The sequence below is a fragment of the Myotis daubentonii genome, chromosome 9, assembly GCF_963259705.1.
Source record: "Myotis daubentonii chromosome 9, mMyoDau2.1, whole genome shotgun sequence".
NCBI classification, from domain to species: domain Eukaryota; kingdom Metazoa; phylum Chordata; class Mammalia; order Chiroptera; family Vespertilionidae; genus Myotis; species Myotis daubentonii.
In genome coordinates, this window is record NC_081848.1 from 55,522,865 (window position 1) to 55,584,303 (window position 61,439).

The following is a 61,439-nucleotide window of genomic DNA, read 5'->3' on the forward strand; positions in this document are numbered from 1 at the left end:
GACTGGCAGGTGAATGGGTGGGATGGATCCTGGCTCAAGGCTGAAAAAGAGGCCGCTTGTGGAGTTGTATCCAGCAAAAGCAATTGGCGGCAGTCAGAAGGATGGAGAGAGAGAGAGAGAAAAAAATCACTGTAGGCTGTATTCTTAATCAGACACAGATAGGTTTAAGGAGCTAAAGAACCTGGTAAATTGGAGACAATGTTATGCATTCCTACACTTTTTGGAGCGATTCTCACAGGCCTATGGCCAAAAAGGTATATGTCTTATGAAGAAAGACGAGCAAATGGGATTTTAGGTTAGTTTTTAGAAGAATTTCCTGAGTTCAGGTTATAGAGCATAAATCCATATGTTCTCAGGAGGGGCTACGGGGACACCGGGGGAAGCCCTTTCCGCCCTTTCCCTCTGAGCTTCTCCGAGCCTGTCCTGGGGCTGCTTGGAGGCCCCTGAGCGTTTTCAGGACATTGTCAGGCAACATCTCAGCTCTGCCTCAGCCCTGGGAGCCGCCAGGGAGAACCAGGCACCAGGGCAGAAGGCAGGTGGGTTTGGGTGAACAGCCTGGGGAGGGCGGGCGCTCAGGGTCCTAAGGCCTCAGACAGTCTCTAACTTTCAGGGAATCTCTCTGACGTTTCCTGCAGCATCAGCCAAAATAGTGAAAATTTGGCCGCAGTAAATGTTTAGCACTGGCGGCAGGAGGTAATGAATCTGGGTGAATTCAGGCTCTGAAAAGGCGATTGCTGCATCCATGTAGCCAAGTGATAAAAAGCCTATGAGATAATGTCGGGGGGGAAAGGAAGGACACAAAACTGTGTGTTTCCTATGGTTACAGCCATATTAAATATGGATGTTTGCACGCGAGCCTGCGGGGGAAGCTCAGGCTTGCCAATGCTATTGCATTAGGGTGGCGGGCAGTTATACGTTACCTGCCGTTGCTGAGCTTGTGATTGTTCTGACCATTTTCTTCCTGTAAAAACGGGACAACTGAGGTTCAGAGTGATGAGATGGTCACCTAACATTTTTTTTAGAGTTCTTTCTTTCTGTGTGTGTGTGTGTGTGTGTGTGTGTGTGTGTGTGTGTGTGAAGGGGGGAATCCAAGTTTTTCTCAAGCTTTCTGCAATGTTGCCATTTTGTCTTTGTAGTTACAAGTTCAGTTTTCCACACTTTCAGCCATGCTATTTTTCTATTTAGTACTAACAATATGCATATCTTTAAATAACAAGTCCCCAACACCCACCACTACTAGTTGTGTGATGTGGACAAGTCACCATTCTGTGCTTCCATTTCCTCCTTTCTAAGTGGGGAAGATAGTAATACGGACCCCAGAGGAATAAAACGAGATCACAGAGTTAAATATACTTTGTAAACCAGGGAGATGGTTCAACCATCATTGAAGATTATCTAGTGGTTCTTCCCTTCCTTGGCACTCAGCATGCAGTGCCAGGCACAATCCATACACTTGCCTCTTCCAGGCCATCTATATATATAAAAGGCTAATATGATAAGTGTCCGACCGTGCAACTGGTAGCTATGATGTGCACTGACCACCAGGGGGCAGATGCTCAATATATAGACATGGAAACATGGAACAGATTGATGACTCTCAGAGGGAAGGGGGAAGGGGGGAGGGCGGGAAGAGATTAACCAAAGATCTTATGTGCATGCTAGAGGCCTGGTGCACGAATTCATTCACTGGTGGGGTCCCTTGGCCTGGTCTGTGTATCAGGCCAAATCCATGCACTGGGCCTCCAACATCCCCCAAGGGGTCCCGGATTGTGAGAGGGCGCAGGCCAGGCCAAGGGACTCCACCGGTGCACGAATGCATGCACTGGGCCTCTAGTTTGAAATAAACAAATAGGCTGGTCCAACACAAGCTGTGCCCAAGCATAAAGGACTATTAAGCGATCCTCAACTGGGACTAAGAGAGTGTTAGGTTTGGAGGCTAGAGTGGGGCACAGGGCTGGTCATCTCCAGCACAAATCCACTGGGTGATTGTGGGCAAGTTCCACCTCCCTTCATCTAGCTTTACCATAAAGATGCCCTTCACACTGCCCACTGTGTGGTTGCAGAGTTATTTGAACAGTGTGGAGTCAGGTGCACAAAGGGGCATGAAAGGACTTCCATAGTGTGGATTATAATCTTGGAAACAACCCAATTGCTCATCAGTAGCGTGCTGGTTAAACAAAACAAACAAAAACCATGGTGTTATTCACACTGGGGAATACTGTGAGGCAAGTACAGAGAATAGAATTGTATATACAGACATGGAAAGATGTCCAAGACATAGATGTGGAGCAACCTGTGCTGCAGAAAATTATTTATTTCAACAACAGAAATAGACACGGAGCTACAAATGTCTCTATGGGGAGGCGCTGGGTCTCACCTCTTCCCACCTCCAGAGATGCCTTCTAGCTTCTGCTGCCGTGAGCTGGAAGAAGGGCAGGCTCAAGGAGCTTGCTCAGAGCAGGGATATTCATTCCCCTTTGAGAATTCCTAGCCTTCCTGCACGCAGGATGGAAAACCTGGTATGGACTTCTGGGACCTGGATGCTCCCCACTCAACTGGCCCACTGGGTGGGTGTGGCCTAAGGCAGGGCCCCTCCTCTCCTTTGCCAGGCACGGGCCTGGTGCAAGGCTTCCTAAGTCTTTCCCAGCTCTAGTTGTTCTACTTTAGTGCCCTGTCTCTAGCTGGCTGATCAGGTGTGCCTGTGATCATGTCAGAGAAAGTCATCAGGATGATCATGGGGTGATATGTCAAGAAATTAACCCTTTCAGTAACTCCAATCAGTAGTGGGCTGGTTAAAAACAAACAAAAACAAAAGCCATGGTATTATCCCTACTATGGAATACTGTGCAACAAATACAGAGAATGAAGTAGGGCCAGCTGTGCTGACTTAGAAAGATGTCTCCTCCCCCACCCCCATCCCCTTTCAGGCAGACGATGGAAGCTGTGGCCAGGTGGAAAGCAGACGATTGCCGTTCCAAAGCCTGTGTCCTGGGGGGAACTTAGAAGACTATTAATTCACTAAAAGAGAGGATTGAGTTATATACAAAATGTCATGGCTGGAATCAGGAGGGAAAAGTCATCTTTCCTTTCATCCTCATCCTGCCCTATGTCGGGAGGCAGGAGGAGGAGAGAGAAGGTCTTGAGAGCAGGAACCTGTGCCCAGCCTCCCTGCCTGTCTGCTCTGTGTGTGTGTGTGTGTGTGGGGGGGGCGGGTAGTCACCCAGCAAGCGAAAGGCTGTACATTATACCAGGAAATCCATACACGGGCTATTTTGAAGAAAGGTTTCCTTACCCAAGGCAGGGCCACCAGACCGACAGAGGTAAGGGTCCCAGGAACAAGATGCACCCAGCATCTTGGCACCACATAACTGGGGAGGTGAGGAAAGAACTCCAAGAAAGCCCAGTGTTAATGCCTTCTGCCAGCTTGGCAGAATGGGAGCTTGAGATAGAAATTAAATAAAGTTCTTATTTCTGCCTATTTAAGTTTTGGTCCAAGATCACCCTCACTACAGTAACATAGCTCGGAAGGCTTTTCCATGCGTGACCTGGGTACTCTACACCTTAAGACCACTTGAGGTTGAACTCAGCCTCCCATTGCATCCCCCCAAAGATCCCCAGCCCATCAGTTACAAATGGATGCTTTGCTGAACTCTTCTAGGGGAGGTGGAAGTTTGTAATTTTCACACCTCACAGCAGAAACTTAGTAAAATCTCTCCATTTCTCTGCCCCCAACAGTCTCCCTCACATGTTATTGTATATCTCCTCTTCTTTTCTTCCACGCAGCCTCTTTAAAAAACGTGCCCCTTATTGTGGTAATCATCTCCCAATATACATATGTCAAAACATTATGTTGTGCATCTTAAATTTATACAATGTTATATGTCAGATATATCTCAATAAAACCAGACCAAAATCAATACATGTCTTAGGATTTCAGGCAAGAAGCCCTCAGCTGATCTGAAAATGGAAAAGCCTGACATGAGGTATACTGTGAGCCAGGCTTTCTCACTCATATGATCCATGAGTTTGTAGAGGATCAGAAAGATTGACTTGCCCAAGGTCACAGCTGGTCAGGTAATCCTAGGATGTAAAGTTCCCCAGCATAGAATTTGGGTCCAGACAGCCTCTGCTCAGGGAACAGGACCTGGGGTGGGGAGGGGGGAAGACAGGTTGTTCACCAGCATCTCATGGCAGGGCCCTTCAGGCCCAGACAGCTGGGGCAGCTGTCAGTGGCCAGAGCAATTCAGCATTTGCATCCAGTCTACATAGGCATTCAGGATTTCTCAAGCATGTCTGTTTCCCTTCCCAAGCTGCTGACCATCCTCAAACCTGTTCTCTTCCTGGATGGATAAATGGGGGATCGGGGAGAGAATAAGATTTTTTGTCTTTGTTTCACCAACATTTGTTAATGTTTAGTATGTGCCACACACTTTCCCTGTTTTAAACCTCAGAATAACTCTGTTTAGTAGTCGCTATTACCAGAGAAAGCTGAGGCTCAGAGGAATCACGTCTTCTCCCAAGGTCACACAGCTGGGAATTGGAAGAGAAGAGATGCAAAGCCAATTAGGCCCAGTTCCAAAGCCTGTGCTGTTAACCACCTCCCCAAGGGGTGCGGGGCCTACTGAGGACGTTCCTGCCTCTGAGACTGTCTCCTGAGGAGAGAGCACAGGTCCCAAAAAACAGACCTTTGGGGAAACCTGCATATCAGTGCATTTTGCCTTTCCTGTGTTAGAAACCAAAGGACAGTTCCAGTCACGGCATCGGTCGCTGGCATCAGTCAGGAGGCCAGATGGGAGCAGGCGAGTGAGGGGAGCTCTGCTGACTGGGGCCTCACCCTGTGGGTAAGGCAGCCACACAAATGACCCGTGGTGATTTGCTTTGGAGAGAACTCCCATTAGTGACAGAGGGAAATGACTGCATGTGAGCTTTACAAGGACAGTTCATGATCTGGCCCAGCACTGAGGGATCCTGATAGGTGTGCTGACCCACCCCTCCCCCACCTGGGGCCACACCACAGCAGGGCCTCCCTCTGGGCTCAGCAAAGAGGATGCCTCTCTCTGGCACAGCCTGGCCACTGATAGCTGCCCCAGCTGTCTGGGCCTGAAGGGCCCTGCCAGAGCTGGGGCTGAGGCCAGGGAAGATGGGGTGCTGCTGAACAACCTGCCTGCCCCCCCCCCCCCCCCCCCCCCCGCCTCCCAGCTCCTGTTCCCTGAGCAGAGGCTGTCTGGACCCAAATTCTATGCTGGGGAACTTTACGACCCAGGATTACCCGACCAGCCGTGACCTTGGGCAAGTCAATCTTTCTGAGCCTCTACTCCAGCAGTTCTCAACCTGTGGGTCGCGACCCCTTTGGCGGTCGAACGACCCTTTCACAGGGGTCGCCTAAGACCATCCTGCATATCAGATATTTACATTATGATTCATAACAGTAGCAACATTACAGTTATGAAGTAGCAACGAAAATAATTTTATGGTTGGGTCACAACATGAGGAACTGTATTTAAAGGGCCAGAAGGTTGAGAACCACTGCTCTACTCAGTGGTTCTCAACCTTGGCTGCACATTAGAATCACCTGGGAATCTTTTTAAAATCCTGATTTCTGGGCCTCATCCTCTGGAAATTCTGTTTCTTTGTTACTAATGTTGTGGCCTCATCCCATAAACCATTTCCCTCCTCTAGCATCTTTCTCTGTCTGACTTATTTTACTTAGCATAGTGCCCTCACGGTTCATCCAAGTTGTCATAAATGGGAGGATTTCCTTCCTTTTATGGCTGAGTAATATTCCATTTCATACCACATTTTCCTTATTCATTCATGCTTTGTTTCTTTATCTTGACTATTATGAATAATGCTGCAACACTTACTGATTTTTAATAATTAACTGAGCTCTTACCTAAAACTTAAGTGGACAAGGACAAAGTGCCAAGTCCTTTATTGCATTATCTGGCTGGATCGTCATCTCCCTTTAAGGCAGGTGGCATAAGGCAGAGAGGAAAACTCACGTCCAAGGTCCCCGTAAGTAGCAGAGCCTGGGAGTCTCCTGCTGAGCAGCAGGGGGTGGCTGGGCTAGGGGTGGGGTAAATGAGGAAGGCACGAAGGAGAGTGGGAGCAAGGTGGGTGGCCTTGTCTGGAAGTGGTGTCTGCAGAGTAAGCCCATGTCCTTATTTAGCCTTGCTGCTTGAGGATGCGCCTATATGAAACACATATAGCTGGCTTCCTTGTGCACTGGTGAAAGCTCTGTGCATAAATGGAGATAAGTGTGGGCAGCCTGCGACTGTGATTCTGCAGGGAGGAGGGAGGGAAACCCTTCACTTTGGTGTTTAAGCAAAGAAAGACCTCTCCACTCAGGCAAGCAGAGACCTGAAAGGGAGGGAGGGAGGAAGAGTTGGGGGTGAGAGAGAGACATTGAGAGATTGACAGCCACTACCTAACTTTCACCTGTTCCAAGGAAACATTGCTGAAGTTCTCCCCTCAGGCCCATAGTCAAAATCTATTTTTAGCTAAAATGAGTATAATTCAAATTGAAATTGGTAATTGTATTTAATTTTAAGCTTTTGACTAGCCAATGTGCTTTTAAGAGGATAATCTTTTAATGATGTGGGTGCTCTGCAGCTTGGACAGAGGACAGAGCTTGGAGAAGTTTTGTCAGAAAGAGTGAACCAGATAGTTTGGAGAAAAGTATCACCTTTTCCATTGGGGTTGGAGAAACCAAGTCAAATTCCCTGCTGGCCCAGCCTCCGTGAGAAAGGGCGGGGGAAGAGGGTGTTGAGGTGTTTGTTGCTCACTCCCCGAATTGGGAGAAATAACCTAGCTCATCCAGTGGGTGCCCAGATGTGTAACGGAGGCAATTAGTCAATCAATGAGCAGGCATTTATTGAGTATCTACTGTGTGCTGGCTGGATTCCCCTGTAACCCCGCAGCATGATTATTATTGTGTCCTTAGAAAACTGAGGCCCAGAGGGGCTAAGGGACTTGCCCTAGGTCACACAGCCAGTGAGAGGCATAACCTAGGTTGACTGGGCTTGGAGAGATAGCCTATTGGATGCTTTAGGAGAAAAGGTGGCTTGAGGGATGGCCCAGCCTGTCCAGGGGAAGAAGGGAGAGGACATATGGCTGGGGAGGGATATCGGTGTGGGTGAAGGTGGGGAAGCTGAAATAAGGCTCCAGTTGCAGTGAGTGGCCATGAGTCTTGCTGGGATGGGGCACACTGAGGAGTCATGGAAAATAATGGACTGTGGGGACTGGGTTGCCCATGCTCTGGGATTTCCAGCTAAGGAGTTACCCCTACAGATGGTGGCTGTTCACTTGACAATCCACATTTAGGAAGCACCTATTGTGTGTGTGCCCAGCACCAGGCAATGGAAACTGAAAACAGGCTCCTTTGCCCACTGACTACCTGCATCTTAGCTTTCAGCACTGAGCTCAAATGTCACCTCCTGGGTGAAGCCTTCCCTGACCCTCCCACAGGCAGTCCCTGGCTTGGGTCTCCCAGCATTTGGTATGGTCCCTGTCACTGACCTTATACCACCCAGTATTGTGACAGTTCATTTGCAGGTCTGTCTCAATGGACTAGGATCTGGTACAGAAGGTGCTCCATTTCAATAAGTATTTGTTAAATGAATATTGAATGGACAAACGAACAAATGAATCGATCAGTGATAATGTTCACCCACAGAACAGCTGTGTGTTTCCTCAGCTAAGTGAAAAATTGGATTCAGTTTTCTCATTGACTTACATCATCTCATTGAGGTGCATTTTCTTTATCTGTTTTTGACAGATTCTTCTTCATTCATTTGTTGGCTTATCTTTGCTGAGTACATACTATGTGCTAAGCACCTTACTAAGTGCTGGAGATACAGTGGTGACTACAAGGCCTGCTCTGAAGGAGCTCACAATTTAATTTTTGGGGAATTCCCAATACCTCATTATTAAGGTTTTGTTTTTGTTTTAATTGTCACCCTTTTATGAGAGTGGATTGAACCTCTTTTGGGTTAAATCTGGTAAGAGCTTGGGATCACTTCTCCAAAAAGAGATTCTAACACTGGGGTTTGTAAACGCTCCCTAAGTCCATCTGTGGCCCCTGAGTCGGGAACGGTGGCCTGAGGTGGCTGCTGGTGCCTGTTGGACGGTGCTGAGGGATTGGAGCCCCATCAGGCAGAACTGTGCTCTTTGACCTATTAAGTGGGTGATGGGCCTGAACCGCAGAATCTGAACTGACTGCCTGGTTTCAGGGTTGCCTTTGACGGATGAAGTGTCTGTGGCCAGAGTGGCTCGTTGTGGGCATTTAGGCAGAGAGGGAGGAACTATCCTTCCTCTGAGGTGGCTGCCCTCATCGCCTGCCTGTAGTGCTCGCTGAGAACCTCCATGGTCTGCCCACCTGTAAGCAGGTTGTGGGGAGGTAAGCTCCCCTGGATTTCTCAGAGCTCCTGTAAAAAGCCCTCACCTCCTGAGACTTGGAAAATACATAAGATATAAAGATAAGGAAGTTTTGCTTCCTCTTCCCCTAGAAGCGTTTTGCCCTTCATGTACTGTGAGAATTAGATCTGTAGCTATTTGTCTAGATAAGTGCTCTGACCCAAAGGGAAAATAAAACATATCCAGCAATCCCACGTGTGGGTCCATGCCTAAAATAATTGAAAGCAGAATCTCCAAGAGATATTTGTACACCTGTGTTCATAGCAGCATCGTTCACAATAGCCAAAGGTGGAAGCCATCCAAGTGTCCACTAACAGATGAATGGATAAACGAAATGTGGTATATACATACAATGGAATATTACTCAGCCTTAAGAAGGAAGGACATTCTAACACATGCTACCACATGGAGAAACCTAGAGGACATTAAACTAAGTGAGATCAGCCAGTCATAAAAAGTCAAATACTGTATGATTCTACTCTCATGAGGTATCTAAAGTAGTCAGATTCATACAGACAGAAAGTAGAGTGGTGGTTGCCAGGGGCTGGGTGGAGGGGGGTGGGGAGTTCGTGCTCAGTGGGCATGGAGTTCCAGATCTGCATGATAAAGGGCTCTGGAGATGGATGGTGGTGATGGTGGCACAATAATGTGAATGTGCTGAATACCACCGAACGACCCTCTTAAAATGATTAAGATGGTAAATTTTATGTTATGTGTATTTTACCACCATTTTCAAAAAGGATAATACAACTTCTCTTATCTCCCCAAGAGGTCCAAAGTTTTGGAACCAGAACCAGCCCCTAAGGTGCCACGAAGACTAGAGTTCTTACTCCATAGGTGTGTATATTCCAGAAGTTTCGGGTGAGAATCCACAACCCTTTCCATCCCCTCTCAAAGAAGCAAAGTTGTTCTTTTATCTTTCTCTCCTTTCTGGAGGGGAGGGGCCACCGTCTCTCTCCTGTATGTAAATGGGGAAAATCCATTGTTTCCCATCTCTGGCCTATGGAGCCTCTCACCACTCAAGTAGATTTTTCCATCAGGTTTTCATTGCATCACATGAGAGGTAAAGTCTGGGGCAACTGAGAGGGGGAGAGGGAAAGACATGCTTATCATTTACTGTAAGGCAGTTGATGAGCACTCTGTCTTTATTCTAGAAAACCTTGTGTGCACTTCAGGCTAAAGTTAATAAAGATGAATATTAAAACTCAAATCTGTATACGTGTGTGTGTGTGTATGAACTCAGCTGGTGGCCTCTTGGGAAGCAAGTGCTCCCTAGAAAGGGAAGGGGCATGGAGGACTTTCTGTATGTAACACGTGGAGGGGAAGCAGCTCCCCTAGTTGCTGGAGTTGTAAGTTTGGGGGGCACAAGGGCAGGGGAAGGAACAATTTGCCTTACACCTATCTTTGGGAAGCTCCATCCTGAGGGGTGAAATGGGCTCCAAGCTGCTCTTTCTATAACACCTATCCCAGATTTTTAAAAAAGTTATCATTCACTTGAGATCCAAGAACTGTTTCTAAGTTCTCTATCTATATTCCTTTAGAGTCTCATCAGTCTGTGAAGTAGGTACTATTTATGCTCCTTTTTGTACTTGGGGAAATGGAGATAGAGCTTCAGTAGTGTGCCCCAGGTCAGATTTGAGTTCTCACTTCTCAGGGTACTTGGGGAGCAAGTGTTGGGACTGCTGTGTCTCAGCCGTGAGAGTTCTGTGGTCATAGCGGGCCCCTCACTTCCCCATTTCTTCTCCCCAAGTGGTGGCCAAGCAGCTGTGAGTTGGTGAGGGTTCCACACACCAAGGGAGCTAACCCCTGGCCTCCTGAGCACCCGATTCCTCCCAGAGTAGGTCACAGGGACAGGAAAAGGGAAGAACAGAAGGAAGGGAGGGGGAGAAGGAACTTTGGGGGGACTGAGGTCCTTAGTGGACCCTGCTTTGTGCCTGCCAAGATCTATTTCTCCTTCCTCTGTAACAGCACCCCAATTTTCCTTTTGGAACCCATCCTTTCCCTTCACTCAGTCCATGGGGCGCTTATGGGGCTACATGTGTGAATGTGTAACGCAGGCTTGGCCAATTGGAGAAGGCCTTACCCCCAAGTCAAGCAAATCAGAGTAAGCCCTTGGGATTTAGCTGGAACTCTTAGGATGGAGATGTGCTTTTTCCACTGGGGTTGCACTACGCGGTAGACTATGTTTTGGATGCTGGAGGGCCATCTTGGCATCACATGGGAGGAGCCTATATGAGAATGAAGCCAACCAGATGGGGGGAGAGTCCAGAGATGGTGTGCTGGGCAATTTTATGTATCAACTTGGCTAGGCCACGCTACCCAGATATTTGGTCAAACATGTCTGGGTGTTGCTGTGAAGGTATTTTTTTAGATGAAATTAACATTTAAATTAGTAGACTTTGAGTAAAAATTATCCTCTATAATGTGGGTGGGTTTCACCCAATCAGTTGAAGAGGTTAATGGAAAAAAGACTGATGCCCTTGAGGAAGAGGGAATTCTGCCCCCAAACTGTCTTCAGACTTGAGCTGCAACATTGGCTCTTCCCTGGGTCTCTAACCTGCTCACCTGCCCTGCAGATTTTGGACTTGCCAAGCTTTGCAATCGTTTGAGCCAATTCCTTAAAATTTCTCTTTCACCCCCACCCCACCCTCTGACAGCTACAGATGCCCAGAACAAGTTCCCGATGTCTTGTTTTACTACTTGGATCTAGTCAGACCTGACATCAGCTACCCCTGGATTTTTTACTTAAGTGGTCTTGAATTGGGTGACCTCTCTCTGTCACAAAGGGTCCATCTCAGTGGGAGGCGTTGGAGAGTTTTAAGGAGAGCCAGGTGTGGGCTGCTTCACTCTGCAGAGGGAAGGACACAATGAAGCAGAGAGAAGATAGGTGCAGAGAGGAATTATTTTATGGCTGGAGGTTCCCCTGGTGCTGCTGAAATCATATTCCACCCATCCTTTCTTTCTCACTTCTCAAAGCAGTACAGCATGGTGGTCAATATGGACTTTTGGAGCCACCCTGCCTGGGTCTACATCTGGCTCTTCCATTTACTATTTAAGTCAGGTACGTTACTTAATTCTTGGTGCCTCAGCTCCCTTGATGAACATAAACAGCATCATTGTCTCCTCTTAGTAATGTCTGGTAACGATTACCTGTCACTACAGGCTTAGGGCTCAGCGCAGTGCTTGACACAGAGTAAATACCTAGCAGTTAGTAGCAATCTTACTCCCACCAAGGTCAGTGGGTGGGCTGCTGGGGTGCCCCTCCAGGCCCCAGGAGGACAGCTGTGGCAGGGCCTCTGCCCTCTCCCTGGGCCAGCCCCCATCTGCCTTTCCCAGGGGGCTGTGCCTGCGCCCTCCGGTTCTCACAGAACATGGCCAGCCTGGGCCCAGGGACCTGGGAAGGGTCACTGCAAGGACAGGAAGAGAAAAGGGCTTTCAGCTCTGAGAACAGATTTTTATCCAAGTCTCAGGCTTGGGAATTAGGTTGGAGTCGGGTGAAAACCAACTTCCTAGCCCTGCTCAGGCCCAAAGGGGTGTCTCTAAGCACAGAGGCTGTACCCCAGGCCTTGCACTCCGACTTCCAGATGCAGAGGTGAGAGGTTCAAGGCCAGCTCAGTAAACCCGAGACTAGCTGTGGGAAGCAAGTTCAATGAGATAAATAAAACCCTAAAAGTTCACAGTCAAAGGGCACCTCGAGTTCCCAACTTTTTCCGGTTTTGTTTCCACGGTGCAACAGAAATGGTAGCTCTACCACCAAGTTAGGGGGACACTGGACAAGAAAGCCCCTCCTTGGCCTCAGTTTCCTGAATACCCAAGGATGGGAGGTCGATTCAAAGGTGGCAAGTAGGGCTCATCTTGTGGCCAGGTTTGATCAGCTGTTAGTGGCTCCCTGTTTAGCTGGTTAGAGAGAGCACTGGGATTACCGTAGTGATGTCTGCCATGTGTGTGGGAGCTGATGGGTGATGCATGGCTGTCCTTTGCCTGGATGGGTTTTTTCCTGAATACTCAGCCTTGGCACTGAAGTGAATTCCCAGGTCTGGCCCAGTGCCCCTAGTGGGCTCTCGCCTCAGCAGGGCCCCTCATGGCTCCCCCAGAAAGTTAGGAACTGCTTTAGGCCCAACCTCTATACACATTCTCTGGGCTTTCCACTTCTTACCTGGTTACTGCCAATGTCTGCTGGGGAGAGCTGTGTACTTTGGGTTCAACATGGGAGAACTTTCCAATACATGAAAATTGATTTCCTTGATGATAGTGAAGAGGAGTCAGGCCTTATAAAACAGCAAGCTGAAGCCCACACACCCTGCCAGCCCTAGGCAGCCTTGTGGCTCAGAACTTATGTCACTCACGTCCCAGCCTCCCCTCTTCCCTCTTCCCACCCTGCCCAGTGGCACACCTTTCCTGCTCCTCTCCTCTAACCAGGGGCTCAGGCCCTCTTTGTTGTCCCACTCATCAAGCGCTGAAAAGCACTGATAAACTCATTTGTTCTGAGGTGCCAAGAACTAAGAATAGCTGGAGATAACTTCCAATGCTGAGATTCCAGGCATCAACAAGCAGGAGGCCTCAGCAGCAGTATTTGTGAGTCACACGAGGAGGTAACCATCGCTGAACAGCAAGCAGAATGTTAGTTGTTCTTCAACCATGGGGAGAATTGTTCTACCAAAGGTCTGGAACCTGAGACATTCCACTAGGGCTGCCCTGCCCTGCCCTGCCCTGCATAGGATGTGGTGAGAGGGTATGGTCTCTGGGGTCAGAGTGCCTGGGCTTCAAGTGCCAGCTCCACTTTCTCACGTGACCTAGGGAAAGCCACTTAACCTCTTTGTAGCTCAATCTTCTCTTAATAAAGTGGGGTTGGTGATGATATTATTACCTACCTTGTAGAGTCGTTGAGGGGAGCAGATGAGCTTAGTGGTTAGGATAGTCCCTGGCATGCAGTCAATGCTACTAGTAAGTGTTGGCTGTTATCACAAGGCTCCTTGGGGGGCCATGCACCGATCCCAGTCATTGCAGTTGGAGGTGGCCAACACCAGGGTCCAGCCCAGGCCTAGCACATAGTAGGTGGCAGCAAAGATGAGCCACCTCCTTTTACCTTCATTTTGGAATTGTCTCCAGAGTCAAGTCAGGAGCTAGATAAGAAAATATAGAGAACTCCTCAGCATGGCTCCTGTCTCTGGAGCCAACTATTAGAAGGTCATTGTGGCTTTGTCTCCACTGAGATCAGAAAGTCCCACAGATTCTCTCTTTCTCTGTGCCTCCCATCGATTATGACTTGCTCCCCACAGTCTCTATTGCCTCAGCAGCTATGTTAGGTGGGACCTGATGCCACCCCTAGCCATAGCTGATTGGACCTAGGAATGATCCCTGGCCCTAGGGCTTCCCACTCAGGTGAGTTGGCCCAATCAGATTCTGCCTTGGGAATTTGGAGTTGGGAAATGGAAACTGAGCCAGGTGATGGTGATGAAGTCACAGTTGAAAAGTCACCTAGAGCTTGGCAGTTGATCATGATGGCCATGTTCAAGCTGAGCCCTGGGGGTACAGAGGAAGCTGGTGGCAGAGACAGGAGGCCTGAACAGAGAGAGCTGCTCCTTTGAGACACTAAATCAGAACCACTTTCCACTTCCAATTCTCAGGAGGCCTAAGGACACTATGTCTCCTTGGCTTGGATTTCCGTAAGATGCCTAATACTGACATGACCCCACTCTCTTCCCTGGAGCTAGCCTGAGAGCATTCCTGGGCCCTGTGACCAGGAGGGCCTCCACTTATCCTCCGACAGCTCCTTGGCTCAAGCCCTGTCTCCTTCCATGAGGTTCTGCTGGATGTAATTTCATGGACGGACTGGACCCCTGCACCTCCCTCACTCACACCCTGTCTTGGTGACCTCAGGGGAAGCAGCTGTGGCCATGCTGTCCCTGAGAGAAGCTGGGGAACCCCACACCTTGAGGCAACCATCTGGGGCTCCTGCTTAAAGCTATGCTTTCTGGAATTGAGTAAAGTCTCTACGACACTGGCTTCATTTCCTGCCATCTTTCTGCTGAGAAGACACTGAAGCCCAGCTCAGCCTGGCTCTGGTGCCTCAGCCTCGGCTCCAAGCCAGCCCCTGGCCTTGATTATTTCCTTCCTGTGAGACCCAAATTCCAGCACTGGGTTCTGTTTCTCACTCTTGATTAGGAGCCAAAATGTTATATGTTGTTGTTGTTTTAATTTCACAGTCTTGAATTTGCTACCCAAATCCACACTCTCTCCTGTAAGCTGGAAAAGAAATCTGTTTATTTTATTGATGAGTTCAAAGTAAGGTTTGTGGCAGCAATCTTAGCAGCAATGACAGCAGGACCAAGGGGAGAAGGGTGTAGAGAATGGGACCGAAGAGTCAGGTCCTATTGGATTTCAAGGGAGAAGTCTCCCAGGGCTGGGAGAGACCAAATTCACAGGGCCAGAGAGAAGACACGCGAGTCCGGCTTCCAGGGGCCCTTCCAGAACGATTGGCTGCTCTCCCTCCATACTGGCCTTCAGAGCAATGGCCGAGGTGCTCCCATGCAGCTCTTCTACAGGGCCAATGGGTGTCTGAAGTCGCTGGGTGCTGACTGTGGGTTTCCAGGGTGCCTGCAGGCTGGCGTCTCTCAAGGCTGGTTCCCGGCTTTGTGTTCAGAAGGGCGGGTCCAGAGCTCACTGGCTTAAAGGGGTGAATTTGGTTTCTCCTTCCCGACTTCAGAAGAAGGTCCTGTGGGGAAGATGAAACAGACCAGGAGGGTGCAGGCCTTGTGGGTGCACACTCAGCCCAGGGAAGGGCCTGAAACAGGCAGGACTCCCCCGGGGTGCACGGCCCTGCCAACCTCTGGCAGCCCCTCGTGGTGCAGGCCCCCAGCAGCTACACACCAGTCATAGCCACAGCACACAGGAGGCCAGGGAGGAAGCAGAAGGGACACCTGGGATGAGGTAGGAGGGGGCCGGAAGGCAGAGGGGCTGGGGTCCCTCACAAAGAGCAGAGGACAGCGACAGAAAACATAGGGCCACTGAGGCCATCCCAGAAACCACAGCAGAGCAGGCCAGTGGTCTTGGGAGCATGAGGCTCTTATGTTTTCAGGAACTTGTGACAGAAAAGACATAAGTCCAGGCTTGAGTCTGCCCTAAATGCTGCTAGCTGTGGGCTTTAGACCACACCAAACACCAGTTTCACAGCCACCTGCCAGCTCTGCCCATGGGCACAGCCCTGTCACAGGGTGGAAAACACATCCCACAGGTGGGCTCCACAGTGTCCCTCAGAGAAGAGTCCAGAGCCACGGGAGAGAGAAGGCACAGAGAACAGTTTGGTCTGAGCCAGGCTCAGGCCACGACAGTCACAACATGAACAACCCCAATAGGCCAACCCTGGTTCTTTGGACCAGCCTTCATTGCTTCTTAATCGCCCTGGCCCTGCTCAAGCATGGGGCGAAGTGGAGCAGGGCTCCCAGAAGGTGGCACCCCAAGGAAGGGGAACTCCAGGCTGCACTTGCTTTGGGGTCTCCAAGCCCGTGGCGCCCGGTTTGAAGCACTGTCTGTGCCCAGCAGAGGATGGTGCTCACCGCTCCATCCTGCTCACTGGGGTGCTGTGTGGGACCTGTGGCAGGTCCCAAGGGCTGTGGTGAGTCAGGATGCCCAGGACCCAGCCTGCTACAAAGCAGGCTCTGCTCAGCTCCCCTGAATGAGAGAGCCTTTGAGTCCAACAGAAACCCAGTGTGGCCAAGAGCAGGCCTGAGTGGCACTTCAGGAATGGCGCCTCGTGTGCCCCTCCAGACACCAGTCCAAAGAACCTGCCGACGGCATGGGCAGCAGACGGCCACGACACGCAGCACGGACAGACGGGGCCCTGCAGCCCGCCTGCCTATTCACCGTGGGGGCTGCCAGGCTCCAGCTGCAGGAAGAACCCGTGTCTAACCACGGGAGCACGGTCTTCAAGGAGCTTTCGGACCGGCTGGGGGCTTTCGGCTGCAGAGGAGGGAAGAGAAGAGCTACATACGCAGAGCAGAGCAGGAAACACAAAACAGGGCTCAGTTATTTCCAGGCAGAACTCCATCGGACCTCTCCCTTCACTTGGCTCCTGCCTAGGCCCTGGGTTCCAGAATTCCTTGCTACGAGACCTTGATTTCTCCAAGACATGCACAGGACTCAGCCTCTGCTGGGCAGGGGGAGCAGGCAGGTCCAGCCACAACAGGCAAGCAGAGGGGTAAGGAGGTGATGTGATAAGATGAGGATGGAGGTCAGACACCAGAGAGGTAGAGAGAGACAAAGACAGAGACAGAAAAAGACAGATAAAAATGGATGCAGAGACTCAGAGATAGAGAAGCAAAGGAGAAAGTAAGAAAGAAGAGGGAAGGCAATGAAGAGAAGAGAAGGGGAAAGAGTGGGGGCAGATGGGAGAGAGAGATTGACAGGGAGAATAGGGAAGAGAGAGAGAGGGGAAGGAGACAGAGAGGACTGAACTAGAGATCCACACAGGTACAGAGACAGGAATGAAACAGAGAAACAGACATATAGAAAATCACAGAGAAAGATGGAAACTGGACCAAGCCTCTTCGCAGATCCTGCAGGTAGGGCCAAAGTCTGTGGTCCTGGAAGCTTAAAGACTCAGCAAGAAGCAAAGCAGTTACCTATTAGGGAGACCATCCAGAGAGTTAAAGACAGAGATCTGTAAACTAGCTGATGAGGGTGTGAGGGCTGAGCCTCTGAGCGGGGAATCAGAAGTCCCGAGGCTTTGTACCAACTTCACCGTTTACTAGGTCTGAGACCTGAACCTCGCTGGGCCTTAGTTTTCCAGACGTAAAGAAGAATTTGGACAAGATAGTCTTAGAGGCAGCTCTGAAAATGCTTGAGGACCATGACTTAGTTCTAGGCTTTCTCTAGCTCAGTGCATTCTAGGAGTGATTTCTACTAGAAGCTGTGTGCTTGGGGCATTCCTTCAGGCTGATGGAGGCCGGGAGTGGGCTGGCAGAAGGGAGCCAAGATTCTGGAGGAGGAAGAGACAGAGGAGGCAGTGGGCCAGGCTCCCACACACACTTACAGCTCGTCATCATACTCCTTCGGGGGACAGACAGCAACAACAAGGTCGATCCAATCCTGTGGGGAGAAGGTATGTGATGCTAGGGCACGCTCAGGGATTGATGGCATGTCTGCCCCTGACACTCCATTCCCATTCCTGGGCACCATGGATCAGCTGGCTCGGACCTTCTTCCCATGGGAAGGTGGGCCCAGTTGGGTCTGGAGGACCTCCTGCTGGGATGGGTCTCATTTTGTGGCCCCATGGTCTGGGGAAGCTTCCAGTCTCTGAGGCTTCAAACCACAGAGCCAGGGTTGCCAGGCCCTTATATGACACCAAGTTCCCAGATGCTGACCTGTGGACCAGGGCCAGGCAGCAACCTTGGGGTCATGGGGGAATTTCTTAAAACTCTAGATTCTTGGACTTGACCCCTGGAAATCTAGGGTAGGTCCTGGGAAACAGTATTTTTTAACAAGGTCCCTGAGTTATTCTGAGGTACAGCCAATTAGGGAATTGTAGGCTAGATTTCTGATCCTAACGCATGCACCCCCTCAATGGATCACTGCCATCCTTGGCTTATCCATCATTGTCCACCCTTGATTTGGGCGTATTCAATAAAAGGTATGCGAACTACCACTGGGTCCCTCTACCAAGCAATAGCTCCTAGTATGGAACTGAAATCTCTTCCCAGGACCTCCCTCCATCCAATCCAGTTCTGTTCTCAAGAACCACAGATAGCACTTCTGCTCCCTCTACCCTAAGGCAGCCCTTCAGATAATCAAAGACAGTCATCATGTTACCCGTAAGTCTTCTCTTCTCCACATCCCTTCATGTGGGTCCCAGTCCCATCTGGTCAGCTTCCTCGGCTCTGAACTTAATACCCCAGGCTCGGCTGCCTGCATACAGTTGCACAGGTTGTGCATTGCACAACATGAGCGGGCGCCATTCACACTGGAGTCGGTAGGAGGGCACCCCTCGAGTTGTGCAGTGCACAGCCTGGGAGATCTTATGTGGTGGCCCTGACCCAGGTGTCTAATGAGCACAGAGCAGGCTACCCTCAGCCCCTCCTCCATTCTGGGCCCTCTGCTTCTGTGAATGCTTTCTAATAGCCCCAGGCACTCTTGATTCCTGGTCAGTGCGCACTTACAGAAGACCTTAAGTTTTCTTCTTGGGTGGGTTGCCACACCTGGTCTTCTGGAGTCTGTATCTGTGCTACTTGCTTTTTGGATTTAAAATCAGGAACTGACATTTATTTTTCTGAATCCCACATTGTCAGACTGAGACTCTCGGCTGGATGGGCTATGTGGGCATCACCCAAGTGTTGCCTGGATCCTGAATACCCCCCTGGGATGAGGAACCCGGGCTCTAAGGCCTGGTTGCAGAGGCCAGGGTTTGAGGCAAACACGCAAGGGAGGGAGGCAGGGAGGAGGTTCGCTCTTACCCCCTGATTCCAGGCCTTCTGCAGGGCAGCCTCAGCCTCAGCCAGGGTGTAGTCCGTCACGATTTTGCCATTGATTGCCATGACCTCGTCTCCTTTTACAAGACCACCTGCGGAAAGATGAGGTTGATTGGCAACCGGGCTGTATGCTACATGTGCCTGGCCCAGGGCTTGGCTAAGGGGGTCACCGTGGAGCTGCAGAAGAAGCCTGACTCCTGGATTCTGAAAGCTCACATGGGCTCCGGAAGCACGAGGGGAAACAATCCACCAGGTTGCTCAAAGGCACTTCCTTCCCACACGGTCCGCACGCCCTCACCCCCACTCCACTTAGTAGACAGGGACACCAGTGATAATCTTTGTCACTCAGCTTTACTACGGGCCTCTGCTATGTCAGAGGGAGGCAGGCCTGCATTCCCAGGGAGGTTTCTAGAAATATGAGCTAGTTCTGCAAGCCATCCCTCTCTGTGCTCCAGCCCTGCTGGTCTGCTTCAGGGCCCTGAGCTGGCCAAGCTCTTTCCTGCCTCACCGGCTGTTCCACCTGAAATACTGTTCCCTCTCTTTTTCGTCTAGTCTACATCTAAGATGAAATGTCTTCTCCTCAAAGAGGTCTTCCCTGACCCCCACTCACTCTAAAGTAGATCTCTCTTTTTATTCTGTCACTGTATCCTGGTCTTTTCCTGAAGAGCATAGTTCACAATTTGTAATTGGTCTCTTCTCAGCAGCCCCCTTTCCCTTGGTGGCTTAGGGGCCCCTCAGAGTTCCCACAGTTTCCCTCCACCCCCATAGTCCTTTGTCAGCCCTTGGCAGACTGCACTGTTATTGTCAGTACCTGGCGATTCTGAGCATGTTTTCACCACTAGATGGGGAGCCCCTGGATGGTAGGGTATATCTGATTTGGCTGTGTACCCACAGGCCCTGGCACCACTGTATGCCCACAGGCAACATGTGGTACTGGGTGGACGGATGAACAGGAAGGGGCATTCTTGAGCAACTGCCAACTACTCCGAGTGGGCAGCTGTTGGCTTTCCTGCAGAGTCCTGTATAACCACCACACCATCCCCAAACCAGGACACGGCTGTCCCCACTCACCATGCCGCTCAGCAGCTCCCCCCTCGTAAACAGCTGAGACGACCACCTTGCCGATCGGGGAGTCCACACCACCTTCCAAGGCCAGGTCTAAGGATCCCTCCTGGTTAGAGAAAAACAGGCCTTAGGGAGCCGAGCAGACAGCAGCCTGTGGGCACCTGGGCAATGAGCCTCTTGACAGGGCCACGTAGAGGACAGGAGAAGCCATGGGGCCAATGGCAGGGCCGTAGGGAGAAAGTGAGGCATGGTCACCAGGCAGGGCCAGGGCATGGGACACCACCACAGGAGGGGGCCCCCTCAAGGGAGAGAGGAGGGACAGTGGGGACCTGGGGAGTCAGCCAGGAGTCTCCTGAGAGATGAAGAAGCAGGGGACCAAGATGGGAGGGGCAGGGGCAGAGAAGGGTGGCGGCTACCCAACCTCCATGTGCCCAGGTACCTTCTTAATGCGCAGGAGTCGGATATCCTTCCCTATGATCTGCTCTGGGGTGAACTAGAGGGAAAAGACAGTGGGGAGCTTTGAGTCTGTCTGAAGGATGAGGGTGGGGCCAGGGTGGGAAGGGACCCAGGCACTTATGGAGGACATGGACAAGGGGACCTTTCCTAGCCTCCCTCCATCAGTCTTGAACTGGGGGTCCCAGCCCCACTGGGGGACATGTAGGCACACACACAAATCCCAGCTCCATTCTTCCTGGGAATGTTGTGAGATGGCGAGAGCATGTCTCATAAACACACAGCACAGTGCCTGGCATGTACTTAGTGCTCAGTGAGTGTAACTTGTTATCAGACACACACACACACACACACACACACACACACACACACACACACACACATCCCATACACTTCCCACTGGAATGCCATTTGAAAGGTGCCTTCACAGGAAAGAGCAGAGCAGTGGGGCCTTCTGGGGCTCCTCATGTGCTCATCCCTGGCACCCCCAGGGCCCAGAATGTATCACCACCAAACACATTGTAACCCCCAGCCCTCATTCCTGGGGTTACTCGCGGGGGAGGAGAGTTCTCTCTCACCATGGAGTAGGGGTCAAAGCCTTCTTCATATTTCCGGAAATCCTGGAAGCAAAGGACGGTGTTAGGGCAACAGATCTGAGGCCCCCGAGGGTCACTGCAGGAAGCAAGCTTAGGGAAGAAGTAGGGGAAAGGGTGAGGGGGCCAGGTGTGACCTGGATGGAGCATGCAGGAGGAGGCTGGCAGCCCCAACAGCTGGAGCACCCCTGCCCAGGTGAAGCAGAAAGCTGTGGGAAGCATCAGGAGAGTCCCAGCCCTGGACCCTGCACTGTTCCTGGGAGTGGCGGGGGAGGGGGTGGGGTTAACATCTGTGGCTGACAGGGGCACCAAGCTGACAGATGTCCAGGTGGCCTAGGCAGCGCCAGCCTTATTGAAGGTCTTATCTTCCCACAGCCACAGGTCCTATGGCCCTACATCAGTTCCTGCACCTGCCCTGCGAGGCCAGGTCCAGACTTTTGGAGAGGAGGGAGTGAAGCCCAGCTTTTCTCCATGCAGGGCTATGATCCCAAAGGAAGACCAACACTGTTCAAGAGACTGCTTGTCCTGGGGAATCAGTCACAGGATGATGGGGAGGGGGGCAGGAGCAGAGGGAGCGCAGGCACCATGAGGAAAGGCGGGCAGTCTGTGCCTGCCCATGTCCAGTGTTGATCTTAATGTAGAGTTTATCTGGAAGGTGAGAGGCCTCCTCAGAGCTTCGCCGGGGAAGAGGTGAGAGGACACACAGCTCAGGGGACCTGGATGGTGGGGGCTCTGGGAACAATATTCCCAAGATGTAGAAACAAGGTGGTGAGAAGGGAGGAGGAGGTAGAGCCAGGAGTCACACAGAGAGGGGGAGCCCGGGGCCCGCAGACTGAGGGGCCAGGCACACCAGGCCCGAGAGCAGCAAAGCCTCTGCTGGTCCCCATGGGAATATGGGAGCAAAGGAGCGGCCTTTCTGGACTGAGTGGAGCCACCCCCAGCACACAGTTCCCTAGGCCACGCCAAGTGTCCCTTGAGGCCCGTGGTCAGCATCATGGGGAGGCCACGGCCACCGCTATGCCCAGCATAAAGCATCCAAGCTCGGGGTACAAGACGAGGGCCACATATCAGCAGATGGCTCCCTGGGCATCTGCCTGTCCTCCCTCCTCTCTAATCTTCATCACCTCGGCTCAACCCCAAAAAGCCAAGGAGTCTCCAGCCTGGCCCAGCTCGAGGCCACCCCCAGGTCAGTCTATGGATGTCAGGGCAGCAAATCCATAGGCAAGAGAGATCAGGAGGCAGGATCTGAGTCAATGCTCTTTCAGGAGGGCCCTGCCTACCCCTGGCTGTCGCTTCTGCAGAACTCGGCAGTGCTGGCTCAGGGCCCGAGAATCTTCCCCCTGAGAATCTGCTCTCAGGGATGGGCCAGATGGCAAGTGCTTGTGTCTTGTGTAAATTTAGATCAGAGACTTATAAGCCATTACAGCTGGTCAGCCCTTGAAAAAGGAGCCCAACCCTTCATCCAACAGAGGAGAAAAGGAGGCCCAGAGAGGTGACATTCATGCCCAAGGCCAGCCAGTCAGTGGGCAGTGGAGCGAGGGCTTGACTTCCATTCTGGGCCCTTGGACTTCTCACCTTCCTGCCTCTCTCTCTTTGAACCTGTGTGTGCCCTAAGCAGCACGGCCCTTACATGTCTCTCTTACAATCCTGGTGCTTGGAGAAACAGAATGGCACAGCGTCAAGGGGCCCAACCCCCCGAATTAAAACCGGGGGTCTGACACCGGCTGTGTGTGTCAGAACATCACCGGTGTGTTTCCTAATCTCTCTGCGTGAGTTTCTCATCTACAACATGGGGATGATGATAGCACGTAACTCCCAGGTTGTTGTAAAGATTGAATGAATTAACAGACATAAAGTATTGAGAGACAGTGCTTGGCGCAGCACACCTTCTGCTAGCCACCGCCTGTCATTGGGAGCAGCCTCCTTGGCAGACCCCCATGTCTCACTGTCAGCCGACACCTCCCCTCAGCTTCCTGCCTGTAGTCACATTCGCCTGTGGTTGGGTGGTGGGTTATCAGTGCGGAGTTGGGCTGCACGATCTCCCTCCATCTGGGGGTCTCTTTCATTGGTGGTGAGGCAGCCAATCAATGGTGGTTCTGTGGATGTGAGCCCCAGGAGGTGGGGAGGATAAGTGGCTGCCTCCCGCCCCCACTCATGGACCAGCTAGGACCTCTGTGGCCCTGTGCACAGGAGCACCCTGGGCAGATGGAGGATCTGGGCCATCACTTCCTCCCTGATGTGGGTTCAGTGTGGGGTGAGGGGTGGGGGTGCTGGGTTGACTCTGTGATCTGCCTTGAGGGGCCAAAATGGGGGGAGGGGCAGGTAGAAACCTCAGGCACCTAGGGCTGGAACAAGGGCCCATCTTGGCCTCTGAGGATTCCCTCTGTCCTATTCCTCTTTGAACAAACAGCAGTAAAAGAGCCGAGCCCCCAGGGACCCTGCATGGGGCCCAACAAACCTAATGTCCCCACCTGACACAAGACCCTCCCCAACCCCTGGCTGTGGCCATGGGGACACAGCTTTGGCCTGAGGCTCCCAGCAGATGGCGCTAGGGGCCACCTGAGAGCCACCAGCACTCCCAGAGAGAGAAGTCAGAGTGGGAGACACGGGGTGGCAGGGAGGACCACAGACACACGACGGGTATCACTGTACTTGTCTGAACGCTGTCTGATAAACCACCATCCTCTTCAACATCTCCTGTGGCTGCCAGAAAAAAAAAAAGTTGCATACTGAATGTTACCAACAGGCCTCGTCTGCCCCCTGGTGCCCGATCACGGGTCTGCCACCCTGGGGTGGCCCTGACAAAATCCCTCCCCAAATAGACACAGCCTGATTTACATTCTGGCCCCGTACGATGTCCCCAGACACACAGCTACCCAGTTCTAGTCAAGCAGACACCACCCCTTGTCATCAGCCAGAGCATGCGACACAGATGCACCAGCAGCTGTCACGAGAGCATGAACCTAGCTTGTCGGGAAGCTGACAGGACAGCTAGAGCTCAAAATAAGTATCTGAGCTGCCCTGCCCTGACATTGGGTAGGGTTTTTTTTGAAAGGAGAATTAGAATTCTGGCATGACTCTTCCCACCATGGGTGGGAGGCCAGTCAGTGGCTGGTGCCCCTGGAGCAGGTACACATGAGTCCGAGCTCGCTCAGCTGTGGGTGACCAAGAGCGGGCAGACCTCCCCTCTCCCCCAGCACCACACCTCACACTCTCAGTCCCAGAGAGGAGTGAGACGTGATCTGGAGGTGGATCTGCTTTGGCAAGGTCCCCTCTGAGGGTGGTCCATGCCATGGGGAGCCACACCGGGCACTAGGGGCAGAGGCAGGACCACTGGAATCACCGTAAGTTTAGGCAAGTTGGCAGTGTGGGTCAGAGCTTGGGCTTTGGATTCTGAATGACCCTGAAGTAAGAAGTAAGTCCTGGCTTTGCCTTGGGCACCTGACTTAACCTCTCTAAGCTTTGGGTTCCTCAAGTGTGAAAGATGGATAACAGATACCATCTACTGGGTTGGTGAGGATTAAGTGAGACCCTGCAGAGCCGATACATGGTAGGCTCACAGCAAGTCTGAGCGGTTATTTTTATTACTTCTAGATGGCGCTGCAGCCTGTTTGGTCAAGTGAGGAACAGGAATGTCACTGGCCATGTCAACCACCACTTACACCATGTGGGTTCATCTCGTGGCCAATGAGATGGTTAGGAGATGGCACCTGATGTGAGTTTGTGTCCCACCTCACTGTCCCTCCAGCAGAACCCAGAGGAGGCGGCCCTGGTCTGCTCTCTGGCGATGCGCTGGAGGGGGACCCGGGAGGCTTACCAGGACCTCGGATTTCACCGCTGGCCTGTAGATGAAGTTGGACTCCTGGTGGACCATGACAGGCTTGGAGATGGTGGACACGCCAGGGCCTCGTGGAGGCTGTGGACTTGGGCAGAATGTCTAGCGAGGTTAGTTTAAGAGAGACCCGTGTGAGGTCATGGCGGGCATGGCCCAGGTCAACCACGGCACTCTGACACACGTGCAAATTCACACCATGCACATGCTGAGCCAGCCTGGTCCGTTCGCCTGCCAGAGGTCCTGGGGTCTGATCTCCAGCGGAGAGATGAGCAATCTGCTGGCCACGGTGTGCCCTGAACTCAGACACTACGTGCCTCTAGGGAATCAGGGACGTGAGCCAGAGTCTGGTTCTGGGGTCACCAGCAGCCACTGTCACTCAGAGGATAGGCTTTCAAGGTTTCCTCTCAGTGGCCGTGGATGCCGTCCAGCCTCCTCTCTCCCTAGGGCTTCTCTCTTCTGGCCACGGTTCCAGTCCCCTGACTGCACAGGAAGGATCTGCTGTCCCTGATGGGTGGGCATAGAGTCTCTGGAGGCTGGGGGTGAGGAGCAGTAAGAGAGGCATCCTGTCTGCTTTGCTCTAATGCACTTGATCCTCTTGGGTAACACAAATCAAATTGGGCCACAAACCCTACCCAGGGCCCTTGATGGGTCCCCACTGACTACGGAGACCCTTGACTTGACCCCAAGATCCTTCATGAGCTTCTCTACCTCCCTTTATACTCATTGCTCACTCCTCTCCCTTCTCACATTGCCTACTTACATCCTCCAAAACACCAGGTTTTCTTGCCTCAAGGCTTTTGCACATGCTCTTTCCTGCTGCTTTACCTCCCAGGTGTTAGCTTGGGAAGGTATCATTGCCTTCAGAAAGCATTCCTTGAGCTTTTCCTCTCCACTTCTGCTGCTCATCCCCAGTGTTCCCCCATCTCCCTCTGGTAGTGTGGTGGTTTCCTGCTTACTTGTCTGTCTTCCCACAGGACTGTCTTGGGCAAGGACTGGGCTGCCTATTTTGTGGTGGTGCTCCAGTACCCAGCATAGTGTCTAGCATATAGTAGTTGCTCACTAAACATGTTTTATGAATAAAGGGATGACTTAATAGTATAGTGGGCACATGAGACAGTGCCTGGGGGTAGATATGACCCTGAAAACCTTCCCTTGGCGGGTGCTGATGAGGCAGGTACAGAAGCCAACACAGGTGTCTTTTCCCACAACCGGAGACCTGCTGCTGGCTGGGCTGACAGTGCAGATGTGTGATCAACCACACCTCCTGCTGCTGCACTGATGACAACTCACTAGGAGCATGCAGAGAGGAGGGTGTCAGGGCTGTGGGTGCAAGGGCCAAAGTGCTAACTAATAAAACAGCAGCCCCTGGCCTTTGAGTCAGGAAAACCCTGGCTTTGATGTTGCTTAAGACACTTATGGTCCCGTTTTTCAGAGGCTCCCTGTGCTGGGGGAGTTTTTAATCCTCCCCGTGCTCTGACCGGGAAGTAGCAGTGGGAACTTCGTAATTCCTAGAGCAATCTCTGGGAAAGCTGGATCCTGTTTTGAAGCTTGACCCTGACTCAAAAGTTGGCAGAGGTTACCTCCAACCTCATGTTTGCAGCTTCACCCAAATTTTCTTGTACCTTGATTTGTCACTGGTCACAGTTAATGTCTACAGAGCACCTACTATGTGCCTGCCATACTCCTAAGTATTAACTTAGAATGAGGTCATGTGTTAACTCATTTGATCCTCATAACAGGGAGGTGCCATTAACATTCCCACTTTGTGAGTGAGGACACCCAGGCTCAGCTTGATGAGGTGACACATGCTCAGCCAGGATTCACACCCAGGCAGTTCCTCCTGGCAGTTCCCTGCACCTGCAATGCCCTCCCCCAAGTCCTTCATGCATCGCCATCCCTCAAGGCTCAGCTCTGCAGAGGTGCCTGCAGCCTCCCATTAGAAGGAGTCTCTCCCACACAACACGTGACCTGTGCTGATTTGATAGCCGGTCCTGCCCTGTCAGCTGCTCATCCTTCCGATGGCAAAGTCCTGGGAGCACAGGTGGGCCCACCTCCCGGGTCCTTTGCAGCACTGCTCCCCTCCCCCTTCACACAGAGAGGCACAAGGCAGGTCCTCAATCCATGATTTTTGAATCGAATTTGTTGAGGAAAAGCTGCCCCCCCATCTGGGTGGGGACCCCTCACAATAAGGATGTGGTCCTCTGTGCCAGGCTCATTCAACCGCCTGCAAACCTGGTCCTGGCTGGGCTCTGAGGGAAGACATCCCTGGAACAGTCAGGGCTCAGGACTCCACCAGAGGTTCAGAGGGAGTCTCTCCCTCCTCACCCCCCCCCCCCCAGAGTCTCCGTGAAAGCCAGAGCCTTGTCTGCATCTGGCACTTCCTCACTCCCACCTTCCTTCCCCAGGCTCTCCTCAGTGCTCGGAGAGGCTCATTCTGCTCTGTAGGCAGGAACTCAGATCCAGGCAGGGAAGGTTAATAAAAGCCACTGATCGGTACTACTGCCTGCCCTCCCCCACATACCTGCCACAGTCCCCCTCACGCCCACACCCCCAGTTGACATGGGCTGCATGGGCTCTGACGCCAGCCTGGCCCCACAGCTATTGGAGCAGAGGAATATTTTGTTTTTTTCCTTCCCAGGAATCAAAGTTCTGTGTCTTCCTTGAGGATTGCCTCTTCCAATGTAGTCTTTGGATGATGAACAATTAATAAGAAATATGTCTTTTTGAGAAAGATCACTGTTCTGCCTCCTGATTCCAAGAAAACGATCCCTAGTCTTTTCTTTTGATAGTAAATTTGGAGATTTCTAGGAATTCTCCATCTTCATCTTTTCTGGAGCTGGAAGATGGCCAGACATTTCTGGGGATTATACTTCAAGCCAACGGAGTTGATTGGTGCCATAGGAAATGCTGCATTGGGCAGTGTTATTGCTTCAATTACAGAGCTTACGATTGCTCCCCTGAACCCCCTTTTCCTCTGTTAAACTGTGGATTCATTTCCCACACTCAAGGCTTTCTAGGCGAATAGCAAGACATGACCAGCTGTGACATAGTGCGCTGGCTACCCAGCCCAGCCTTGCAAGTACTACATTGAATGTCACCAGCCCACACTAGCCAAGAGGAAGAGAGGGCAGCTTCACGCAAATCTCCTTGTACCTTGATTTGTCACTGATCACAGTTAGTAAGGTCTACTGAGCACTTACTGTGCGCCTACTGCAAACATCGAACATCGATACACTGTTGCTCATCCCAAGTACCACAGGCCATTCCCCATACAATACACACTTCAAAACCAGCAGAAACCATCCACATGCAGGGTGTGCACAACATGCAGGCTGGGAGCTCATTCCTGGAGAGTGGGGTGGGGTGATGTTTCCTCCCGTCTCCGCTCCCAGGGGCAGTGGAGGACACGGGAAACAGCAGCCCCGCCCACTCCACCCGCTTCCCAGTGTAGCACGCAGAACAGGGGCAGTACCTTTGGGGTGGGTGGGAAGCTCCGTTCAGGGATAGGGGAATTGGCAGGCTTCCCGCTGTGGTTCTTGGCCTCCCAGTCCTCTGTAGGATTGCCTGTGTCCCCAGCGCGGAACGTGTGGTTGCCCAGTGCCTCTTCCAGGGCAGAGGGCAGTGGGCGGGTAGGAGCGAGGTCTTGGGTGGGAATAGATGGTGGGGGAGGGATGGGGATCGGGGGTGGGGTGTGCTGCACCCAGGGTGAGGACGAGGCACTCACACGGCCTGATGACGGAAGGACAGGGGTTGCGGGGACCTTGGAGGGTGGGTTGGAGGGTGGAGGATGGGGCATCACAGGTAAGGCAGAGGGAATCTTGGGGGGGTAGTAGAACATGTCCAAAGAGATGTCATCCAGGTCAGTGGTGTGGAGGTGCAGCCCGCCAGCGAAGCGTCTCAGGGGTGGGGCCAGGGGAGACATGGAAGGCGGGGGCCCCGTGGTCATCTGGGGGTTGCAAGGAAGTTCTGTAGTCTTGGGGCGAGTGCTTCACTTCACAGGACATTGAGTACAAGGCTCTTCTAATCGATTTCTCTTACTGCCGGAGACCCACCACCCTCACACCAGAGCCACACGGGTGCCACCTGAGCTCATGCCGGACAGCTGGTAGGGAATGCCCACATGCAAGAGGGTCCCGTATTCTGCCATTTGTGGGTGACAAATAAGGCAACCATATAATTCACCCTCTAAACTGGAACGCGCTTGACAGTGAACGTGGCCCTCTTAGTAGTTACACCAGGACAAGGGGCCTAGCTGGGACCATCGCAGATAAGCTGGGACTTAGTGGTCACTCTGGAGACAAGCCCAGGAAAACAGCTATGTTCTCCCTCCTCAAGAGAGGAAGGGGGAGTGCGCTGGACAGTGGCCATCGTGCCTCCCGCTGCCCCCAGGGCGGGTCGTTCGGAAGGCAGCAGGAGGAGGGGCTAGGAAAGAAGGGCTCTGTTACCTCCGAAATCTCATTATCAGCAGAGGAAATCTGCTCAAGGCGAGTCTGACAGAGCCTTTCCACCCAATACTGAATCTTTTCCGATTCCTCCAGGTCTTCCCGCTCCGTCTCGGACACCTGGGACCCAAGGCCGAGGCACAAAGGAGAGGACAAAGGGTGCACTTGAGTCACACGTGGGCGGCACACACGAAGCGTTTCTTAGAAAACCCCAAAGTACTGTTGGTGTGTCAGCTGTCTAGAAAAAGACCTAAGCTTGTTTCACTGGGCCCAGAAGACGGGCGAACAGGTGTGGGGAGGGTGTCGAGGTGTTGGTTTGACTAACGCCACTTGTAGGCACAGTCAGAGAAGGGGCTCATGCATTGCCTGGGATTAGCTGGCCCCCGAACCCTGAGGCTCTTAGGATTCTCCACCAACGTCCTATTGTAGGCTCCTCGCACATTCCAAGAGTTAAACTTTACATTTCTTTTCCCTTCCAGGCTGCCTTGTCCTCAGAAGCACAAGTTCAATTTCTTAAATTTTGTGGCTAATCTGTTCCTAGTGCCAGACCTAATGCACTTCACATTCTCCAGGCCTTCTCTTGTTTTGTAATGCAATCAGCTTGGCCATCTGTCACGGAAGCATGAAAGGAAGCCGAACCAATGCTATCTCAAACAGCTAGGGAGTGAAGGTCACCCAGCTCACCTAGGAAGTAAGGATTACTCATGCTGGAAGACTGCTTTTGGCATGTCTGGAAGGGAACGGCCTTAGATACATCCCCAGGTTGAAGAGGTCCAGCCTCAGACTCACGCTCTGCTGATGGGAGCAGCCTCAGACCCATAGCCTGAGTAGTTGAGGGAGAGCCTGAGACATCCTGCCTGTGCACGGGGTTAGCCTGAGACCCATACCCTCAGAGCCCAGGCACTTTGGGAAACCCTGATCTTGAACTTGTAACCTGGGAGGGGGGCAAACTGATTCAGATAGAATGACAGGCAGGTGGAAGGCTAACTTCCGATCTCCATCTAGGCAGAGGGGTGAGCCTCTGACTCACAGCCACACCTGGGGCAGGGAGGCCTAGTCTTGGACTCATACTCTGATACAGTGGGGGTGGAGGGCACAGGCCCAACCGCTGGCCAGGTGTGGGGAGGGCTGACCTAAGTCCTACAATCTGAGCAGAGAGGTTAGCTTCAGACCCACACCTGAGCAAGGAGGCCAGTCTCAACCCCAAACATACATCTAAGCCAGAAGCTAGTCTCAGATGACCCTGGGCAGGTGGGATGACCTCACTCTCCACACTAAGGAGGTGGGCAGGGCTCACTCCACCTTTGGACTCCATTTGGGAGAATAACTCCGGATGGTTCCCTGGGGGCATGATGGGAAACAACCAAGCCGCCTCCCAGGGGTGCTCACCTGGCCTTTGAGCAGGTCACCTACCTCCTGGGCCAGCCGGTTGATCTTCAGTTGCTTTTCCTTTTCCAGCATTTCCTCCTTCTCTTTGTAAAGCTTTTGTTCAAACTCCAGTTCCTTCTTATTCTTTCTCAACTCCTGCAGGCTGTCATACTTGGCTTTCTTATCCTTTCCTTTCTGAGCAGATGTGGCATTTTTTACACGACAAGGGTTACAAGGTAGTGTTGACACTGGCACAGCACCACAAACAGGGCATTCAGGCCTCAGCAACACCAGGCAACCATCCCACGGTGAGCCCCTCCCCCAGCTCTGTCCATGGGCATTGGAGCTCAGGTTTATGACAAGCGGTCACTGCTACTCACTACAGAGTAGGAGACACAATCCCTTTGTCAGAAGAATGGGTTTACTAATTCACTAACTGGCTGTGTGACTTTGGCTAGGTTTCTTAACCTCTCTGGGCCTGATTAACTCATCTCCAAAATGGAAGAAATACCTGCCCCATAAGCTTGCCATCCAGAGCCAATGAAATAACATCTATAAATGTGCTTTATAATCATGAAAGTACTGCATAAATAAGGCATTGCATTTATTTCCTAGTATCTGGGCACATGCCTTCTCCAATATCTGGAGAGAAAGGTGTCTCATATGTAGACACCGCATGATATAGTCTCTTGCCCAACATCAAACATCTAATAAGTGGTGGTGCCAGGATTTGGTCCTGAGTCTTCTAGGTCCCACAAAGTTTCTACTGTATCCAGAAGAACTGGGGGCAATGGGAGCATGGCAGGTGTCAACTCCATCACACAGGCCTGGAGGATATAGCTAGCTCTCTGGGGAGGGGACAGCAGGTAGTCAACATTCTGGGGAATGTTTGGGGAAGGAGGAAACCCACCTGTGAGCTCACTCCACCCCCAACAAACCTTCCTGGGGCCTGCTCTCAGAATTCCTGAGTCACTCCAGCATCAATGGCCAGGAATGAAGATTTGAGTTGACTAGTGATTGTAAACAGCTAGAAGGACTTGGGTGGGGAGGTGCCATTATGGACTTGTGCTTGAGTCATCCTGCCCCCTAAAGACAACCCCCACCTCTGTGTGTATGTACTGTGCTCTGGAGATGATCCCACCCGCCACCACCTGAGGGATGGGATCCACCCCAGAACAGTCTAGAAGCCACTTGAGAAAATGGTTCTCTTTGCTTCAGAGTCCTGCTTGGTTCCTTGCCTACCCTGTTGACTAGACTCTTGGCTCACTTGATAGATGAATCCCTGCTATCATGTTATAGATTCAGACAGCAAATCCCCAGGAGGAGCCAGAAACATTGTGCCTGGAGGCAGCTTGCTAGAGGAAGGGCATGGCCTCCCACAGGCACCACTATGATAGGAATGGCCATTCTGTTGGTTAAAAGACCCCACCAGTGCTAAGGTTTTGGAGCCAGGGCACCTGGCTGGGGCAGGCACATGTGACCGTTTCTGTCCCATCTCCAAGAAAGCAGCGCCTGCTTACTGAGGCAGAAGGGCAAGTTGCCCCATAGCATTGTCTACGGCTCTCAGAACAGTCTGCTCCCTCCAGGTGGGTACTTAGTTGCATGTGAGTCTGCCTCCCTGCCAGACGGTGGGCCCCTGCAAGTAGGGGTGGTCTTCATGACTCACTCATGCATTCCTGGTGAGGGCTAGTCAGAACCACACATCCTCAGGCCCTGGCATAGGCTCTGTGGGGCCACTGACTGGGGGCTTTGAACCCCAGAGGGATTACTTCCAGGTTAGGAATTGAGACATGGAGCCTTTAGCTTTTCAAATAAGGGAGATGTTGTGCATCAATGGTCATGGCCATAGACGGCCACGTGTACTACCTGGGCACTGGGTGTTCCAGCTCCCGGGAAACACGGCGTCTCACGTGGCCCTGGAGAAAGTGGCTGTGGATTTTCAGAGCCAGCAGGAGGAACCCGATTCTGGTGTCCTTTTAGCTGTCAGTTAAATTCATGGCAAATATTCCTTTCAGTCGGGACTAAGGAGAGGCAGATGGGGTGGATGTGTTCTTGCTGCTACCTAGAAGCAATTTCCCTCTCTTTTGGAAATGAAATGGAAATCGAAATACCAGCTATTTCTGGAATGACTGAACTAATGAGTAGGGGGAAGCAGGTCTGCTTCTTTACCAACAGCACTTCTCAAGGGACGTGATCTCTGAGGGGAAGTGTGTGTGTGGAGGAGACACACACACACTTCTCTTACATTTGCCTAGTTATTAATGCCTGGGAAGGATTTAACCTACCCATCTCCTGTCATTCGTTTTTCAAGTAGAATCCTGTGTGTGTGTGTGTGTGTGTGTGTGTGTATCTAGTTATATTCTAGTAGAGACTGTATATAGGAAAGAATTCAACATGTAATGCAATGAGGCATCCTAAGCCAGGGTCAGCCTGTAAATGGAAAGGACAGTTTGATGAGACCAAGTCCTTTCTGAGGCCACCACAGTGTGGAGAGGAGTCCCCTAAGGGGCTCTGTCCTGACTTATTCAGTGTCAGACGAAGCACGATCTGTGCTCCTAGGGGAAGACGCTCTCGGTCAGGAATAATAGTGCTGTCTTCGTATCTGAACGGTACTGTGTTGGAGGAAGGGGTAGATGTTTCTAGCACATAGATATTCCCATGTACAGGCAGGGAGAAGCTACATATGATCAAGGTCACACTGCAGCCAGGGCTTTGGTTTCTGGAAGCCAGACATCCCGCCAGAAAGAGCCGGTTGAGTGATGACACCTATATTGCTTCACCCAGATTTATGCTGATGCCTGGATCCCAAACGCCAAGTCATCCTGAATGTCCAATCTATAGATGTTAACAGCGGCATTTTCATAATGAAATGCCAAAGTGATTTAGAAAGAAAAGGGATGAGAAAGGTTTATGGGGCCTGGAGATACATAGTAATAAGGTTTAGAGAGAAAATCTAAGGCCTCAGAGACCAGAAAACTGCATTATCCGGGGCACGTGCAGAGATATTTCTAGGGAGAGTTACGATTGGTGTGGCTCTTTGTCTCAACCCGAGGCAGCCAACTCCCGCCTCGGCAGCTGGTCTGTGTCTGGCTCAGTCAGCCTCATAATCTGCATTGTGACATTTCCCTCTGCCTGTCCTCAGCTTCCGGTCTTGGCCGCTGGGTCTGCTTGACAGAGACCCAAAGCAGCAGCTTCCTGCCATGCCCCTGCCCCGGATGCCCTGTGCCCACCGGGGCTGACCCAGGTGGCGCCTGATGGTGCCTGGGCAGGTTTCACCCGAGAACCCCCCCGCCCCCCACTCCATGATGCCTCTGTGACAGGGCCCTGCCCTCTGATGACAGCCTGACAGAGAAGCACAGCCCTCGAGCAAGCAGTCTGGGTCACACTGTTGAGCGTTGACAGAAAAAAACAATGTTTGGAAAAGGCCAAAACCCACAGCAAACTCAATGGCAAACGGCACAGCACCCAGCCCTGTCCTACCTTCCGGATGGATGGGAACTTGCCATCGTAACGATAAAACCACCCAAAGGCTGTAACAACACAGAGAACGGAGCCGTGAGACAGTTCCGCGCAGCCAGCACCCAGCGAGGGCAGAGGCCGGGAGCGGGGTTCCCATGAGACGAAGAGCAGCACAGCTGGCCCAGCAGCAGAACGGCACCCTCTGCCTGACTCTCCACTTCCCTGCCTCGCCTGGGCTGTAAACAGGCCCAGGACCACCTGAGAAAGGCCCCGATTGACAGTCCCCGGGCCCCTGCCGCTGCCTCTGGCTTTAGAAATCAGTGCCAGACAAATCAAAGAGAAAGCCCCTGGTGGGAGGATGAGCTTTTCCAACTCAGAGCCACCGCCTGCCAGACACAAAGCCCCGCTGAAAGGGAATGAGGCTTTTCCTGACCGACGTCTGGTCCCTCCATCCAAGAAATGGCTCGAGACAAAAGGGAGCCTGGGTCTCTGCCTAGAACTGCTGTCAGCCAGAACAAAACAGTGTTGTCCCACAGTCCAGGCCATATCCTCCACTTTCAGTGTTGGAAGAGAAAGCGATGCTTGGGGGCAGCTCTGGGAAGGACGGCTCAGGCAGCCAGCAGGCAGATCGGCCTCCAAAAAAGCATATCCCCGTCCGGGCCAGACAACCCGGGCACCAGCCCCCTGCCTTCCTCAGGCAGCAGCATGGCTGGGCAATACCGCAGACCTGAAGCTCCCCGGCCAGTGGTGAAGGCTTAAATAATTACTCACTCTGGACCAGTCTGGGCTCTAGAAGAGAATCTTGAAAGCCTCTTGCTGGACCAAGCGCTACCCTCTAGTTGCCGGATCTTGGGGAGATCTGCGGTGTCCTCGGGAGAGGCCCGAGGAAGAACTTGGCCTTGGCCATACTTAAATATTTGAACCAGCAGTTCAGTTGTACTGTGTGCACCAGCTGACATGTCAGCCTGGCCTTGTTCTCAAGGTTTTGTGTGCAGTGCTTGGACCAAGCCAGGGCTGGGAGGAGCGCCACAGACTCCAGTGGTCTCCACCATATGCTGGTCCCCCAAAGCCGGATGCAGGGATGGCAGGGCAGGTGGGCAGAGCAAGCAGAGCAGCAAGGCCAGAGAGCGAAGCGGGGGCCGCAAACCTGCTCTCCCTGCTCCTCCGTGCCTCTGTCCCGGTCGTTGGCAGGCTCAAGCTTGGGCTCCACTCTCTGATCATCTACCCGGGAAAACAGGGGGAAGCTGGTGAACCGAGAGGGATTCAGGAGACCCAGAGGCCAGAGGCGCTTCCCAGGAGCCTGGGGGCCTGGGACCAGCTTCCTCTACGGGAGCTGTGAGGTCAGGGGCAGGAACAGGGCTCAGGAGCCCAGTGCAAAGCTTTCTCGCTCTGGGATGGCGTGTGTCGAGCTTTCAACCTTGGTAGCTTTAGTTTCTCTGTCTGTAAAATGGGCTCACAACACGGGCCTGTGATCTGACAGCAGAGTGAGAAGCATTTTGTGGGGCGTTCAACTGACACTGGGAGGTGTGGCACAGAGGATGGGAATACCTGAGTATTATACATGTTTGGTGCCAGAGCATACAATGGGAGGACAGATCCTCTTGGCTTCTTACCACCTTCAGACCTCTGGGTCCCCCAGGGACTGTTGGAGCTGTGTGGGTGGACTGGGAACCCTGAAGAGGTGGGGAGATTCCCAAGGGTAGAGGGGCACATGTGGTCAGGAAGACACGAATTTTGACATAATGTGGAGAATAGCAAACCACCCATTCCAGTGGTTTCCAACCTGGACTCCAGCCGCCCTGGGATGGTAGAAGGTAGTGCATAAACTTGCCGCGAGTTTTTTTTATTAATATTTCAAATATTAATTAGAAGAACTTGCCCAATAACCGATGAAAGGGTAAATGTTAAGAGCCATTGCTTTTGGCTTGATTTCTGGTTACTCGACCGTGGAACACTGTTTCTTGCTAACAAGAATGACTACCTAATCCAACAATGGTGACACACATGATTACTTAATCGTTTGGTAGGAAAACAACTCAACGTCCAAACCATGGGGCCTGTTGGGTGTGGGGACTAATTGATTGATGGGGTCCGTAATGGCAAGAGAAGGGTGGAAATCCCTTGTTTAAACCTCTTCATCTCTCCAGGCTTTTTCTAGCTCTGGGATTCTTGATTAAAATCCCTCCTCCTTGTTGGTTTAGCTAAGGAAGTTCTTCTGGGGAGTTCTATGACAGTGTGTCATGGACTTGAGGGCCTGGCAGGATGTTGGGGTTCTGCCAGGTTGGCCATGGGTAGGCAGGGTGAGCCCCTGGGACAGGGGGTGGTGAGGGGATCAGTCAGTCCCACCCACATCATTAGGATGAGTGGCCTCATTTTCTGGGCAAGAGGTACTCCCCACTTTTTATGGTTCAAAAATGCAGGGTCCACCCCTCATCAGGCACAGACACCTGAGTCAGGTGTAACCTGTGGGCTGACTGGGCCCAAGTTGAAGAGGGTCAGGAGGACCTGAACGCAGCCTGGTCCTGCTGGCCCCAAACGGCTGAGACCATTCCAGCCTCGCAGGAATGCGGAGAAAGGCAGGCACTGGGCCGGCTCCCAGGCCTTCCTGCATCTCCTGACTTATCTCCAAATGAGAATTAATTGCCGGTGCATATGGAGATGGATGGAGGCGGCAGCGGCAGCGGCCCCAGCTCAGGCTGGCGGACTCCGGTCATCAATCTCATGCCTCGCGATGTTGCTTTAGAAAACATTTACATCTCGGACAAAGTTCTCCTTTTCTTCAAGAAGCTTGGTTTTGTTTAAAATCATGAAATAAATAGCTAGCTGCAGAAAGGGTTTTCATTTTCTGTAGTTCCTGAGAGAGTGTGTTTGTTCTGAAGCCAAGACCCAATTTCAAGGCAGGTACTAAATTGACTAGGGTTACTCTCAGGAGAAGCAATTAAAATCGATTTCTCTTCTCCTGAAGCTCCTGTTTCACGCATTAAGAGCAAATTAACTCCCTGTCTAAAGCACAGATTATTCACTGGGAATTTAGCTCTGGCCTCATCCTCAACTAATACCGAACGTCACAGGGAAGGCTGATGAGAGTGTGCTTTGTCCTTCCGAGAGGACCCCAAGATGACACAGTGCCCCCTGCCAGGAAGGAGTGGCTGGGTGGGAGCTGCTTGCCCTGCACCAAGGAGGGTGAGGTGGAACCATCCAGATGGCTCTGAACCGCTTCATCAACCCCAGTTCATGTCCCTCTAGGGCTTGGGCAAAATTCAAAGTTGGGGCCATCTTTGAAGAGATGTCCGGACCCTATCACAGACCCCAAATAGCTGCCACACAGCAGAAATGGGGAACCTTGGTCCTTGGATACAGATTCACCCCACATCTGGAGGTTCCCAGGTCGGCTGAGCGCAGTCAGCTGGAGTGGAACCTGCCCCATGTCAATGATGAAAACAGCTATGAAGAGTAAAGGCCCAACCAGGCATCCTGGACTTGTGGCTGCTACAACCCCCACGCTGCCTTGCTCCTGGCTCCCCACCACAAGCCCACTTAAGAAGCACTGAGAGTGAGCCCCCACTTTGCCCTGGTGCTGTGAGCTGCCCCTTGAAGAGGCTTCCTGGGAGTTGGGATTGAGAGCTAGTGGAAAGGAGAGCAGTTGGTTGAGGCCTGGACCAAAACTGGGGATCATAACATAGGACAGATGAAGAAAGGAGATAAAGGCAGAGGGACCCGAGGCCACCGGATGGCCGCAGTTTGGTCCCTGGGCGTCCTGATTCCATCCTTGGAGTGCAGGGACCTCGCAGGGTCCAATGCACAAGGACGCAGGTGGTAGGGTCACTTCAGGGAAGCTCCTCCCACAGTTGCCCATCAAGCTTGGACCACCAGAGTCTGCTCTCATGTGAGACCCTTGCCCCCTTTCCTGCTGCTCTTCCATCCCAGCACCAATTCAGACCCAAGCAGGAAGAAGATACAACACCCAGCAAACTAAGATAATCCCATAAGCAGTTCACTTTCCCTACAGCTCTCCAATCCCTCTTCAGCAGCCCACGGGCATGGGGAGGGTCCAGCTGCCTGTGTCTGTGTTGTGGGGGAGAGCCTGGCAGCAGGCCTCGAGGACAAGGTGGGCAGACAGATCCCTCCCACCCCAATGCCCTGGCAGATAGGCCCTGGCACATGGCTGCCCCTCTGTGAAGCACATGCAGCCCAGACAGCCAGGGTGATGCACCTGGGGAGGTGGTGGTGAGTGAAGAGGGACCAGCATCTCAGCCTGGACCATCCCCCAGCCTCCTGGCCCCGGAAGGAAGCTCTCTCCCCACCCACCAGCACATGATACGTACACTTTGGCTTGCGAAGGGGCACGGGGTGCATCTCGGCGCTGATGGTCTTAGACGAGAGCAGCTGTTCCCTGGAGCCCCAGTCTTCTTCCCACTGCTTCTGGAACTTCTCTTCCTCCTCCACGATCCTGAAATAAGACCCCATGCCTGTGATTAGAGTCAGAACCTTCACGGGCCCAGCTTCTGCCTATAGGTCAGAGGCGGGGAAATCGTTTGGTCTGGCCCTGCCAAGGCATTAGGGGTGAGTTAATTAAATGACCAAATACAGCGGGCTAATTTTTAAGTTGATAATTCTGTATGTCCCTTCAATGATGTTATAAATATCCAAATGGCCCTTGGCAGAAAAAAGGTTCCCCGCCCCAATTTGGCTCAGTGGGTAGAGCATCAGCCCGCGGACTGAGGGGTCCTGGGTTTGATTCCAGTCAAGGGCACTCGCCGGGTTGCGGGCTCGATCCCCAGTAGGGGGTGTGCAGGAGGCAGCCGATCAATGATTCTCATCATTGATGTTTCTATCTCTCTCTCCCTTCCTCTCTGAAATCAATAAAAAGATATTAAAAAAAAAAAAAGGTTCCCCACCCCTGCTGTAGGGAAACCTCAACCAGCCTGGGGAGAGACCATGGATTCTAGCTGTGGTGAAGACTACAGAGTCCTTGGCTCTCGCATTCTAAATCGAGTGTGAATGCTACCCTGGCAATTACGTAAGATCATGTTCTAGTTACTGGAATGGGATGGCTTCACGGTACTAGGATTATGGAATGGCTAAAATAAAGGAGGATCCACCAGGGACAAGAGGGCCAGGTAAACTGGTCCTGGAGGTGGCCTCTGGCTGGCTACCCTCCGAGAGCACACTCACGTCCACACACAGACAAGGTGCGGACGCATGGGGCGGAGGCACTCACTGTTCCATCTCCTTCCGGTATCTCTCGTTTTCCTCTGCTGCCTTCTGGGCAATTTCCTTTTTCCTTCTGAAACACGAATGCAGATTGGCATGCTGAAGTCTGTGCAAGGGGAGTTCACTCTTTGTAGCTAACTCCTGATTTGGAAAAAGTTCTATTTCTTTCAGGTTCCCCTCCAAGGGTGCCTGGGCCAGCTTTGGATGCTGGTCGTGTACTCTGTGGGGTTTTGTTTGGCACCACTAAGCAGAGATTCTGTGCTGCCGGAGCCAGAGTGAAGGTCAGAGCGGGCCACACTATGCACCCACCTCCAAACTCTTAGATACAGTGACTGATGATAGGCAGGGCCTGGCCTGAGGGAGGTTCTCCTGGAAGGGGCCCCAGACCCCAGGGGCAAAGCTGGATGACTACCCAAGACCAGGGCTGTGGGCAGAGGTACCAGCAGGGTTAGTTTTTCAGGCTATATCTGTGATGAGAGAGATGGGAAAATCCCTTTTCAAATTCTTATAAAGCTCCTAGAATGTACTGGATTTAGATTTTGACACTGTTTTTGATGTATGAATTGCTTGCCCCGTTTATTCTCTCAACCCATCATCTCAACCATCCCATGTGGGGGCGGGACTTATCACCACAGACAGGGCAGCTAGGCTGCCTGTTGTGAACCCCCGCTTGGCCACATGTGACTTTGCACACAAGTGGCTTACCCTCTCTGGGTCTCAGTCTCCTCACCTGTAAAATGGGTTAATACCACCCATCTCACAGGGCTATTGTGAAAATGACATTCAGTAACATACATGAGGCTATAATACAGCACCAGCTGTATTATATATAATACATGGATGGTACTGGACAGACGTTAGCTACTGCATCCCCATATTCCTGGGTCTTGGAAATCAGGGGCTCTCTTTGGCAAGCAGGGAGGAGCCTGGTGGCCTGGCGGCAGGGGATGCTTATGCTGACCACCACTAGACACATCTGGTCTGAGGACAGGCCTTTGGAGGAGAGGATGAGGTTGGCTCAGGACGCAGTGGGCAGGAAGCAAGGTGGATGTGGTCTGAGAGGACAGGGAAGGGGCGTCCTAACTGGCCACACTCACTGCTGCTCCATCTCCCGCTGCTCTTGCAGGATCTTGTTGGACTCCATCGCCAGCCGCTTCTGCATGAGAAGCTCCTGCCGCTGCAGCTCGCGCTGCCTCACCTCTTCCAGCCGCTCCCGATCCGTCATGAACAGCTCCCGGCCCTCGTGGGGAGAAAAGAGGCCCCAGGCTCAGTCCCCTGGGAAACCTGGGGTCCCACTGCCACAGCCTTGGGGGCCCAGATGAAGGCTGTCTTCTCAGCACCGTGACCCCAGGGTCAGGCCCTGTGGTTCCTGCTGTCTCTGACCCAGATGTGCCCTGGCTGGGCAGAGACCCTCTCCCTCTGCTCTGTCAGAGCTTCAGGGACGGAGACACCCTTGGCCCTTCTCGGGAGCGTGTGGCAGACCTCAGGGCTCTGAGTGGCTGGGCCTGGAGGTCAGGGGTCATGGAGGCCCAGCAGCTCACTCTGGACTTACAGCTCCAGCTACGATGGAGATGGTCAGGCTGCGGCTACTCTTCAGCACGTTCACGGCCTGTGGGGACAGGTGGGCAGTCAGCTGAGGCCTGACAGACCAGAGCAGTCCAGGTCTCTAGAGAGCACAGGTTTCAGACACCATGGCGGGGGGAGGGGTGAGACATGGAGGGCAGAGGTATAACAGCCAGTAGGTCTCACCTCCTTGTGGTCCAGGTTGGAGAAGTCGATGCCGTTGACTTCGACAATCTGGTCCCCTGCCTGGTGGAGGAATGGAGAGGCATCAGCGCGTCTGCACTATCTGTAAACTCACTTATCTGAAGGAAAGGTTCATCCTGGGGCTCAAGGGCAGATGCTGGGTTTTCAAGTGACTGCACCTCAGCTCTCCTTCATGAGCAGAGCGTTGGAAAGCTCTGATGGAGTCCACTCAGGGTCCCTCTGCCTCATGTCTTTCAGCAGCTGCCAAGTATTATCTTGTTAGAGGGTCATTCCTTTGGCTGAATGTACGACATTTGCTTTAAACACTCAGAATGTAGACCTAGGAGCCCGTGGACTTCTCATATAGCAGAGGCTGTGCTGAGTCATAAGTGGTAGCTAGCATTCAACGGTCCCTTACTATATGCCAGTTCTCGGCATGTGTATTGATTCATTTAACTCACACAATGACTCTAGAAGGAAGGCTATCACCCCATATTATAGGAGAGAATTCTGATGCACAAAAAGAGGAAGGAATATGCCAAAGTAGAGGTGACAAGTTCTGGCTCTGTAATCAGACCACCTCGGGTTGAATCACAGCTCTACCATCCTAGGTAGCTGATCTTGGAAAAGTCACATACTTTCTCTGGGTCTCAGTTTCCCCATTTGTAAAATGGGGATAATGACAGTACCCAATTCTCAGAGTTCTCATGAATTTTAAAGGGCTTAGAACACTGTCTGATCCAGTAAACACTCAATGATCATTATTACTGCAGTCCCGAGCTCAGGAATAAAGGCTCTCAGAGCTGGAGAAGACTGTAGAAATGGTCAAATGCCACCCCCTCTGTGACGCTTCCCTTAGGGCGTGGGAAGGAATCATCAGCCAGTGACTGCCGAGAGAGGGCTGTGTGGGAAGACGTGTGCCTCCATCACTATGTGGTCCCAGTCTGACCCTGGCCCGGGCCCACTCACCTCCAACCCCACCTCAGCAGACAGGGAGCCAGGCTTCACGTTACTGATGAAGATGCCTGGTTTCTGGGTGGGGCCGCTGGAAATGCTGTGGAAGGGATGGGAAATGCAGGTGAGCCTCTGCCTCCAGCGCTCGCTCATTCTCAAGGCCTTGCTCCCTCTGCCTGGGTCTCCAGGCTTTGGTCCCTCAGGAAACAGGTCACCCATGAGCTCAGTACCCAAGGCTCTTCACTGTCTACCTGTGGCAAGAGCCACAGACAACTACTTGTAACCCCTGCCCCCCACCCAACCTCTCACCCAATACATCACATGTGCTTTTTCCTCTTCTAGCACTTTCCTATTCATTCCTTAAGGCTCAAATGCTATCTTCTCTACAAGGTTTTAACGGAACTCCTCTTCTATCCTAAGATTAAGATTGTTGCTCTCTTCTCAGTGCTCCTAAAACACCTACAGCAAGGGAAGCATTTGCACTACTGTTCTCCCCATCCAGACTGATCACTAATCAATCACAGCACTCTTTCCCACCAAGCCTGGATGCAACCTTAGAGTTCCTTTCAAAACAGTACACCATGCAGCCACTACTAATTGATTAGAGATAGCACAGGATTGGAAACCTGTTTGCCATCCATGATGCAGAATGCTGCTCCATTAGCAACCTTGTCGTTCATTACTGTAACTGTTTATGTGGCTGGATTCGATATTAGGCTGCAATCTCTGAGAAAGGAGGGGCTTTTTATTACTTAAACTTGGCAGAAAAGTATTGAATAAGTGTGAATGAATGGAAACAATAAGAATGACTTAAATAAAAATAGCTAATGTTTACCAACTGCTTATTACTTGCCAGGCACTAAGCTTGATACCTCTGTCATCTCATTCCTCCTCACAATGTGGATATTATTACCCCCAGCTTATAGAGGGAGAAGCTGAGCTTCAGAGTGGTTAAGTAGCTAGTCCAGGTTCTGGAGCTCATAGGTGGCAGAGAAGGGGCTGACCCTTAGACCTGCGTGCTTATCAAGAGTATGTGGTGTGATCTAATTCCTATTTGCAATCCCCTGGCTGCCCCTTAAGGAAACCCACAAGGCAACAGGTAACAGGGGAACAGTGACAGAGATGATCAGCAGGACAGAGGCCTTTACAGTGGCTTGAGGTCCCACCAGAGGAACATGGTTCCTCTTTGGGCCTCAGTTTCCTCATCTGTAAAATGGGCCTGTTAAGAGCTGTCCCCCTGACCTTACAGACCTGTTGTGAAACTCAGAGGGGAAACCAGGCACCACAAAGTATCATCATCAGTGAGTAAAAGTTTCCTCAGAAGCAGCGAGAAAAGGGAGAGGCATTAGGGTCCTCCTGGGGTCTGCTGGTCATGAGTGAGCCCCAGGGCGTGCCTGCTACCCACCTGCAGCCAAGGCCCCGGGAGCCCACCAGGCTGATGAAGACCTTCTTCTCCCTGTTTTCTCGATTCCCTAGGGAGCCCAGAATGTTCCGCCCGCCCTGGAGGAAAGAGAATAAGGGTCACTAGGTGTCAGATGTGTGAAAATGGCCATTTGAGCTCATAAGCACAACTATTCCCATGTGAGTCTGATGGCCATTCTGTGCCTGGGGGGAGAGGTCTATACCTGCTGGGCTTGGCTGAGGGCCCACCACCCACAGGGGCTTTCTGGATGCACAGGGGCATGTGTGAAGCCCCTGAGGGCACATCCCTAGAGCAAGGCCCCTTTCAGGACCAGCTGCCCCTCCTTGAAGACCATTCCATCCAGACCCCATCACTGGTGGTCCTGGTCCTTACCTCAGATCCTGACACAAACTGATCCACATACTGCCATTTGAGGGGCTCGTCAGGAGAGCTGATGGGAAATGAAATGAGAAGGGGGGTCATTAGAGATGTTGGAGAGACCAGGCCCCAAGTCCAGATCTGCCCCATCTGGAGCCCCCAGTCACCGCTGGCCCAGGGCCAGTGCTGGCCTGTGGGAAGCCAAACCCCAGGACCCTGAGCCCACAGGGAAGAGTCTGTCTCAGAGGAGGGTCCTGCTCACCTCTTCACGGGGATCAGGCCGATGTCTGTGGGAGAAAGGCACTGGGGTTAGGGCGGCTCCTCTGCCCTCCCCTCCTGCCCCAGGAGCTGATTCCCTGTTGCCTACCACCCTACTCCACCATTAGCACCTCTCCACCCTTCTATCCCCCTCCCCTGCCCTCTGGCCTCACTCACGTCTCACTTTGATGGACACAGTCTTCTTGGTGCGGATGAGGTTGATGACCTCCTCATGGGTGCAGGAGGAGATGGAGTACCCATTGATCCGGACGATCTCGTCCCCTACCTTGGCCACACACAGAGGGAAGAGGCACAGGTTGAGGGAGCATCGGTGGCCGGGCAGGTTCACTACCAGATGCCCCGGGCCTGCTCTCCAGGAAAGGGGACGATGGCCTAACTATGTGCCCTGGTGCCTTGTCACAACCAACCCATCCTCCAACAGCCTGACGGACCCCAGGACAGTGGCACTTCCCAGGAGTCTTTCTGCCGCCCTGTTTCACAGATGGAGAGCCTAAAATGGTGGGGGAAGGGCACAGAGAATGGGTAGCAGCGCTGGGAATAGAACACAAGGCTCTGTAACCTAACTCTGGCATCCCTTTCACCCCATTGGGGTACCAAAGGGTCCAGAATCCATGCAGAGGGTGACCCTTCACACAGATTCAAGCAGCTCTTCCCACCCCACCCCAAGGAGCAGGCTTCCCTGCAACACCACAACGGAGTTGGGGTGGGGAACTTACAGGACTCCTGGCCCAAGCGCACATCTCTCTCTCTCTCTTTCTCTCTCTCTCTCTCTCTCTCTCTCTCTCTCTCTCTCTCTCACTCACACACACACATACACACACACTCTCTCCCTTTTTTTCCACACTATGGAAATTCAATGGACATTTAATCTGACTCTGAATTCCCATTCTGGGTGTGAGCAAAGAACAGCAAATGAACAAAAGGCTTTGGCATTGGATGGCCTGGGTTCAAACCCCTGCTCTTACTCTTATTAGCTGTGTGACCTTGGGCATGTCTATTGGACTTCCTGAACCTCTTTCCCTCATCTGTAAAATGGGGAAATGTGGTTGCTATGAAAATTAAGTGAGTGTGTACATATAAAGTCAGCCAGTGTCTGACCTCAAATAATAAATACATGGTTGTTATTGCTATTTTTCATTGAACCTGAGCTCTAAATATTCTGATCAGATCCCTCTTCTCAGGACTTAGCCCTCCTTACACAGGGACAGATAGGGGGCACTTGGGCCTGGTGGGCCAGCCTGGATACAGATCGGTGGTGAGACTGCCCCTAGTGGATACTGCCTTGGGCTCCTCCAAGTACCTTGGCCTGGGATCAGGCTTGAAATTCCTCATTTAATAATTGCAGGGCTGGAAGGAACCTCAGACATCAGTAGAAACTGAAGTCCAGGGAGGTGATGTTTTGTTAAAGGTCACACAGCCGTCTATACTAATAAAAGGGTAATATGCTAATTAGACCAGACGTCTTCCGGCGTCCTTTCAGACAAAGCCATGGTGGCAGGGGCCGAGGCAGAGGTGGTTAGGGCAGATCAGGCTGGCAGGGGAGGGAAGTTAGGGGCGATCAGGTAGGCAGGCAGGCAGGTGAGCAGTTAGGAGCCAGCAGTCCCAGATTGCGAGACGGATGTCTGAGGGGGTCCCAGATTGGAGAGGGTGCAGGCTGGGCTGAGGGACTCCCCCTTCTCCATGCATGAATTTCATGCACTGGGCCTCTAGTTAGCTATAAAACAGGGATGGATCCTGGATGCCCCCCTCCAGCCTGAGGCCAGCGCAGGTCAGCAGGGGCTTAGCTCACACCACATGTGCTGACCCTTTGGAGACTAGTGGGTACATGTTGACTCTGAGTGGGGCCTAGGGGCTGGGCGGGCAGACAGTCCAGGAGGGAGTGTCAACTCGTATCTTCTACAGCATTGTGACAGAATCACCTTCTCATTGTTGCCACCTGAACACTTCCTTTCCACATCTGGACACACACCCTAATCTTCTCAGGGGACTGACAGGAGTGGCACAGGGTTCAAAAGGTATCATGCGGAGGGACTCACTGCAGAACTGTCTAGGTTTCCGGGGCCATCTCCTGTAAGGAGAACCGTTACTAGCCCCTGCCCCGACTTTTTACAACTCTGCATCTCTGTTAACCAGATGAGGAAACAGGCGCAGAGAGTTGAAGCCACTTGCTTAGTGTCACCCAGCCAGCAGACAGCGTTGCTGGGATTTGAAGTCAGGTTTCCCCGAGACCACAAGCGTTGGCTCGTGGGCGTTTGGAAATGGAAAAGCAGGGCCCCTGGCCAAGCCTGGCTGCAGTTCCCTGTGTCTTGCCCTCTTTAGATCCTTGCCACCTGTCAGAGCCCTCAAGTCCCACAGGAAAGGCAGGGATTGCTCTGTCCACTTTATGGCTGGGACCTCCATGCACGCAGAATCATTCTCCAGCCCTGGACCATACAGCAGGTTGGGCAGCACAGACCGCCCTGTGCAGGGCAAAGGATGTAGGTTCAGACAGCATACACTTTAAAAAACATGCACTAAAACATCTCCAATAGGGGTGATATGAGCAGAGAGATGAGGTTCCAGGGCTAGGTCCTATGGGTGGGTCCAAGCCCCCCAACCCGGGGGCCCAGCCTCACAGGTCAGATCAACAGGACCTTCAGTCCAGCCTGGCTGTGCCTGAACATGCCCCTCCCCTGCCTTCCAGAATCTTCCTCCAGCCACATCCAGGCAGGAGATCTCCCCAGAAACATGAGCCCAGACAGGCGAATGGATGCTCCCCTGAGTGAAGTTCCCTGTCTGGTTCCTAAAGGGAACCTGCCCAGGACCCCAGGCAGAACGATTCCCACGCAGCCCCCGGCTCAGGTTGCTGGATCGGCTTTCCTCCCCTCTCGCTCCCAGCGTAGCCCTGCAAAAGGCCCTTTGTGCCAGGGCCACAGTGAAATGACGATCTGAGGGGCAGGGCACAAAGGAGAGATGAGCCCGCCAGCCCGAGAAAGGGCCGATAATGCATAAGCCTGAGAAACAGGCGGGAAGATAAAACTGTTTCATTAAAATGGCCCAAAGCCCCCAGCATGGAGGCATCGCTGAGAAGTGCCTGTCCTAGAAGGAGAGCTCGCCCTGGAAAAAAAAGGGGGCCTCCGCTGACGCCTGGAGAGGAGCTCATTGTGCTCTCTCTCTGGCCGCATTTCTGGGCTGGAAAATGTGCGCACGGGAGAAGAATAATGAAGCGGCTGAAATTTCAGACGCCACCGGCGAGCCGTGAGACAGGGATTTAGAACAAAGCGGTGTCTGTCAGCTCCCAGTTTCCACCTCCCACTCCACGGTGTCTGGTACCCTTCCCCGCAGGCCCCTAAAGCCCCTGGCTTGGCAGCCCGGATTGGGGTGTTGATAACAAACATGCTGGAAGCTCTGGGCGGGTCGGGGAGGGCCTCTTTTATCTGGACATACAAAAATACAGCTCTGGGCTCCGGCAGGAGCGAGACCTGGAGGTCTGCCCATCTCTGCTCAGACACTGAGGTGCGGGGACCCCGGGGGAGGGGCACCTGGGTTGCTGAAGAGAGATCCCTGGGCTTGGCAGTCAGGAGACCTGGGTTCAAATCCTGGCTCTGCCACTTGCTGGCTGTGACACTAGTCAAGACTGAGTCGCTATCAGCTCTGGAAACGGGATGATACAGCCAAGGCATACAACGAGAGCTGGTTGTGAGCGTGTTACCTGGCACATCCTTGGTGTTTATTCAATCTCCCTCTCTGCTTACCTAACAGGCACAGGAGCACTTGTGCCAGGCACTGTTATAAGTACTTCATAATATGAATTCTCCTCTTAACAACCTGATGAGGTGGATAGTATCATCATCGTCATTCCCATTTTACAGATGAGGAAACTGAGGCATGGGGTTAAGTGTTTTCAGCAGTCACACGGCTACAAAGCCAGGAGTTAGGATAGTACATCGGATTTCCTTTTACCTTCCAGTAAAAGGCTACATGCCCAAAGCTTCAGGTGTCAGGACATAACCAGGAGGGAGGGGAGTGGGGGGAGAGCAGCAGCATGAGGGGGAGCCATGTCCCCAACGGGACTCAATAAAACAGGCCACTGCCTGCAGCCTGAGGGAAATCTATCAGGGTGCGGCAGCGTCTTCCTTTCCCAAAGTCTCAGAGAGGTGAGTGACCATGTTATGCCACGCAGCCCAGCAAGTGAGTGGGGGAGGCAGGAAGCCTGAGGACTCTGCCCGCTCACCTGCAGCCCGACGCTGTCTGCCTGGCCGCCTTTGATGAGGTGGGAGATGAAGAGCCCACAGCCGAACTCGAGGCCGCCACGCACGCTGAGGCCCAGGCCTTCGGGGTGCAGACGGTCCAGACGCACCTCTTTCAGCTTCCTGCCGTCGGAGAGGTGGGTGATGGCCCAGCTCTGGCCTGACCACCAGTGCTGCCCCATCCACTAGTGAGGGACCCTGTCCATCCCAGGGTGACCTCGCCCAGCCGTGCCTCTAGTCAGGGGGCTCCCTCCGCACCTGGAGCGCCGGGGGGTCAGCTGGTCGTACTCCACCTGGTGCTTCAGCGGGATCAGGGGTCTGATGGCGTCAAACAGCGGCAGGCGGCTGGGCTCATTGATGACCAGCTTCAGGTCTCCCACAAGCACAGCCACGTCCATGGTCCTGCAGAGACAAGGGGGACCTGGAGTCTCACCCAGGACCATGACCTCTGAGAACCACGGATTCCCAGAGAAAGCAGTCCTGGACTGGGTCCCCACCCACTGGGCCCAGGCCTTGGAATTGAGAATCCGGAAAAGCCAGAGCCCCACCTCTGGGCAAGCTGTCTCAGAAGAACTTTGCTCTCCCATATCAGCATCGCCAGGAAACCCGTGAGGTAGGGGTTAGGAACCCATTTTGCAAATGAAATCAAGTCAGGATTCAAACTCCACTCTGCCCAGTTCCGAAGCCCAGGATCTCTCCAGACAGGAAACCTCCTGTGAGATGGCGCTGACCCCTCCTGCCCCTCCCCTCCCCCAGTCTCCCACTTCTAACCTGTAGCTAAACTCTGTAAATTCTGCCTCCACAATACCTCTCACTCGCCTCCTCTTCACACTGTTCAGGCCTCAGTGTCTCTGGCCTGCCTCTCTCCAGCTGCCTGCCAACTTGCTCACTCTCATCTAGTCTTTTCTAAATGTAAGTCACTCCTCAAAACCCTTCAATGGCTTCCCCCTGCCCAGAGGACACACTCCATTCTCCCTGGCAGCCTCAGGGCCTCCCTGGCCTTCTCCAGGGACTTGCTCCAGGTTTGGCTGTCTAAGGTCTCCACGGGCCCTGGGCTCTATTCCCCCAGATTACTTGTCACTTCCCAGCCACACCTGTGCTTTCACATCTTCATCTCGGTCTGTTAACGCTGTTCCTTCACCCTGGAATGTCGTTCCCTGGTATTCCCACCTACTAAAATCCTTCTTACCCTTCAAACCCACGCTAAAGCCTTTTTGGTCCTTTCCCCCGTGGTTAGAAAGGAAAACTCCCTTTCTTCACATCCTGCTTTTAATTTTTTTCTACTGCTTTTAATTATATTCAGAACTTCTTTTACTATAACTTAGAGTTTTTTTACATTTGTAGTGTGTGTCCACCTCCCCTCTCTAGGCCATGAGCTAGCTGAGGAAAGAAAGTCGATCTTATTCATTACTGGATTCTGCATGGTGCCCAGCAAGTGGCAGGAGCTTATGAATGTATGCTGAATGAGTCAAAAAGCAGGTGGGTCATAAGAGACATCTGGCACAGGTGCTGGGGCCAGCTGGCATGTCCTGTCCTTTTCCAGCAGGCACACTCTATGGAGCCCATCCGGCTACTTGATGTCCCCTCCCCATCACATTGTGAGCAAGCTGAGGGCAGTGACCAGTCGGGCATGCTCACACCTATGCCCCAGCCCCTAGTACAGAGCCGTGCACAGAGTGTTTGTGCAAATATTTGCTGAGACACCTGAATGATGTGTCCATTTCATTCCCAGCATCTGTTCCACCCCCGAGCTCCCCAGCATGGGAGGGGGCGGTCCTCCTGTCATAAAAGGACCCATCCCAGGGCTCCCTGCAGACAGAGGTCCCCAGGTGGCCCACAGGAGCTAGACTCAGCACACTTACTGGTGATACATCCGCAGCACGTCATAGAGATAGTCCTTCTCGGCGTCATTTTCAATCAGAAAATCCACCTGGAAAACCCAAGAGCAGAATTACAGCTGCAGGCCTAGCACCCCCAGTGCAGATCCCAGGGAGGGGGAGACCACCACCAGGGACCTCCTCAGCATCAGCTCAGGTCTGGGGCTGTGAGGAAAGGAGGAAAGCCACAGGCCAGGCTGGCCCTCTAACCCCAACACCTTACACCTGTGCAGACCACCCAGGCGTGGCCACAGGAGTACTCTGCACATCCAGATGTGCAGGCCAAGCCTCACCCCAGGTGGGTGCACACGCATCTGCACATATATGACAGCGATATGCCCCGTGACAGCGGGGCTGCAGCTCAGTGTCCAGGGTGACCACGGCAGTGTCGGCTCCTGGTCTTACCTGATAGTGGCTATAGTGCCGGATAACTGCTTTCAGAAAGGATTTGGGCCACTCGCTCAGATAGCACATCCCACCGGCTGGAAGCCCCCCACCACCGGGTTCTCCTGTGTCACCGATGCCAGGGGCCACTCCACCGTCTCTCCCTGGCCTAAGCTTGGTTGGCCCTGACTTCTGGCCACTCCTTCCCCTCCCCACGTCCCTGACTATTCCCCCTGCTCCCCACACACACTAGGGGGAGAGTCAGGTTACTTATTTCATCTTTGCTGACGTCAATGGCTGGGACTCCAAGGTCAGGGTCAGGAGCTGTTTCATTAGCACCTCAGTCCCAGGGGAGCTGGGGGCCCAGGAGCCTCGAGCTCCACTCCCTGGGACGGCTCAGTGCGAATCACTACACACTGTATCCTTGGCTCCTCTTCAGCCCGAGGCTGAGTGAGAGGGCAAAGTTAGCGACTGGAGGGATCACTGGGTCCCTCCCTCCTGCAGCCTCCAGGCCCATCAACATGGTCCAGGACCTCAGCTGCAAGCTCCCCGCTGATTGGTCCTCAGAGGAGGGTCAGCACAGCTTTGCCTCTTTCTATGAGTATCTCAGGGGTTCTGGGATAAGTCTGTCCAAGCACCCTGGGCCCAACCCTTTTGGCCTGATTCATCATGAGTGAGAAGACACTCTCTTGAATGACTGAACCACAGATGTTCTGCTCTCCAAGAGGAGCATAAAAATCCCATCTGCTCTGGTTGGAGTGAGAATCTCCTGACCAAATGGCTCCTAGCCCCACCCCAGCTGTGGGGGCGCATGAGATGAAGGTGAGAGAGAATCTCTTATTGGCTGAGGCCTTAAGGCTGCCGCTCTCTCCCACCCCTCCTTGCAGAAATGCCTCCCGCTGTCCTCAGCAGGCAGGCAGTGTTGATGCACTGGGTGGAAAGTGGGAGTAGAAGACAAGCAATTTCCAGTGTTACAGTCTAGGATGCTGTTTTTCTCCTTCCCAGCCAACCACAGATCACCTGGAGATGGTCTTTGTGGAAAAAAGCCTGTTCCTGGGGGTCCCAGGGTCCCCGTCCTTGTCGGCAACCCTCCAATGCTGACCACAGCATCCAGAAGTCACATCCTACCAGTCCTCAGAGGCAGCTGCCAAGTTCAGCTCTTTAGCCTGATGTCACCAGTTCGTTCAGTCACTCAAATACTGGTCTTGGGTTCTGCCCGGCCCTCCTTCTCCAGGGTCATCTCCACCATTTCCGACGTGGGACTTGGACTCACTCAGAATGATCCACCTCCCTCTATCATTTCAATGTGTCCATTCAAGAAATTATCTATATACCATAACAGCTGGGAAAACACAACTGGTTTATATGGGATGCTCTTTAAATACAAATCTAAGTGGTCAAGTCACATGGAGGTCCTGTGGCAAACCATCTGCTTCATTGTCAGACCACACCCACGTGAAAACACACACTCACACCTCACTCTCTGGGCTTTCAAAGGCACCGAGACAGACAACTGAGAAAGATGGAACTTGCTCTAGAAGCCTGACACACAGTAACATCACCAGCATAATTCAACTTTCACTTTCTAAACAATTTTTTAAAAATTATATGGTCTATCCCCTCCTGCTGGAGTCTGGGTTCCAGCAAACTCGCCAAGAGGACAGCCCAGCCGCAGTCTGAAGATCAGCTGGGTGGGTTTCTCCCGATACCTTGCACTCAGGTACCAGTGAAGCGCCTGCGCTCAGTGGCATGCACACAGGCATGCAGTGCTCAGTGGTGTCTGCTGAATGACAAGTGAACTCCAGTTGCTCTAATCTGGAACCTTCCTTCCAACCTCTTGGCCCAATCCTGGGTGACCACCTCCCCATGTCCTCAGCACACACACATGCCACGGCCTCCTGGATCTTTCTCCTGTTTGCTCAGTTTCAGCTTGTCACCAAAGAGTCAGTCCCAGACCCACACAAGATGGACTGTCCTCCCTCCTCCCCTCGAACCCTGCCTTTGTTTAAGGGGAGTGCAAGCTCCTCCTTCCAGAGTCTTTCCTGACCACGCGCAGCCTGGAGCTTCCTCACCAGCCTCACAGCTGAGCCCCTTCTTGCCTGGCTCCCTCATTCAGGACAGACTCTATTTACCGACTGCTCACCACGTCTGAGGAAGTTTACACATAATGCCTTTAACCTCCCAACAATGCTCTGAGGTGGATGGACAATACTATCCCCATTTCACAGATGAGTAAACAGAGGCTCAGAGAAGTAGCAGAGCTGAGCCTTCACCCTATGTCCGCTGGCTCCAAAACCTCTGCTTTCTCTAGACCACCATATGGTATCCACTTCCCAGATATACCTTTTTAAAAAATATATATATATATATTTCTTTATTAATTTCAGAGAGGAAGTGAGAGAGGAAAGAGAAACATCAATGATGAGAGAGAATCATTGATTGGCTGCCTCCTGCATGCCCCCTACTGGGGATCGAGCCTGCAACCCAGGCATGTGCCCTTGGCCGGAATCGAACCTGGGACCCTTCAGTCCACAGGCTGAAGCTCTATCCAAGCCGGCTAGGGCCAGATATAACATTTTTGTATGCATTTGTCTAATACACATTTATGGAGCACCTGTTGTATATGAGACACCATGTCTTCTTCCTCCAACTATCTCTAGAAAGCCTTCCCTTTTCTTAGAGCCCTTCTCAATGATGGGCACAGAAATCCTAAGGAGCCATCGTCTACAAATAACTATTGGGAGGTTTATTTATCACGTCAATCTCCCCCCCCCCCCCCGACTTTGTGTCTGACCTGTGTCTGGTCTCCTTCGTTCTCTAGCTGGTGCTCAACTATTTCTGTGCTACAGGCCTATATGGCAGGGAGATATGGGGGTTCAGGCCCCTTGTCTGGGGCACGAGAGGCAAATTCTAGGTGTGACCTTGGGCCCACTGCAGCCTCAGCTCCCGGCATTCCTCTGTGTGGCCTGGCCATTCAGGAGAGAGGAAGCATATACCTTCAGCTCATGCAAATTCAACTCCATGTGTGCACCCAGCCAAAGAGGGGAAAAGGAGAGCAAGAGCAAATTAAATAATGCATATTGTTCCACTCAACCTTGGGCCACGGTGGGGATTAAATGAGTGAATGCATGCAAAGTACTTAGGAGAGTGCCCAGGCCCCAAAACATGTGCTGAATCTCTTCCTTTGCACCTCCAGACCCACCCGCCAGCCTTCGCCACACGCCCTGTGTCCCAGGAAGCTTTGCCTGAGCTCCTGCCCTCAGCTTCCTGCTGTGTTCAGCAGTGGGTGGGGAGGGGTGGGGAGAAGGGGAATGGGTTCTGATTCCGGCTCCCACCACGCTGGATCACCTTAAGGCAGGCTCCCCGACCTGAGGCTGCAGATGCTGTCTGGGCCATGGCTGCCCCTGTTTGGGGGAACCCTCCCTCCCCTCGCCTTCAGGAGCCCTGGCTTCTGGCTGCTGCTCCTCTCAGGCTGTGTTAACAAGCCTTGTTGGTCCATGTGCTCCTGCCCTTCCCTCTATGTGGCCCCTTCATGAGACTCTCAGTTTTCCGCTTGGATGAGCCAGCTGCTCCCACCTGACTGGCTGGCCTGAAACATTAGCTATTATTGATGGCGGTGCCAGCATCATTTCCTCTGTGACCTCTTCTTCCACTGCTAAGACTCGGCTCAAATGTCAGCTCGCCTTGGTCCAGCCTTTCTCCGGGCTCCACCACAAAGCCCGTCCTGTCGTTCTCTGCACACTCTGTTCCCACCCCGGCCCTGGGACCCACCGAGCTGTGCTGTACTTTCTCTCTTACCCGCCTGTGTCCCCACTAATGTGTGTGTGGCCCAGGCACAGGCCTGGGGGGAGTGTGGAGAGTGAGACCAACAAGCTCCTCCCCCATCTAGGCCTTCATCTCTCTGCTTCACCTGAAAAATGGGGATTCAAGTATCTGTTTCATAGGGTTTCATCCTTCTTTGAGGGATTCATCATTTTAAAGTGATTCATGAGTGATTAGTTGTCAAATGCTCAGAACAGTGCCGGGCAAATAGTAAGTACTCAGCATTTGTTAAATAAAACTAGGTAAGAATAGATAGTACAGCCGTAACCCGTTTGGCTCAGTGGATAGAGCATCGGCCTGCGGACTGAAAGGTCCCAGGTTCGATTCCGGTCAAGGGCATGTACCTGGGTTGCAAGCACATCCCCAGTGGGGGGGCGGGGGGGTGGTGTGCAGGAGGCAGCCGATCGATGTTTCTTGCTCATCGATGTTTCTAACTCTCTATCTCTCTCCCTTCCTCTCTGTAAAAAATCAATAAAATATATTTTAAAAAAAAGAATAGATGGAACACAGTCTATAGTCTCAGCAGCGGGCAGAGAGTGGGCCCTTCGTAAATGCTGGCGGGACGAATGGGCCCAGGCACATTCTTCCTGGGCCCTCACGGCTTGCATCCCAGATAGTGCTGGGGCTGCTTGTCTCTTGTTTTATTATCCTTCATCTTTTCAAATCTTTTCAAAAGACTCATATCTTGCCAACTAGTTGGGAGCATTTAACCCAGCGCTTGGCACAGCTGACCATGCTGCCTTCTCCTGGTTCTCCTGCCTTATTTGCTGTTCCTTCTCCTCTAAAGGTTGGGGTGTCCCGAGCCTTTTCTCCCTAAATGACCTCGTCAGTCTCAGAGCTTGAACTACCATTCACACCCCAAGGACTCACTGAGACTTGTGTCCAGCACAGACCTCTCCCCAGTCTTCACACTCCCACCGCTACTGGCCTTCTCACTCACCTCTCCATTGGAAAGTCTAATAGGTGTCTCACACTTAAAACGTCCAAAATGGAACTCTTCGTTCCCACCATCTCCCACTCTGTCTCCACCAACCTGCTCCTTTTCCCAAAATGTAGGTCACCCTTGGTGTCTCTCTCTCCACCCCCACAGCCAACCCATCAACAAAGCCCACAGGAAGGGCTGCAACATGTATCCTGGGTCTGACCTCTCCTCACCCTAGTCCCAGCCCCCGCCTCCGGCCTGGGCTACTGTAGGAGCCTCCTAACTGCATTCCCCTCTTGGCCCTCTTAGGCTGCTCTCGACCGGCAGTCAGAGCAGTTTCTTCTTAAAAAAAAAAATATTTATTTTAAATATTCAGTTTGATGAGTTTCAACAAATTTCCACACTGGTGTGACCAACACCCAAATCAGCTCATCATCTCAGAGTTTCCTCTTCCGTCAGCCCCGCTCCCATCCCCTTCACATACATGTAGTCATACAGATCACACTTCTGTGTTCTCCGTGTTTCACTCAGCAGAATGTTTCTGAGATTCATCTGTGTCATTGTGTGCCTTTATATGACTGGGTGATAGTCCATGGTGTAGGTATATTGCAGTTTGTTCATCCATTTCTCATTAGGTGTGAGTCTTGTGGACATGTATTTTCACTTCCTTGAGTAAATATCTAGGAGTGGAATTGGTGGCTCATATGGTAAATGTATGTTTAACTTTTACAAGAAACTGCCAAGCTACATAGTTTACAACATGGTTGTATCATTTTGTATTCACTGCAGCAGCAACATGTGAGAGCTCTAGCTGTTCCCATCCTCACCAATACTTGTTATTGTCAGTCTTTTCCATTGTAGCCATTCGGGAGGGTGTGAAATGTTATCTCATTGTTTAATGTGCATTTCCTTAATGACTAATGATATAGAGCATTTACTTACATGCCTATAGGCCTTTCATGTACCTTCTTTTGTGAAGTTTATGTTCAAATCTTAGAGCAATTCCTTTTAAATGTAAATCAGTCATGTCATTCCCCCGCTGGCTTCTCATCACATAACAAATCCCAAAGTCTTGACCATGGCCTACCAGCCCCCCCACCCGCCCCCTACCCCCACCTCTGATCCTTCTCCCACCACTCTCTGAATTCCTCTCAGAAACACCATCCTACTTGCCCTTTTGAAAGAAGGCAAGCCTCTCCTTGCCCCGGGACCTTTGCACTTGCTGTTCCCGCTCCTGGAATGCTCTTTCGTATATATCCCAAGACTCCTTGCCTTACTTCTTCCAGGTGTCTGCTCAAATATCACCTCTTCAGAGAGGCCTTCCTGACCACCCTATATACAGAGTACCCCTTCATTACTCTCTGTCCCCTCACCCCGGTTTAGTCTTCATAGCATTTATTATTACTTGGTATTACATGATACGTTTATTGGTTTACTTGTTAACTGTCTGTCCTCCCTACTAGAATGTGCTATCTAAGAGGGCAGGGACTTTGTTTTATTATTCAATGGTTAAAATATTATCTGGCATATATTATGAGCTTAGTTGATATTTACTGCATGCATCAATGAATGAATGAGGAGGAGATCCCTAGAAGGCAGGGACTCTTTCTGACCTTTTTATGTCTTTCCACCTCACCTCCAGATGCTTGGCCTGGGGCAGGGTACACTACAGACACCCACAGGCAATAAATACTTTTTGAGCAAATGAGTAACCAAGCTCCTGCACCATGCAGGTGAGTGAGCAGAGGGGCAGCCTTCTTTGTTGCCATCCTTCCCTCCCCTTGGTATCCGTGTGACCAGGAAGGCCATGCACGTGCTCCCGTTGGCCTTGGCAACCTGCACAAGCCCAGAGGGACAGATTCCTGTGGCTCCGAAGGCATCGGTGGGAAAAGGATGTCCATGTATCCAATGGTTACTATGTGCCCTGAGTAGCCAGCACTTGAGTTCCTATTTCATATCTCCTGTCCTTAAAGGGAAGCACTACAAACCTCACCTCATAACTGAGAACACGAACACCTGGAGGATGACGTGGCTCATGAGTTGACAGGGTTGCAATTTGAACCTAATTCTGCGCAGCCCCAGATAATGGACAACAGCAGTGAGCGGTGGTTGAGGCCTCACTAAGTTCCAGGGCCGAGTTAAGCTCCTTCCACATGTGTAGATCGCCTCCAGCACTCACAGTAACCTCACTAGTTAAACATGATTGCTATCCTCATTTAATTAGAGAACGGAGGCACAGAGAGGTTAATAGCTGGTTCAAGGCCACATAGCACTGTCCAGGACAACACACTACCTTAGGCCTTAGAGTCTAAGGCACTGTGGATTTAGAATACCAATCATTCCCAGTGGGTCAATTAGCTGTGAAACACTAAGGAGGGAACATCCAGAGAGCAGTCGACAGCAAGTAGTTGATTTCACCCTCTATACCCATGAGCCCCTCTCTCTGTCCTCAGCTGCTTCTTCCTTTCTCCCTATTCCTTCCTGAATGATCTCCAGCCTGGGAGGGGAGGGCCGCTGCTGCCTCCCAAGCTGCAGGGCACAAAGTCCAGCCCAGGCCTTGCCGAGCATGGCGCCTGCCCCGCCTTCACTCACGGGGGCATTAATAGGCAATGACTTGTGATGAGGAAGAGGGGGGGGGGGGGTAAACACAGAGGCCTGAGGCCCTTTGGAGCCCGGGGGGCCTGGTGAAGAGGAGCAGGGGCTAACCCAGGGGCTGACGCAGACATTGGGGCCCCAGAGGTAATTCTCTGAAAAGAGGCAAAGACTAGTACCCCCTCTTCCCCCGGGGAGAAGGCAAAAGAGGGCCCGGCCTTACTTTCCGTACCAGGGGCAGGAAAGTGAAACTCAAGCCTGAGCCTTGGGGTGGGGGACGTGAGGTTGTCTGAAATCTACACTCACCAGACGCCCTTGCTGCCGAAATGTCCCCCCTCACGTCCCTTTGCAAGAGGGTACACCAGTGAACACTGCCGCACACTCCCCCCAGCTATCGCTCACCCCAGGATGCCCAAGGCCTCGTTGTTAGGAAACTTCTGCCAGTATGAGTTGCCCGCTTTGTGCCCCAGCAAACCTTGATCCCCTGCTCAGCAGCCCAGCTGCAGGTATTTACTCGTGTAGGGTCTGCCTCCCACTCACACAGCCAACAATTTGAGGGCAGAGACTGGGTCTGGCACAGAATGGGTGCTCAAACATGTTTATGAAGTGAATGGCTGACCCCTGGCTCCTGGCACTCAGCCCCTGTGGCCCTGTACTGGCTGGCTCCTTGGCTCCCCTGGGCCTCTCTGTGGGGAGAGCGGGGTTAAGGACCCTCATCTTGTCTCTCTGAGCTCTGCCCTCAGGCCTGAGAAGAGGGAAGGCTTGGTGTGAAGACAGGACCCCTCTGGGCCCTGGGAGGGAGAAAGGGCACACAGTTGTGAGTCCCTCGGGCGGGGCCTGTGGGTAGCTCCAGGCACCCTTGGCTTCACTCTAGGCCCGGTGGGGAGGTCCCCTGGCTCTCCCGGATGGTCCTCTCTGGTCTCAGGGCTCGGGCACAGCTCTGGAAACTGTTCTGGAAATTCCCTGGGTGAAACCCAGCAGCTTTCAGTGATGGTCCGGACTCCCCACCACAAATGAGGCCCCAGTGGGACCCGCCGGGGGAGATGTGGCTTTGGGGAAGGTTCTGGCTGACTACCTGGACCACCGCCCTTCTCCCCACTGCCCCTGGGGCAGCACCAGTTCCTCAAACGCTTCTCTGCTTGGGGACCTAAGAAATGCCCTTAAGCAGGAAAGGGGGGCTCCCTGAAGGGTTTTGAGGGAGAGGGAGAGAGAGAGAGAGAGAGAGAGAGAGAGAAAGAGAGATGCAGTTCCCTAACTCTCAGACACTGCCCCCACCCTCTCCACATGCTCCCACTGAGCTGGGGCACTAGGAGCTGGGGGATTTGCCCACTTTGTCCCGTCTCAGGCCAGGGCTGCAAGGAATTCCAACTCTAAAGACGTCCCAGCCCGTGGAGGGCAGAAGAAGGGACAAAGATCAGATCCGCAGTTCCTACAGGGGAGCCCCAGTGCTGCTCCCTCATTTTACTGGCTTCATCAGGGATCCCAGGCTACCTGGAGCCCTCAGGTCCCACTGGGAAAGGGAGGGGCCCCTAGCAGCTCTGACCTTGTGCCGGAATTCTCGGGCCACCTTCCGGTCCATGGCTGGGGCAGATCGCGCCTTGTCTCTGCACAATTCGCTCCTCCGGGTGCCAGGCTGCCGCAGACAGTGACCGGCAGGGCCTGGGAGCGGTGGGGCGGGGCCTGGCCGGTGGAGGCGGGGCGGGGCAGGGCGGCCGGGGGAGGGAGACACCTGTCCGCACCTCGTCGCCGCTCTCTGAGCGCCCGGGAGCAAGTGGCTGCAGTGTGCGTATGTGGCGGTGGGTGGGTGGGTGGGTGGCTGACGCTATCCCAGTCCCCTTGGAACGACCCCCCAGACGCTCACGCTTGAAGGAGAGGATCTCTGGAGACGGAGGAGGTTTGGGACATTTTTTTTCTTTTTTCTTTTTTTTTGCGGGGGCAGTCATGCAGTGGTCCTGAGACTCAAACATAGGTGGGTAAGGAGTGGGGTAATCCAGTCAGAGTTCTCTGGGTACACAAACAGAGGCCCATGTGCCCTCATGAGCCTGTCTGTCACCCCTTGCCCCAGGTCTCTCCTGCAGCGTGCATTCCATAATGACCTCCTTCCTGGGCTTTTCCCACTAGGAAGAAATCTTTGATCTGAATTCCTTGGGCATGGGTCTTAGTGTGGCCCACAGAGGCCAGAAACAGGGGATGGAAGTGCCCCTCCTCAACCATCCCTTCCCACCTCCCCTAGCCCACTCCCTCCAAACACCCCCCCCCCCCCGCCCCACCCCCACACACACATATTCACTGGAAGGGCCTAGCAATGACAGTCGGATTTAAAGCTGACCTTAACCCATGTCTGAGACCCCACCTGGTTCATGTGATTCAATTCAACCAAAGTTTGCTCAACTCCAGGTCTGGTGCTGGGTACAAAGACGGATGGACCCAGCCTGGGGCAGACTGAGAGGAAAGAGGGGCCAGGAAAGGGGCAATAATACAGGTGTGAGTGGGGAGAGTGGGGACTTTTCATTATGGAGCTTCTTGTACCTGGGGGGGCGGGGGTGCTGCGCTGTAGGCACCACCCTGGGGGAAGGGAACAGGAGGTGGACAGCAGCCCAAATCAGGGAACCACTTATCATTGTAACTTCAGGAGCACCTAAAGACCACCTCCTTTGCAATAGCTGAAGTTTTGCCAGCAGACTATTTTTATTTGCCTAGTTTAAGATGTAAATCCCTCCCGGAGAAGAACCTTAAAATGTTATCCACGATCTTGCCTTAGTAGTAACTAGTTATGTCGGAGATAAAAGGGAAAAACTTGTGGGATTTCCAAAGGTCCAGGAAAGACACATGGAATACATTCCTCTCCAATTTTCTTTGTTGATTCTCTACATTTCATTACTGTATCATAGAGCCATGTTTAGAATCCAGGCAAGGTGGCAAATGCCCTTATAAGAGGGAATGCGGTCCACTGGCACCCCAATCCTTTTACATGACTGCCTCCCCCACAAACTCCTTTTTATAATACTTCCCTCTTGGTCTGAGGATAGCGCCCAGTCCTGGTTCTCCTCACCCATGCATGTTTCCTTTTAAGCTTTCTCTGAGACAACCCTTCCTTCACCCATGCCCTAACCAGGCTCCATCCTCGGCTCTCTCCTGTTCCCCTTCCATCTATGCCCATGGCTGCAAACCCCCTGTGCTTTACTTACCGCCCTCATCCCAGAACAATGTGTGATGAGGGATGGATGCTCACCAACTTAGTTGAATGGATGAATGAATGGATAGATCCCAAATCTATACCCCGTTCAGAGGTCTCCTCCGGCCAAAATCATCATCTCCAAGGCCTGGCATCTAGTTGGTGTTCCAACACTTAGTTGGACACATGACTGATGCCCAGGTTCCCAAGGCTCTCAGGTCCAAATTTCCATTTTCAATTCCCTCCTGGACGGGAAGTGTACCTTGTTCACAAAATTTGGTCAAAGTCTGGCCTTGATGGGAGCGACAGGATGGGAGTGTGAGGCACTTCTGTTATTAAGTTAACATTTCCTGAGCGGCTCAAACTGGAGTG

General features: G+C 52.5%; 1 protein-coding gene across 6 annotated transcripts; it reads right to left on the reverse strand.

The window, feature by feature from the left end:
- Positions 1–14,657: 14,657 nt before the first annotated feature.
- Positions 14,658–59,565, reverse strand: USH1C (USH1 protein network component harmonin). Of its 6 annotated transcripts, XM_059709061.1 has the most exons (28): positions 59,436–59,565; positions 50,158–50,225; positions 48,554–48,697; positions 48,280–48,418; positions 44,223–44,331; positions 44,050–44,074; positions 43,803–43,860; positions 43,413–43,507; positions 42,023–42,107; positions 41,057–41,116; positions 40,860–40,916; positions 40,405–40,547; positions 39,315–39,380; positions 38,419–38,543; positions 34,115–34,164; positions 30,680–30,829; positions 29,270–29,386; positions 28,297–28,770; positions 24,807–24,926; positions 23,642–23,692; positions 20,975–21,016; positions 20,383–20,436; positions 19,950–20,049; positions 18,864–18,970; positions 17,970–17,972; positions 17,447–17,502; positions 16,288–16,397; positions 14,658–15,129 (listed from the first exon to the last, which is right to left on the reverse strand). In XM_059709061.1, exons 1-28 carry the CDS (start codon positions 59,469–59,471, stop codon positions 14,780–14,782), a joined length of 2,994 nt encoding a protein of 997 aa, XP_059565044.1. In that variant the 5' UTR covers positions 59,472–59,565; the 3' UTR covers positions 14,658–14,779. The 6 variants fall into 6 exon arrangements, with proteins under 6 accessions (XP_059565044.1, XP_059565038.1, XP_059565039.1 ...); XM_059709055.1 differs by lacking the exons at positions 16,288–16,397; positions 17,970–17,972; positions 34,115–34,164 and adding exons at positions 18,223–18,318; positions 35,241–35,314 and having other exon boundaries at positions 14,968–15,130; XM_059709056.1 differs by lacking the exons at positions 16,288–16,397; positions 17,970–17,972; positions 34,115–34,164; positions 39,315–39,380 and adding exons at positions 18,223–18,318; positions 35,241–35,314 and having other exon boundaries at positions 14,968–15,130.
- Between the last annotated feature and the right edge of the window lie 1,874 nt (positions 59,566–61,439).

What these genes read in the sequence shown, in the direction of transcription:
- USH1C (XM_059709061.1), bottom strand. Translation starts at nt 59,471, where the DNA reads ATGGACCGGAAGGTGGCCCGAGAATTCCGGCACAAG. An exon ending in CTGCTGAGGTGGGGTTGGAG is followed by an intron (nt 41,117 to 42,022) that starts GTGAGTGGGCCC and finishes TTCCTCCACCAG; the next exon opens with GCAGGGGACCAGATTGTCGA. An exon ending in GACTCCTGCGCATTAAGAAG is followed by an intron (nt 20,050 to 20,382) that starts GTACCTGGGCAC and finishes TTCTCTAACCAG; the next exon opens with GAGGGATCCTTAGACCTGGC.